The sequence below is a fragment of the Bidens hawaiensis genome, unplaced genomic scaffold (genome assembly GCF_021521415.1).
Source record: "Bidens hawaiensis isolate Kalapana, Puna unplaced genomic scaffold, B.hawaiensis_p1.1 tig00038283_1, whole genome shotgun sequence".
Taxonomy (NCBI): domain Eukaryota; kingdom Viridiplantae; phylum Streptophyta; class Magnoliopsida; order Asterales; family Asteraceae; genus Bidens; species Bidens hawaiensis.
This window is the reverse complement of record NW_027496728.1, coordinates 91,411-163,499: the sequence shown is the minus strand read 5'-3', so window position 1 is coordinate 163,499 and position 72,089 is coordinate 91,411. Positions and strand designations below refer to the sequence as shown.

Genomic DNA, 72,089 nt, shown 5'->3' with positions numbered 1-72,089 from the left:
AATATTTAAAAACAATTCAGAAAAAGGGGCTCGTGAAACTCACCTTAGCACATGCAAGCAGGTAACAACAGTCATTATCAGTTAACACGTCCAATCTGTAATATGATCCCTACGATCGTTACTATACACTCACTATTAACATAACTTTAATCGTGTTAACCGGTACATCTGGGGACACTGTTAACCCAGTACTGTACCCATTCCGGGGGCAATGTTAACCCAGAAACACTTCTCCGGACTCAGATTGTGATATCGTTTAGAGTTCACTAGTCAAAATTACTATAGTCGTTTTTCCCGTTTTGCGTGCCTAGCACGGTTATCCGTTTTTACGTTTCAAAAATGAGTTTGGTCACAAACGACCCGAAAATAGTTGTTGACTGACAATTTAATTAAAGTTGTGAAATTAGAGCTCGATTTAGACGCCCCGTTTGGCCGCGGGACCCGTTTCCGTCTTTAGTGCACCGGAAACTGTTAAATCGGGTAAAATTACTCAAATCATCCGAATTATTTTTGGATGATTCATTTTTACTTGTTTAACTCAATTATATGAAAATAGTTCATTTTTAGGGTTTTTATACACCGGTCAGCTCGTTTAGGCGAACTTTACCGGTTTACGCGTTTTAAGCTTTAAAAGTTTGTTTTTGCACAAATAATTATCCGTTTAATCTCGGATCTTGAAATTTTGCACAAATCACTTTTTGACAGTGGGGAATTTTATAAAAATATTTCCAGAATTAATTTTTATATTTAAAATTTATTTATCTATTTTTAAACACCATTTAAACACTAAATATTTCGTAAATACCAAACGACCTTAGAAAAATCCCAAATTTTTCCTGGATGTCCCCTGCCATCCACATAGTCCCCTGTAATTTTTCCAAAACCAAAATCTCTCTTTACATGCCATTTTCACTTAAACCGAGCTAGAAAGCCCTAGAACTCGTTTAACCGGAAAGCCTACTTAGACTTCTCCAACTGACCTAAAATTTTGTGTGTGACTTTTACATGTTATAAAAAGCTTATCTGCAATTTTCCAGAATTTTCATGATATTTAACTATTTTTCACCATTTTTGGCCAAAACCGAGCATTAAATTCACCAAATATTCATCCTTTGTCCAAAAATTACCAAAATTTCACAGAACTCTTATTTTCATGTATTTAACACGTCTGTAAAATTTCATGACCTAACTCTAAACCGTTCACAATCTGTCCAAAAACTCATAACCGAACATAAACCGAATATACCTTTTGTTTTCCGCCACTACAAGCTACAAACTCGTTTTTCCGCCTTATCTACCACTAAATACAGAACCTACAACCAACATACCACAATACCAAACAAGTTACACTCACGATCAAGCCTCTTACACTATAGTTTCGGTTATTGTTTCAAAACTAAAGTTTAAACCGTAAAAATTCGTTTTTGGTTCGTTTAACTCCTTTCTTGGACCAAGATCCCTTGTATACCCCGTATACATCACTTGATCATGCAAGAATCGGTTTTCATCTTTGAAACCTCATTTTCTTGCAAATAAACTCGAGAAAGGAAGATGAACGCGTAATTAACTCGGTTTTTACATCGGTTTTCTTGCTCCAATTATCGGTTTTGAGTTCATGAAAGTGGAGAGGAGAGTAGGACGTTGAATGTGTGATGAGAAAAAAAAAATAATAAGGGTAAGGGAACCCTCACACTTCCGATCGGATGGGTAAAGGGGGTGGGGTGGGACCCACCTCTCCATTCTTGGCCACTCATTCAGATTTCGTCAATCTGGATAATGTTTTGGATAATCTGGTTCATTTCGTTTTTCGGTTAAATGTTTAATTCGGCTTAAAACGAGGCTAAAACGGTCGTTTTCGGCTTAAAAATGAAATTTATATGAAACCGATTTAAAAACTTTAAAAACTTAAACCATAACATTTATTAACTTAAAACATCATATTATTAATAATTGCGCAATTTTTTCGGCTTGATCGATCGTCTCTTGCTCGGTTTGGTATTGAAGGCTTCGTTTAATGTACCGACGTACCATTAAATCGAAAATTCTTTTTCTGTGCTTTAATTCACTTATCCCGAAGCTTTTATACTTCGTAAACATCACTAAATATTATAGATATCGTCTATAATTGAACCCTCGATTCGTTCGGGTTTCAATAACTATCGATCGATTAATCGCATGTTCAATACGATAAATTATATATTCACGTACAATCAATACAGTGAACCATGTATTCTCGTATAATTACTATGGTAATTCATGTACCCGACATTAAATACAACGTAACTATTGTCTACCGGTTAGGGTATACCTGGTTTAGTCGGAATCGTTACATTCTCCCCCCGTTAAGAAATTTCGTCCTCGAAATTTTACACGCCCACTATCCCCTTCCGAGGGAAAGGTGGGGGTTTTTCCTTCAGAATTCACCTTCGCGTTACCAGGTATAATCTGGTCCTCGCTGTGAATTCCACTTAATCTTAATCAATAAAGCTTGGTATGTCCAAACTGTTTAGTTTTCCCGTCTACTATCTCTACGGAATTATTTATGATATCAAGCATGCCTTCTATGAGTACCTCCATTACTAGTACTTTCGTTGCCTCGTCGCTTAGGTACTTTTCAATCCGTATACATGGCAAAACGTCATGTATAGTACTTCGCCCCTGGAGTACTTTAATCGATAAACTAAATGACCAATCATGGAGATAGTCTCATGAGGTTCAATATATTAAGGAGCTATTTTCGGTTTTGCCAAACCTCATATCACCTCTCTAAGGTGATGCCTTAAAAATGCCTCGTCACCTCTTTCCAGTGACAATGGTTTCCTATGAATGTTGGCATAAATCCTTTGCCAATCTCGCGCTGCTTTCAACTTATCTTAAATATTATAAATCCGGTTGGTTGTTTCTCGAATCAATTCAAATCTTATGGCTTGATTGACGCCCATTTTCAATTTAACAAATTGGTGATAGTTACTTCACCCATAGAAAGCTTCAAGCTCTCGATGCTTCCTTCCCCGCCTTCCAATAATGGAAGTAGGATGACTATTTCAATCTGAGATAATTGAAAATGGTACTCCACGACGAGATACCATTTCATCATCATGAATTTGGGGCGCGAATTCATTGTGGTAATCGTCATGGATTGGGATAAAATGTGAGGATTGGTTAATCGATCCGCGATTACCCAATTTACATCATGCATTTGATATACCTTGGGAATTTGCGTCCCGAAATCCATTGTAATCTATTCCCACTATCATTGGTGAATTTTCTGTCGTTGTGGCGTTCCCTAGGGTTTTCGCTGTGCAGCCTTATCTCTTGCATAACTTAAATATTCACCAACATACGTAACCATATCTTTCTCCAAACTCGGCCATTAATAAAATTCTTTCAGATATTTGTATTATCAATAGTCTATTCCGATCCCGGATGTATGGAATATTTCGATCTATGCGCTTCGTCCATGATTAATTCACGAAGGTCATGGAGGGTCGGGATCCAAATCCGATTTTTGAAATAAGGAATTTCGTCCACGCGCTGTTCGAAATTCTTCTCATTGCCGTAAAGTCCCTCCTTTTCCAATTGTTCCTCTTTCAACGCCTCACGTTGAGCGACTCGAATCAGGTCCGAAAAGTTCGACTGGACTATCATCCCCAGCGCTCGCACTCGCAATGGCTTAACCCGATCTTTCCTACTCAAGGCATCGGCTTCGACGTTAGCCTTGCCGGGGTGATAACGGATGTCACAGTCATAATCGCTTAACAACTCGACCCTTCTTCGTTGAATATGAGACTGCGGTCTCTTATCATCTATAAAATTTGTACATTTGCGTCGTACAAAGGATTATGAGTTGGGTAATGCTAAAAATTCTTCACTAAACCGCTGATAGTCTCCGGCTAGTCCTAAAAATTTGCGCATTTCCTTTGGCGCCTTGGGTGACTGCCAATTTTAATGGTTTCTATCTTATTTGGATCTATGTGAAATCCTTGTTGCTTTACAACATGACCAAGGGATTATGCTTTCTGTATTCAAAATCACCTTTCGAAAACTTCGCGTACAACTCCTCTTGCTTTAACACTTCCATAATTTTCCTTAAACGTCGTTCGTGCTCTTCTTTACGTTGCAAATATATCAAAATATCATCAATGAATGCTATGACAAATTTGTTAAAGTAAAGTTTACAGACTCGGTTCATGAGTTCCATGAACACTGCCGGCGCATTTGTTAGCCTGAAAGGCATAACTAAGAACTCGTAATGGCCGTAGCGAGTCCGAAACGCTGTTGTTGCAACGTCCTCCTCATGGATTTTTCATTTGGTGATAGCTATATCTAAGATCAATTTTCTAAAAATAAATCGCCCCTTGCAGTTGGTTAAACAGATCATTTACTTCGAAGAAGTGAATACCTATTCTTGATCGTCACTTTATTCAATTCTCCCTAATCAATACATATCCTAACACTTCCGTCCTTCATTTCCCAAATAACACTGGTGCACCCCATGGTGACTAACTAGGTCGTATAATTCCTTTATCCAACAATTCTTGCAACTGATTGGATAATTCTTGCATCTCGGACGGTGCAAGTTGGTAGGGTGCTTTAGCAACAGGGCCAGCTTGAGGCATTAAATCGATTCTGAATTCGACCTGTCGGGTTGGCGGTAATCCAGGAAGTTCTTATGGGAAAACTTGTGGAAATTCGCGTACCACCGGGATATCTTCTATATGTTTTCTTTTAAATCTGTGGCAATCACGTTTGTTAAATACACCACGTCTTCTTGACGTAAATATTATACCATCTCAAGATGAGATTAGAGTGGTAACATAATACCGTACACTTTTCTCTGCATCTAATCGCTTCATCGTCCGAAAGAGAGTTTCTAATCATCTTCTTCTCATATTTGATTTCAGCTTCAAGTTGAATTAGCCAATCCATGTTAACTGTTACGTCAAAACTTCTTAACTTTACTGGTCGCAGGTCAATAAGGAAAGGTTAATCGTTCAGAATAATAGGACAATTCCGAACAATTTAGTTAACCATTGGGGGTTTACCGTTAGCGATTCTACAGTATAGGGTTCTATAGTTTCACTAATCGGTATCTTTCCAAATGGTAGGAGGTTAACGGGAACTAACTTCTATCGGCGACCATAAAAATATCACCGAAGCCTATTGATTTAAAACTACAACACACTTAACACCACCTTTGGATCATGACTTGCTTTATTCGAATTGCTCACAAAAGCACGGCTCCTTGCTTGATCAGAGGTTGATGCTTGTCATGAGGTTCGTCTTCCAACGACACCTTGGTTCAACCTTGGGCAATTTCTCTTAAAACGTTCTGTACTGCCACATTCATAGCAAGCACAACTGTTTGGCATAATTTGATTTCTTTGGATGGATTGTTATTGAAGTTGTTGGGTTCGGAATGGTTGTACACGAATGGGTTGGGGTTGTCGGTTCACATGGCTTCAATTGGTTCTACAATTGGGGCATTACGTCCATCTTTACCACACCTGTGGCCTACTATCACTCGACATTCTTCTTCCTGCCGATAACCATATTTTCCACATTTAGGGAAGGACCCTTCATGCGGTTCATGTTTTCACACCAGAACTAGTCTTAGTATAATCTTGGGTTGTAGGACATACCTACTTATTCAAAAGCCTATCTTGCACTATCCCTTTATCATTTATCTTCTTTAACACTCAACGTCTCACCTAACGTCCTTCCATTCCGCTTCCCATAGAGTCAAATATATCAATGCTGGCTTGTGACACAACCCTTCCAAAGGTTGTATATTTTACAGGATTGACTATACTCCTTATCGATGGAGTTAGTCCCCAATATAGCGCTCACTTTGCTTAGTTTCAGGAGTAATTAGCCATGTTACCAGACATGACAATTCTTTTAAACGATTAGTGCGTTCTAAGTGATCAGCACACAACATTTCTATCTTCCATAGCTCAGTTTCCAGTCTCTGAACTTAATTATTCGAATAAAAGTGCTCTAGCACAAGAATTTTAAATTCTGACCATATCATCTGAGTAATAATTTTCTAACTATAATTTTGTACCATCGTGTTCCATCACGATACAACATAATCTACCAACATATCTGTAGCATATTTCACTACACAATGTTCTAGACTCTTACCAATATCCTTAACCATTTCGATCTTTTCTATCCACTCGCTAATCTATTCCTTCCTTTACCATCAGTAAACTATTAATAATTTCCTTAACACAACCAACAAACATAGCCTTCATACCGGATCTAATTCATTACGACTACTATTCACGTTTAGTTTATAACTAATACTTGTAGTCATAATAGTATTCGGTGGGACATTATCACTCTTAGTAATAACACTAAGAATTGAAATATTCATATTCATGTGATTGCTCGATCTATAATTCTGCGATCACATTTGCATCAACACTAGCAGTGATCTGTGATACAACATTCGATATCATCATCTGCTATCTTTGAGCAATCAACTGAATCATATCAATCTCCATCATTGGAGTTACTCTCTTTATGTCATTCTGCCGTACCCATCCCGTACGCAGTAATCAATACTAATCTCACCGTATAACTCGTTACCAGCTCAATCATAACAGCATGTACACATACACACCAAATATTATCATACATATTACACATACCAGTATCTAGTATATATGTCCCACAAATATAATAACATAGGGACTTAACCTGACATCGGTTGACGTTTAAATATGTTTCATAACCCTTGTCACCAACTGACATATAGATCTTTCTCAACAAAGATTAATGTTTAATATACTTGATTTCAATATCCTTCTGCATGTCAGCATAACCGATACATGCTCACCGTGAGAACCAAACGATTACGTACCACGGAGTTATAATATCCGTGTCCATTCGTATATTCGGCATACACGGTATACCACCTACGAACGAACAACCAACTATGCTATAATGATTCCAACACCTCTTTGTGTATGGGTAATCATTCTATTCGAGTATACATGGGTATAGGCATCTAACGGATGTAAGGTTAACATAGGGAGTTGCAAGGTTCAAGGTAATCGCACAACCCATGTTGCCTTCAAATATTATCAATTACTAGTATGGGAAACTCTATCGCTTGTTCAGTCAATGTCCTCAGGCGTTCTAGGTTCGCTAAAATCGGTAATTCTCGATCTGGAGGTGGTGTGTCTCATATGTTTGAGAGTGAGAAATACATATATATATTTCCATATATTATTTTTATCTGCTCATTTATTATCAAATTTATTATTATTATATATATATTTTTTTTATTCTTTTTTATTTTATTTATTTATTTATTTATTTACCTTAATGGAATAAGGATGGGTTCAGGTACAAGTCCATCCGTACGTGAGGGTCGGCGGTTCTGGTGAACATAGGGGGTTATTAGGATATACGGTACCGGTGTTGGTAGGGTAAGGAATTTATCAATTTTGGTTGGGAGTGACGGTTACTAGATATTTCTGGTTAATGTCAAATGGGAGATCTAATTTGGTACTATCATAACTATGGCCCGATAAGTCAGACTTATCATCAACCGATGCTCTAGAAATTTCAGCATCCTTGGTATTTTTATTATTTCATCCCCCGGTTCCTTATCCGGGTCCTATTTCTCAATACATGTACCCACAAGATATGTACATATATATACATATACACATTAGCACGCATAAATAATATTATATACTTTACACATATGTTGCCATTTTTACCTATTAATGTACCCCGCGACTTCCCCTGAATTCCCTCGTGCGGACAAGTCTGTTATTTGTTCCGGACCATAATAACTCACTTGTCCATCCAAGTTCATCCAGATCTCATCACTATAAATTATTAGTTGATATTCAGATCCTATAATACTTGAGCTACTGGTTATATTTTAGGTATCTTTTAAAGACATCCTAAATCTTTATAACCAATGGCTCTGATACCAACTTCTGTAACACCCCGTAACCGCAGCAGAAACGTAAACGGGATGCAACAGACACCTCTGATATCAACCACATTGTTTATAAAGAAAACTGAATACATTAATATACTTCAAATTACATTATCTCGTATTTCATTACCGTCTAGGTGATACACACATCATGCATTACGATACATAATTCTATTTATTATAATGTATCCTAACATCCCACACGCAAATCTTACACACATCAAGCACTTAGCACGTAAGCAATTACTTCATCTTAATTGTACCTGAAAAGCATGTGAGAAAACGGGTCAACTACGAATAGTTGGTGAGTTTCATAATTTGAGTAAACCATGATAAATCCATATCATAAGATAATATTATCGATGTAATTATGCTGAGCCCACAAGTGAAACCTCTGACTATCCACACACAACCCCGTGGCATACTCCGCCCACGGACCTGCCCCAAACCGCTATGCCTAACATTACATAGCAAAATATATAGAACAACAAAATAGACATGTGCAACTAGCTGGGAAACATCAGCAAATCCATGCCGAACCAGTTGGGTTTGTCAGACCAATAGTACTATCCACACTCTACCGGCTTTCAGTTAATCGCCCGTGTTCCGGGGCCTTAGAATGTTAGCAACTCAGACAATTACCATCTTAGTACATTTTCGTACGATTCCCGTACAATAAAATATATATAAATCCACGCAAATCCATGCGTTCGATATGTACTTAAACATTTCAGGAGTAACATGCTTCCGCCCCGGGAAAATATTTAAAAACAATTCAGAAAAAGGGGCTCGTGAAACTCACCTTAGCACATGCAAGCAGGTAACAACAGTCATTATCAGTTAACACGTCCAATCTGTAATATGATCCCTACGATCGTTACTATACACTCACTATTAACATAACTTTAACCGTTTTAACCGGTATACCTGGGACACTGTTAACCCAGTACTGTACCCATTCCGGGGGCAATGTTAACCCAGAAACACTTCTCTGGACTCAGATTGTGATATCGTTTAGAGTTCACTAGTCAAAATTACTATAGTCGTTTTTCCCGTTTTGCGTGCCTAGCACGGTTATCCGTTTTTACGTTTCAAAAATGAGTTTGGTCACAAACGACCCGAAAATAGTTGTTGACTGACAATTTAATTAAAGTTGTGAAATTAGAGCTCGGTTTAGACGCCCCGTGTGGCCGCGGGACCCGTTTCCGTCTTTAGTGCACCGGAAACTGTTAAATCGAGTAAAATTACTCAAATCATCCGAATTATTTTCGGATGATTCATTTTTACTTGTTTAACTATATTATATGAAAATAGTTCATTTTAGGGTTTTTATACACCGGTCAGCTCGTTTAGGCGAACTTTACCGGTTTACGCGTTTTAAGCTTTAAAAGTTTGTTTTTGCACAAATAATTATCCGTTTAATCTCGAATCTTGAAATTTTGTACAAATCAATTTTTGACAGTGGGAAATTTTATAAAAATATTTCCAGAATTAATTTTTATATTTATAATTTATTTATCTATTTTTAAACACCATTTAAACACTAAATATGTCGTAAATACCAAACGACCTTTGAAAAATCCCAAATCTTTCCTGGATGTCCCCTGCAATCCACATAGTCCCCTGTAATTTTTCCAAAACCAAAATCTCTCTTTACATGCCATTTTCACTAAAACCGAGCTAGAAAGCCCTAGAACTCGTTTAACCGGAAAGCCTACTTAGACTTCTCCAACTGACCTAAAATTTTGTGTGTGACTTTTACATGTTATAAAAAGCTAATCTGCAATTTTCCAGAATTTTCATGATATTTAACTATTTGTCACCATTTTTGGCCAAAACCGAGCATTAAATTCACCAAATATTCATCCTTTGTCCAAAAATTACCAAAATTTCACAGAACTCTTATTTTCATGTATTTAACACCTCTGTAAAATTTCATGACCTAACTCTAAACCGTTCACAATCTGTCCAAAAACTCATAACCGAACATAAACCGAATATACCTTTTGTTTTCCGCCACTACAAGCTACAAACTCATTTTTCCGCCTTATCTACCACTAAATACAGAACCTACAACCAACATACCACAATACCAAGCAAATTACACTCACGATCAAGCCTCTTACACTATAGTTTCGGTTATTGTTTCAAAACTAAAGTTTAAACCGTAAAAATTCGTTTTTGGTTCGTTTAACTCCTTTCTTGGACCAAGATCCCTTGTATACCCCGTATACATCACTTGATCATGCAAGAATCGGTTTTCATCTTTGAAACCTCATTTTCTTGCAAATAAACTCGAGAAAGGAAGATGAACACGTAATTAACTCGGTTTTTACCTCGGTTTTCTTGCTCCAATTATCGGTTTTGAGTTCATGAAAGTGGAGAGGAGAGTAGGATGTTGAATGTGTGATGAGAAAAAAAAAATAATAAGGGTAAGGGAACCCTCACACTTCCGATCGGATGGGTAAAGGGGGTGGGGTGGGACCCACCTCTCCATTCTTGGCCACTCATTCATATTTCGGCAATCTGGATAATGTTTTGGATAATTTGGTTTATTTCGTTTTACGGTTAAATGTTTAATTCGGCTTAAAACGAGGCTAAAACGGTCGTTTTCGGCTTAAAAATGAAATTTATATAAAACCGATTTAAAAACTTTAAAAACTTAAACCATGACATTTATTAACTTAAAACATCATATTATTAATAATTGCGCATCTTTTTCGGCTTGATCGATCGTCTCTTGCTCGGTTTGGTATTGAAGGCTTCGTTTAATGTACCGACGTACCATTAAATCGAAAATTCTTTTTATGTGTTTTAATTCACTTATCCCGAAGCTTTAATACTTCGTAAACATCACTAAATATTATAGATATCGTCTATAATTGAACCCTCGATTCGTTCGGGTTTCAATAACTATCGATCGATTAATCGCGTGTTCAATACGATAAATTATATATTCACGTACAATCAATACAGTGAACCATGTATTCTCGTATAATTACTATGGTAATTCATGTACCCGACATTAAATACAACGTAACTATTGTCTACCGGTTAGGGTATACCTGGTTTAGTCGGAATCGTTACACCCGATCATCGATCTGTAGTATGTTTGATCTACGTGACTCCCATCAGGATCAGGTGACAGCAGTGGTCTTTCCGCCATGGGAGTATTGGCACTCTTTGAATCTTGAAACTCGAACTTTATTAGCATATCCTCAACATACTTCCCTTGATGAAGTAAAATCCCTTCTGAACTCTGACGAACCTGTAAACCCAGAAATGTAGTCATCTCACCAAGCGAACTCATCTCAAACCTCTTTTTCATCACCTCTTCAAATTCTGTACACAACTCCATGCTTGTGGATCCAAAAATAATGTCATCAACATAGATTTGGACGAGAATCAAATCCTTTCCAACAGTCTTTCGGAACAAGGTTTGATCGATGGTTCCGCGCTTGTACCCATGATCCAGGAGATGCTTGGTCAGTGTAGCATACCATGCTCGAGGAGCCTGATGTAACCCGTACAAAGCCTTGTCTAGTCTGTAGACGTGATCAGGTTTCTTGAAATTTACAAAACCAGGTGCCTGATCAACATAAATCTCCTCTTTAACTTCTCCATACAGAAATGCAGTCTTCACATCCATCTGATATACAGTGAACCCCATGGCAGAAGCATATGCCAGGAAAATTCTAATAGCTTCAAGTCTAGCTACTGGGGCATAGACTTCAGTGTAATCTAATCCCTCAACCTGGCGAAATCCTCGAACTACCAATCTAGCCTTATTATGTACAATAACCCCTGTGTCATCTTGCTTGTTTCTGAAAACCCATCTAGTGTCAAGAGCTTTCTTTCCTTCTGGCAGTTTAACCAATCTCCATACCTTCAACTTATCAAATTGATTCAACTCTTCATGCATCGCATCAACCCAACTTGGTTCTTGAAGAGCCATTTCTACATTTTTAGGCTCAATTTGAGAGATGAAACACGAGAACAAACAAGTGTTTATGTGTCCGGTTTGGCTTCTGGTGGACACACCCGCATCAACTGGACCTATGACATTTTCAATCGAATGATCTTTCTGAATTCTTGATGGAATTAACTGTTCAGAGACATCACCGGTGTGCTGCAGATTTGACAAGTTCTTGATATCATTGAGAAGAGGGTTTTTCCATCCAGATGTTCCCGTGCTGTGAGAGTACGAAGTGCCGGCAACATATTCATTTGGAATGTCATCGGGAAACAAAGTACTCCCAAAGATCTGACGAATAGTACTCTCCCCCTCAATATATGTTGCTTTTTCACTCGTGTTTGGTTCTGGAGTTTGGTTGGACTGACTTTCAATGGCTGGAGAAGCATCAGTCGATTCTGCAATATCATCATCAATTAGTGGGGAAATATGGGACACAGTTTGTGGAGTTTCCTTTGCAACTTCCACCGAGGAATCACATGGGAGTTCGGAGTTGATGACTGGAAATACATTGAAAGGTTTGAAAAATTCATTGTAATCGAATAACCAATCGGGACCGACACGAGCATCAGTCTCATTTTCTTCTAACCAACGAACCTCATACGACTCTAAGATCTGTTTGGTGGACTTGTTGTAAACCCAGTAGACCGTATTTCCCGCATACCCAACAAAATAACACTCATCGGCTGTAGCCCCAAATTTTGGAGTGGTTTCCAAATTTAGTAGAGTACAGGGACAACCAAACGCTTTGAAATGACCGTAGACAATCTCATAGGGAGTTTTCATCTTCGATTTATTGATTATCACCCGATTCTGAACATAACATGCCATGTTAACAGCCTCTGCCCAAAAGAACAGAGGCAGTTTGGAATCGCACAACATTGTTCTTGCAGCTTCAATAAGGGTTCGGTTTCTTCTTTCGGCCACGCCATTTTGTTGAGGAGTTCGGGGGGCACTGTACTGACGGAGCACCCCCTTTTCTGAGCAGAAATGATTCAAACTTGCATTCTTAAACTCTGTTCCATTGTCACAACGAATTCCCTTGAGCTTCAGATTCAATTGATTCTCCATAAGCACAGTGAATTTCTTGATAAGATATGCAGTTTCACTCTTATTTGACAAGAAAAATACCCATGTAAAGCATGAGTAATCATCAGTAATAACAAGACAATAGGAGCTACGAGACAAACTTAGAACATGAACTGGCCCAAAAAGGTCCATATGAAGTAGTTGGAAAATAGATGAGATGGTGTTAATCAATTTAGGCTTGTGAGATTTACGATGATGTTTGCCCAAAGCACAAGCCACACATTTTTCAACAGTCACAAAATCCTTGATAGGTAAACCACGCACTAAGTTGTTTTTGGCAAGACGATTCAAGTTTTTAGTATTTTCATGACCAAGCCGACGATGCCAAAGCATCGCATTATGTTCTGACACTTTTGAAAACAAGCATGCTATTTCGTCAGGAACATTTTTGTTCATGTCGATCACATAAGCATTATCTTTTCGTTGTGATCGAACAAGAATCCAATCTTCAGGTATGATTATACCAGGTTTCAGAATTAAGCACTCCTTTTTAGTAAAATAAGTAGAAAAATCTTTGTCACAGATTTGTGACACGCTCAAAAGACTATGCTTCAATTCTGGAACAAAATTAACGTTTTCAAACTTTAAAACACCGTTACTTACAGTACCCTTCTGAGTGATCTTCCCTTTTTCACTTCCCGCAAAAGACACGTACCCACCGTTAAAAGTCTGAATGTCGTTTAACTGGGTAATGTCCCCTGTCATGTGCCTGGAATAGCCACTCTCAACATACCAAGGTCTGATGATATTCCTCCATAGTTGTCCCTGCACGAAACGTGGGATTAGTTAGTTTTTGGTACCTAGTCCATACTTACACTGGGTGACCCTGATTCGTCTACAGTTGTCACGGATTGCCATGACATATCCTTTTGATCATCAAAAATAGAATGATTAGACGCTTTCGCCGAAGACTTAGGCAACCATTTATGTCTGGAAGATTTGGAATTATGAGTACGAATGGTTGTCATGATCTCCGGTGCCTTAGACGTAGAATTATTAGATGAAACCGTTTTCTTCTCCTGTTTAGGTCTAGTGTTAGTGTTTATATGTGATTTGAACTTGAAACTCCTTTACTAACCCTTCTTTTGATCATGTTAGGTTTGGTCTGATGAGGACGAAACCTGCCAGATTTGTTTCGATTCCAATCATCGTCAAAGAAACTAGCCGAATAATGTCTAAACCCTTGCCTATATGCATTATGAGGCACATATGGCATATTCCTTTGATAAAATACGTAGTATGGAATGTACGGACGATGTGGACAATTTTTGGTAATATGACCAGGAGTGCCACAGTTAAAACATGTCTGACGTTTTATGAAAAGTTCACTCTGGGCAGCTCCTTGTCTGGACTGGTTGTGTGGACCAGTCTGTTTAAATTTGCGAGAATTCACATTTTGACTTTTGAAATTATCACCTTGTTTGTCATTAGAGCATCCCTCATTGACAAACTTAGGAGCAACATATTTTTCTAATGTTTTTGAATTTTTTGAAATTTTGTTTTTATTAAAAATCACATTATTAGAATTTAAAGTTTCAGCCGAATCAATCACACAAGTGTCCTTGCTCTTTAAAACAGAGCCCACACAAACAGTCGGAATAACAGAATTTAAAACAGGAAGTTCTAAAGAAACATTAGAAATAAAATTATTATCAAAATCAAAACAAGGGTCGTCATCCTCATCAGTCCACTCCTTCACAATTAATTTTTCTACACATGAAGTAGACACGTTAGAATCATTCATACTTGAATTAGATGAACTGGCATTAGTAGAACCAGTCCCCTCACCTTTATCTTGTTTACCGTACTTCAAATCTTTTATCTTTTCTTCCTGTTCTTTGGTAACAGGAGTAGGAACATAGTTGTGGTTGTATTGTGGGGGAATTTGACAGAATCCTATCCCCTCACCTTCATTTTCCTTCCACCACAACTGATTCTCAATCATTGAGTTAACAACTTTACTGGACCTATCAAATTTCTTAAAATTAAGTTCAGCCTTTTCAAACTTGCTAGTCAAATTTAAAATTTCAGATTTGGCGGTTTCCAGTTTAGCAGTCAACTCAGCGATTTCTTGTTTAGCATCAAGATAGTGACAACTTTTAATGCTAAAGTCAGACTTAAGTTTCTTAATGTCTTTGTTGAGGGATTCAATTTTGTCTAAAAACCCTTTTTCATTTTTATTAAGTTTAAAACTTTCTGATTTTATTCTTTCCATATCTCTAATTAGACTGTCATTATGAAGTTGATACATCTCAATTTTCTCACCACAATTCAAAGAACATGGTTGAAAACGTACCTCAGATGAATCCAGAGAAGTGAACGCCATGTATGCAAACTGAAGCTCCTTAACCTTCTCCTCAGCAGTGTTTTCCTCTTCAGATTCCTCAACTGTTGCGAAATTAGCAGTTTGATTTCCAATGTTCAGTGCAGCCATCTGACCTTCCCATGAGAACGTTTGAGCAACCATACCTCTTTCACCATTACCTGAACTACCTCCAGTTTCACCCCGAGTATTCCCAACTGGAACCAAAGCCCTTTCCGTATTCCCGTCCTTAGCTGGATTAGTACATTCACGAGCAAAATGACCCGGCTCATGACAATTGTAGCACCTGAGAGTTTCTTTATTAAAACCCACCTTTTGATTATTTGGCATGTTCCAGTTGTTTCTACCCGTCCTCTTTGTAAACTTCTTTGCACGGAAAACTGCCATTGCAATTTGCCACGAGATGTCCATTTCTTCAACGTCATCGGGATGAATTTGATCTAGTTCAGCAGTAACCACCGGTTGAACCAAGTCTCCGGCCAGAAAAGCGTGGTAGCAATTCATAAAACACCCGCCATTAGAGCAATATTTTCTTAAGTTTCTTTAGGTATAGTAGGAATCTGGCTGGAATTTACACTAGAAGTGGTTTTGCAAGAATCACTGACTGACTGATCAGATTTGGTAAAGAATACTGGAGCTGGATTAGGTGAATTTGATGACGATGATTGACCGAGGGTGGACGAGAACATCTGAAAGTTTCCCGGTGGTGGAGGTTGAGAGGGCTTGAATAGTGAGAAACTTTCTTGAGACATGAGAGCACTGTTAGAAGTAACGTTATATCCAGCAGCGCTATAAGAGCTAGCATGATTTATTGCCCGCTGTTTATCATCCATATCGCAGGCCTTAATAGTTGCAATCATCTCAGTCATGCTCATTCTGTTAAGGTCTTTGGTCTTTTTAATGAATGCAACATGCATGTCCCAATTCTTTGGCAGAGAGTTCACCAACTTGTTGTTAATCTCTGAGGTTTGTAGAAGGATTCCAGCAGTTCTCAGTTCAGTTACAAGGGATATAAACCTTTGAAGCTGAGATTCCAGTGTCTCTCCCAGAACGTGATTAAACATATTAAACTTCTGACGCAACAGATCTTGACAACTTCTTTTCATATCCTCATTTCCCTCATAAACTTCTATCAGCGCGGCCCCACAACTCTTTAGCTGATTGGAGTTCTCTAAACTGAAGCGCAATCTCGGGTGTGAGTGCCATAGTTAGAGTTGAAAGAGCTTTCTCATCTTCTTCAACCTTAGCAAAGTCATCATCATCATATTGAGCAACTGGTTTCACAAGAACCTCATCAGAACCAGCCTTTTGATAAACAATCCTTTGAGGTCCCCATACAATGCTTCTCCAAATTGTCGCATCTTTCATCTTGGCATAGTGTTCAAAACAGAATTTCCATTCATTGAACCCTTCAGGGGATAATAAACGAGGTACACGAGTAGCAGTGCCCATGATTGAGTCAAGTTCCTGGTGAAGTGACGAGTTGGTTGAATTGCTGCCATTAGTTAATTGTGCCATTTCAAATTTGTTACTGATTAAAAATTGTACTTTGGTCCAGTTGAAATTAAGCCCAGTAAAATGATCCAAGTTTAAAAAAAACAGGCCCAAGAAGAAACCAACAGACTGAACAGTTGACCGAGAACACAGTTGGTTGACTAATTCTTTGACCGAGAACCACACAGCTGACCAAATCTTTGACCGAAAACTAATCTTGTTGACCAAACTTTTGACCGAAAACTCCCCTTGTCTGAGAACTCAAGATGTTGACAATCTGTTGACCGAGAACAATCAGTCACCAAAAACGACCAATCACCGAGAACTATAAGTAGCCGAGAACAGATAATAATCCCAGCCGAGAACTACTCTTGGCCGAGAACTACGAGTTGCCGAGAACAGTCTTCAGCCGAGAAATGATTAGTATCAGAAGCTATAGTTGCCGAAAACCAAAATAATCTTCAACAAACTTGTAACAAATTTCCAAAAATATGGGATTCGATCTTAATTTCAAAACAAAGTTAATCTCAGCAAAAATAAACCAGTTTCTTCTCCGATCAGTTTCTCGCTGGAAAAAGTCTTACACCACCAAAAACAATACGATCTTGAATCCGTTGATATCACAATAACGAGCCTGAATTCGTCAAATGCTCTGATACCAATTGTAAGTCCCGAATCTGGATCACTACAATATGATATCAACACAACAAGTATAGGTGCGGAATACCTATACTCGGTGATTCAAGAACTCGAGTAGTAACAAGTAAACTAACACGGAATTGCTTCAAAACACACGTATATATTGAATACGTCGGGTGCTTAAGCACTTACAATACTTGATAATAATGAGAATGAACAACCTTAACCCTATACATCACACCTCTATATATAGGGATAACAACCAAAGGCCGGCCCAAACACAACCAAGCCCACCGAGAACACATAAGTGTTCTCGGTTTACATATGCACCCAAAACCAAGCCCAATAGCTAGAACTAAGTACAAATAAGCTCAAAACACAAAACTAGGCCCAACAATGTATGTGAAGGTAATGTATGTTGCCTGATTAAATATAACTCACTCAGCGTAGCTGACTTTTAGTATGCACGCAGGTAAATATGTTTAATGAGCTAGCACTAGGATGGCACATGACAAGGATTGAACGACTAGCATTTGAAGATGGAAGAAATGATGTTTTAAATATGATGTTTTATGTTATGTTCTAAAGACAAGACTTGAATGTTTTGTTATGATGGGTTGAAGTTTTATATTCCGTGAAAGTTTAATTAACTCTGATTTGTAGAACTGTGTTTATGAGTAAATCCGACATAAATTGTAGGGCACCGGGAACGGGGCCTTACAAGTTGGTATCAAAGCATAAGTTCGAGAGAATTAAGCATCCTACATGCTTAAATTCGGGCAGAGAATTAGACTTAAGTAAGAAAAGAAAGAAGATGTCACTTCAAGAAAGTCATGTGTCGCTCAAGCAAGCTTGGTAACGGTAAGTTGCATGATTAAGTTCATGTAAGGATTTAGAAATATATGTTAAATGAAAGTGGAAGTGTGTATGATGTTAGCCTAATTGCTAAAGAAAGAATGTTTGTATGCTAGCTTAATTTCTAGGGAAAGAATGTGTGTATGCTAGCTTAATTGCTAGGGATAAGAATGCAGGTTATATGTATGCTTACATGATTGTGTGAGATGTAGAAACTAGCACACGTGAAATCATAAAGGGAAGTATGTAGAACCTGAGGAGTAATGTAAAAAAGTTAATTACACTTGGCCACTATCATTAACTACTTACCTTATGAATCATGTGCTAAATAATTCCTAGAGTGATAACGTTTACGTTTACTTAATAAGATAGATGACTGATACAAAGGAGGTCATACTGGATGTTGTGGTAAGACACGTTCCAACCAGACACCCTTTTGAAGAAGGTAACAAAGCGATATACGAAAGAACTAGGACTTCTACTTTAGAAAGTAATGAAGAAGGATCACGCTTGGAGCTTGTAGTAAAATACACGAAGGGAGTTGCTCACTTGTTTCGCACTTCACTGCCAACAATGTTCGCTGAAGCATCAAAGGCAGCCCAAACTGGGAAATCCAAGTGGAAGCAACATGAAGAAAACAGAGATAAGCCAACTAGAATGAGTCAAGACATGTAGTATGCCTGCAATAGTTAACTCCATAAGGGAACTTGCTGGGATTGTGAGTAATAAAGCGAATGATGAGAAAGCAGAGGTGATCGAGGAGGATGAGTGATTGTCAAGGTGTCCTAATTGAAAAGGCATGAAACGATGAGGCTACATAGTGTAGCGAATATGAAGGGAAGACGCTAAAAAGAATGTAGTTGTGTACCTTAGACCTTATAAAGAGACCGAAATAGACCACTAGCGATACTTTTATTAAAGTATGAGAATGATTAAGAATTGTAAGTACTAGAGGGACGTGAGTTCCTTGTTACTCTTATTGTTTGACCTTAAGAGAGTTCGATGACGTTTGGGAATGGATTTGTTGTTTGAGTTTGAGTCTCATATAGCATGTAAGGGTAAGTTGATAAGGTTGAAGTCTTTGGATGGCGGTGTAGTAACGGTTTATGGTATTAAGTCAAGTTAAGGGCTCAACGTCATTTCTACGATAAAAGCCGAAGGTTTGTTAAGGCGAGGGTGTTGTGCCTACCTGGCGTATGTTGTCAAAGCTATGATCAAAACGAAAGAAAGGAAATATGTTCCAGTAATGTGTGACTATCCAGAAGTGTTCCCAGAGGACCTTCTAGGATCATCACTGGAACGAGGAGTAAAATTCGATATAGAAGTAATACCAGGAGCACAACCCGTCGTGAAAGCACATTACCGCCTGGTGCCGTCCAAGATGAAAGAGTTAATGTCCCAACTGCAAGAAACTCCTCGACAAAGGTGTTTTAATGCCAAGTGTTTCCCTGCAAGGTGTACCGATGTGTTCGTGAAGAAGAAAGACGGAAGTATGAGAATATGTATATATTACCGCAAGTTGGTTAAGCTTATGGATAAGAAAATATATCCATTGCCACATATTAACGATTTATTCGATCAAATGCAAGGTGCTAGTTGGTTCTTGTGAATAGACCTCAGAGCAGACTATCATCAGTTGAAAGTGAAGGAGGCAGACATCCCCAAAACAACATTTCAGACGCGAAATGAATACTACAAGTTTCTCGTGATATCGTTTGGATAGACGACTACTCAAGCAGCATTTATGGTTATGATGAATAGGGCATGCCATCCGGTATTAGGACAAATATTTCATTGCCTTTATTGACGATAGTTTTGATTTATTCAAGGGATAAGTCCAACCACGTTGAACACTTGAGAGAAGTATTGGAAACATTGAAGAAAAAGTAACTGTATGACAGGTTTTCAAGGTGTACCATTGATACAGGTCATAAGAGTTTGGATATCTCTTTTAAGCAGAAAGAACGTAATATGAGACAAGAAGATGGTTAAGGATGATAAAGGATTATGATTGTGAAATCAAGTATTATCCTAGTGAGGCTAATGTGGTCGTTGACACACTAGGCCGTAAATGTGAATAAGTTATCTCGACAATTAAGTCGTATTAAGTAAATGGCACTTCGGATTTCTTGAGCGAGATCCGCGAGGCGCGGTAGAAGTTATAAAGGATCATAGCAAGATGAAAAAAGGAATGAATTTTTGGGTTACACCGAGATTTGAAAGAGAATACTTATGATGTAAAAATCATATTTGGTTGCCTGAGGATTTCAGGTCATGGAGATCTTCAAGACCAATTCCTAGATGATGCTCATAAGTCTAGATACTCGGTTTACATCAAGGTTTTGAAAGGGAAGAAGTTGATTATAATGAAGTGTAACACCCCGGCTAAAGCGGAATACGCCCGAGTGTGACGTACAGATTGCCCAAAACACATGTGACACTATTAAGTGACAATATTATCATTAATTAATTTATATATCAAGTACACAAGTTTGTAACAAGAAATACAAGGAAAATACAAGAACAATTAACAACTTGTCCATTTATTAATATAACCTAAGTCCTAGTGTCTTCTCCGTTTCATCCTCTAATAATTGTACATGTAGCATATATATGAAATAAAGTCAACTAAATGAATAGTTGGTGAGTTCACACAAGTTTTGATATACGTACATAAAAATCATACAATTCCATGAACAAGTGTAAATGAGCAAGTAATGTCCTTTCCAACTAGGATTGTGCACCGGCGTACTCAGATAAGCGCAAGTAAGGTCCTTTCCAGTTGGGATTGTGCACCAACGTACTCGGATAATGAGGCCCTTTTCCACTCATAACAACAAATGTATTGAGCGCAAAGGGGAGCGTATGATCATACTGTATTGAAGAAATTGAAGGATTTATTGGGAATCCTACAAGATCCGTTCGTTCTTTTTTCTCTGATAGATGGTCAGAACTTCATCTGGGTTCGAATCCTACTGAGAGGTCCACTAGAGATCAGAAAATGTTGAAGAAACAACAAGATCTTTCTTTTCTCATGAGATCGGAAAATAAAGAAATGGTTAATCTATTCAAGATAATTACGTATTTACAAAATACCGTCTCAATTCATCATAACAAGCGTAAACCGATTTAATAGGGCGAATAAGAATGATGTGCCAATTTACATTTCGTAAAAATACAAGTGAATATGGGCCAAGGATCAATGAACAATGAAATAAACTTCGTAACACTATTCTAAAGGAGTGGATAAAGATCACTTTGGGTAAGTCCAGAAAATACGTGAAGTAGTAGTAGTAGTAGTAGTAGCAGCAGCAGTAGCAGCAGTAGCAGCAGCAGCAGCAGCAGGAGCAGCAGTAGGAGCAGTAGTAGTAACAGCAGGAGTAGCAGTAGCAGGAGCAGTAGTAGGAGGAGCAGTAGTAGGAGGAGCAGTAGTAGTAGTAGGAGGAGCAGTAGGAGTAGCAGCAGCAGCAGCAGCAGTAGCAGCAGCAGCAGTAGTAGTAGCAGCAGCAGTAGCAGTAGTAGTTGCAGCAGTAGTAGTAGTAACAATGGAGATAATAAATTCTTTTAAAATAAAATCCATTTGACTGAAAGTTAAAAATAATTGAGGATTTAGGATTAGGCGCGATGTGTTAGTAAAAGAAATAAAATGTAGGAAAGTATGCAAAAGAAAATATAGACGGGTTTGATGAGTTTTGTACAAAAAGATCATAAATCTAAGTATTAAAACCGCAAAATCGTATAAGGTTGACAAAGGATGCGGGGTTAAGGTATTGCATGGCGGAAACAAGTTAGGCCTTCCAAAGTATGGCGAGTGTGCTAAGGTCACCCTAATGATGGCAGACTTGAAGCAGGTGGTCAAGCATATGATCAGGACAAATGGTTAAGTACATGTCTTGCAGGTGGGTGAGTAGCATTGAGGTTGGGTAGGTTTTAGCAATAAGTGGTAATTGAATCTACCACAGATTTAAGTATATCAACCTTTCAGGGAAGTAAAGTGGTGGGATTTACACATACTGTACATATGGTGTGTTTCATCATGAGGCTTTTCGGTTGGGTTTAGTTTGCGTTTCCAAGAATGGTGCTGGGTTTGAATTTGAATTTACTATAGCAGTGAAGGTGGGTGCGGTTAAACGTGGTGTGATAGGAATCACGGAGGCCAATTTCTTGAGAACTTGGATTTTCATTTGCGGGTTGAGCGCGTCAGCTTGGAAAACGAGAAGGCACGATACGAAATGTGAAGAATTTGCGTGACATGGGGCGTAAGTATGAAAATGACTAAAAGATACATCAATGAAAACAAGTAAAGAAAAGAAATTGCATGAAACAAATTTGAAATCGAAATTGGAATTCCCATGAAACGCCGTGAGTTTTCACCTTTCAATAAACAAAAACCTCATAAATTATTGAATAATCATATGCAAAAAGTATTAAACTTAACAATAAATAGTGAAATCGAATTGAAAATCGAGTGTTCATGAACCACCATGACTTTTTAAATTTTCACTTCTAAAACATAAGGGTAAATGAATATGGAAATAAGGTAATCGAATTGAAATTTGACCATTCATATATCACCATTACCTTTCGAATTTTCAATTCTAAAACGTAGTAGTAAATGAATAAAATAATATAGTAATCAAATCGAAAACGAACAATTTATGTATCACCATAACTTTTTGAATTTTCAATTCTAAAACATAATAGTAAAATAACAAAGGAATCGTTTGAAATTAGGTTATTACTTTGCAAACTTTTAAAAGTTTAAGCCGTAAATGAGCGTATAAATAAAGAAAACGTGTCACAATTTTTTTTTTAAACTTAACTATTCTCGTATAAAAATGCGTAATTAAATCGAACCGAAAGCTGGGTATTCGTGTACAGACTTCCAGTTAAAACACATTGTAAAACATAGAGGAGTGCAACCATATTCTTTTCACAAAGAGAACATGGTCAAGTTTGAAAACTTAAAGTTGTGATTCATATGGCGTTGAAAGTGGTATGCTTTGGCTTAATAGAGTCCATGCTCTTTCCTAACTCTCCAGGTAAGCAATCGGGTCCCGCGTCTGATTGGGATTTATACGCATTGCTTATCCTTAGGTTTCAATAACCTTGGTGTCAAGAGTTTCGAAAAACAGGCACGTCCCCTTACAGTTTACTACATACCCGCCATAACGAACCATCTTTAAGAGGAAGAAATATCAGACAACCAAAAATCGAAAATTTGATTATTGAAATTGAAAATCTTTGCGTTAGGCATAAGCCTTGGACTTGTGTGTGCTTGTGTAATTGAAGTAATTGAATCATCAGTATAATGGAAACAACTAAGTGCTTTGAACAATCACATAAGGCCCATATAATTTCTAATTATGAAACCTAAGCAATTAAGCAAATAAACTATAACTAACTAGAACACTACGTCTAATGTCCTATCTTATAGTCACGGCTCTGATACCAATCTGTAACACCCCGGCTAAAGCTGAATACGCCCGAGTGTGACGTACAGATTGCCCAAAACAAATGTGACACCATTAAGTGACAATATTATCATTAATTAATTTATATATCAAGTACACAAGTTTGTAACAAGAAATACAAGGAAAATACAATAACAAATATAACCTGAGTTCTAGTGTCTTCTCCGTTTCATCCTCTAATAATTGTGCCTGTAGCATATATATAAAATAAAGTCAGCTAAATGAATAGTTGGTGAGTTCACACAAGTTTTGATATACGTACATAAAAATCATACAATTCCATGAACAAGTGTAAATGAGCAAGTAATGTCCTTTCCAAATGGGATTGTGCACCAGCGTACTCAGATAAGCGCAACTGGGATTGTGCACCAACGTACTCTGATAATGAGACCATTTTCCACTCATAACAACAAATGTATTGAGCGCAAAGGGGGGCGTATGATCATACTATATTTAAGTAATCCATGTTCAAGTAATTTTGAGCAAGTAACAAGTAAACACACAAGTCCATGTAGCGAATTGTAGTTTGTAAATAATGAATAAACGAAATTGTAATTTTGATAGGATATATATGCTACCCCCAAAAGTAGTAAAAGAGTAAAAATGGGGTGTGATAAACTCACATTGAAGTTGAAGACAAACTTGCAATAAAACCGAAAGTGCGTAAATGAAACCGAAGCAATTGAACTTCACAAACTAGAATTAAAAGTATAAAATAAAATATTAATTAACTAACAAGTTATAAAGGTAAATAAATCGGGTTGTCGGGAATTGGAAGTGTTTAAATGTATGTTTTATTATCTTATGGAGTTTGATATTATACTTTAACGGAATTTAGCTTTGAAAATAATTATGTTAGCGTGATATACAGTATAACGAAATAATAGTTATTAATATAATATTACTTATGAGATTAATATTGAATTTGAATATAATAATGTTTACGGGACTTTACCGGTATATTTTAATTTAGTATAAATGTAGTCGTTTGGAATTTTATAGAGTTTATGACGAGATTGTATATATATTTATATATTTATTTCACGAATTTTAACAAACGTTTCGGGTTGAGAAAATCTTGGTTTTCGGATGAAAAGGTTACGGAAATAGTGGTTTTAACGAATTATAAAGTTTAACAAACGAAACATAAATTATATAAATTAAATGAGTTTACAACGAATTTGACAAGTTTGAAAGATTGGTTTTATAGGTGAAAGGCTAAAAATAACTAATAACAATTTTTATTTATCTTAAAATAATTTTATTTAATTTATATAACTTTTATAGATTTTATTTGATTTAATATATGTTAGAAAGGTTTTAAAAAGAAAATCAAAAACTGAAAATGGCCTGACCCGGGTTTGAACCCAGGTCCTCGTGTTCACACAAAAGAGACCTATCCAACTGGACTACCTTGATAATTGGTAAATATATGGAAACAATTAATTAAATATTATATATCATTTTCATCATCTTCCTCAACCAAACCCTAGGTTTTAATTCGTTCTTTTGGTTCCATATTTGTTTAATCTTTGTTAGGGGTTTTGTTAATCGGGTTGAAACGAGTCATAACCATATAAAACTTACTTGGATTGGTGCCGTAATGAAGGTGTATGGAGCTTCGCCGGAAAACTGATTTAGATGAACACTTTGATAATGTCAGAGAGGTTGTTTGCGAAATATTATGTTTTCAGTAGGTTTAGATCACGATTAGAGTCATACTCATGTGTTCAACTGAATCGTTTATGTTTTATTCGAGTTATTAAGATTTTTATTATAACCCGATTAGTTTGGGGGTGTTTAATAGGTTGGTAATGATGTAATTAATCGTATATTATTGTTTGTCGTTTGAGGAGAAGTCGTTTGGTATGTTTACTGGATCAAACGAAGTATAAACGAATTGTTTTAAGGCCGCCGGAGCTTCGCTGGAAAAACGACGGATTCCGTCGCCGGAAAAACTTGAGGGAGAAGGGTGGGGCTGGTATTTTATTAATATTATTATATATTTTGAATTATTTACACTTTAACCCCTGATCTTTCAAGTTATATTAAAATAGAAGTTAAAGTATAGTTTACAAAATGAACCTTGGACTTTGGAATGTCATATATACTTAATAAAAGTTATATACCTTGGTTTATTTTCATATTATACTCGTATAGTACGGGACTCGTTTAAGTATGCATGTTTGAACTTGGAATTTCGTTATTGAACAAAAAAAACGAATAGTGACTATAATACGTCGTAAATATTATTAAATAAATAAACGGTAATTATATATAAAATAAACGAATGATATGAATACATCGAAACATAAAAATGAATCGGTTGACGAACATATAAATACATACAACGAAACTTGAATTACCTTTATATTAATACATATAAAAACCGAAAATTTAAAGCGGGTCGGATTTTCGGGTTTGAAAAGTAACGAATGTTACATGAAGGTAGATACTGATGAAAGTGAAACCATTATGTAGAAGTCAAATGAAGATGAGTTCATGGTATGTGATAGCTGTGGAAAGACATTATATTTCGCCTACATGGAAAAGAACAACCGTAAGTGTTACGAAGGTGAAACCGACAGTAACGCAGCAAGAGGATGCAAGAAACCAAGGTCAAAAGCTAGAAAGACATGGAAGGAACGCGTAGAGATGGCTTAGACTTATGTTACTGGAATTAAGTCTTAACACGAATGATTAGTGTGTAAATGATAATCATGTGATCAATGACGGGAAGTCCTCTAGAACGGTAAAGATAGAATGGTATTATAAATGTCCATATGAAGGTCAAGGCATGCCCGGAAAAGAAGTCGGTTAAGATAAATAGTTATGATATATCAGGTAGCCTGATATACAACAACAAACAACAATGGATTCATAGGACAAGGTGAGACTTGATTGGTCAAGAAAAGGAAGATGTATCATCATGGACTTCATGATCAAGCTACCTTAGACAACTATAACTCATGAACCTTATGTGCTGATGCAGAGCTGAGAATGAAAGAAGGTTTAAGTGGTAACTTGGAGTTCTTCGAGAAGTTATGCAATTGATGTGCTCAAGAATTGCAAGAAGTGTTCTAACTTAAGGAGTAGACAAAGGGATTTCAAGAAGTAACCCTTAAGGAGGAACCGGAAAGGTTTCATTTTTGGAATTAATATGTTTTAAAGATATTGCAAATCAGTATAATTGTTGAAAGTTGTAATTAGACAGAAGAGTCATTCAAGGCTTAGTGTGGTGATAGTAAGTGCATTATTTTTGTTTGAAAGACAAAAAGCATGCTTAAGGAAATGATGGGGACTTGCTAAGTCTAGATAAGGAAGCGTAACATCGAGAACTTTATGGACAAGCTACTGTGGATGGCTAAAACAAATTAACATCACTAGATGATTATAAGACAAGGATAAACTGGTAAGCTAGGAAGCTAAATAAAGAAGGTGAATACAGGAAGTATTCATTTTACTAGGACTAAGCAGGTATCGAGGACGAAACCTCTTTTAAGAAGGGTAGACTTGTAACATTCCGAAATTTCTAAAAATGATATTTAATATATCATTTAATTATGATAGAAAAGTTTACTTGAGTTAGTAAATGAAATAATAAAATAATAAAGATGGAAGGTTACGTAGGTTTAAAGATGGAACTAAATATGAACTAAAAAGGAAAGATGGAACTAAGGTCTATGGGCTTAAGGAAGTATAAATACCCCTTAAACCCTAATCCTTTCCATTTCCATCAATCTCTACACCATAGCCTACACCTTCAATAGCACACACTTCTCCAATTCCCGTTTTTGAGAAAATAACCCACAAAGACACAATGATTTTCGGAGATCTAACCGTCGAATTAGTCTCAAACTCTAACTAAGTGTTCATGGCATATAATTGAAGATTCCCACCGATCAGATCTTCGATCAGAGCCCGGTAAGTCCAGTTTTTATCAGAAATGAAGATTTCCGGAGACTGTTCAGCTCTTACGGCCACTATAGCAGCGTTTTCCGGTGACGAAGAGCAGTTGGGTTGGTAGATCGGGGCGAGACGGTTTCGTGGTCGCTTGAATCACTCAATTCCGAGTTCGTTTGATATGGTTTTGGTCTATTAGAATGATTTCAAACATAAACCTCAAAGATACGTTTTTGTTAAAAAGGTTTACTTTTCGTGTACAGATTTGCATGAAAATTGGTAGGATGATAGAACGTGTTACGATTATTGATAAAGTAATGAACTTTCGAGTAAACGGGTTAGTTGGTTCGTTTCGGGTAAAACGAGTAGTGTTCGGTTTATGAAAAGAACGGGTAAACGAAGTCGGTTTTTCATGAAACTTAGTAGGATAGTAAATCAGACCTTATTATGTGAGAAAAATATAAACTTGATGTTAAAAGTGGACTTGATGAACTCGTAAGTATGTACAATTCATATAATAACCCTAGATTTAGCTTAAACAAGTTCTAAATCAATAAAGGTGTAAACTTTATTGATAAGTAAGCTAGATCTTGGTCTAGGATGGAAAGGAAAACGTTTAAGGGGTGATATAACGCTAAAATATGAGAATGGGTGTTAATGCATGAAATGATAATGATAATAAGAGTGTTATTACCTCAACAGTGGGTTTACTCGAATGAGAAACAAGTATTCGAATGGAGAGCATTCAATTAGAAAAGGGAAGAAAAAAGGAAAAGAGGATCCATGCGAATAGAATACCGAAGCAAGCATAGATTGGTTTGAATAACGGGTCGATTCGAATGGAGAACCCATTCAAATAGGGGTTCGATTCAAACGGAGAACCCATTCGAATATGGGTTCGATTCGAATGGAGAACCCATTAGAATAGGGGTTCGATTTGAATGGATAACCCATTCGAATAGAATGTTTAAATTGAACAGAAGGCTCGTTCGAATAAAAGGCTTGATTCGAATGGAGGGCCCATTCGAATCAAAACTGAACCATTCGATTCGATTCAACCTGGTTCAGCCCAGTCTGAACCAGATGACTGTTGGGCCAGACTTCACTAAGCCCACGAGCTTGCTAACTTAAATATAGTTAGCCCACCAGTTTAGACCCGATTAGCAAATAACCATAAATACATTAATTAGCTAAAAGTACCAACTAAATTAGTTACGAGGTTACTTAACAAATATGTATGCTTAACAGTTAGCTGTGCTCAATTAAAGAGGGGGATTACTATTAACTCCGAGCGTAACCGGATTCAGGTGAGTTTCTAGCCCCATTTCTTGTTATGTTTTCGAGGTTGTGTGCATACTCAATGTGATTAGTTAATACACTTACCTTAAGTGGTAAGTGTATGATATGTGTTAGTATGATATATGAAGTATGAATGATGTACGTATGCTAATGCAAAGATTGAAAGTATGTATGAAAGTTATAATTATAAAGATAAAGAAAGGTGAGGTATGGTTGTATGGTAGAAAAGGGAACCGGACCCTAATAATATTCGAGGCAAGTGGGAACTGGACCCTAATAATATTCGAGGCAAGAGGGAACCGGACCCTAATAATACTCGAGGAAGTATGGCGTAATGCTCTTTAAAACGTATAAGTATGTATTTAAAGTAAATAAAATATGAAAGTATGAAAAGTATGAAAGGAAGAAAGTATGAAAGTATAAAGTATGAATGTACGTGTATGTATGTATGAATGAATGAAGCATAAGCAGGTTTAAGAAATTAATATGTGTCTTCGAATATGTATAAGTATGTATGTGAAGAAAATGTATGTTGCCTGATTAAATAAAACTCACTTAGCCTGGCTGACTTTTAGTATGCACGCATGTAAATATGTTTAATGAGCTAGCATGAGGATGTCACATGGCAAGAATTGAACGACTGACATCTGAAGATGGAAGAATTGATGTTTTAAATATGATGTTTTATGTTATGTTCTAAATACCAGATTTGAATGTTTTGTAATGATGGGTTGAAGTTTTATATTCCGCAAAAGTTTTTAATTAACTCTGATTTGTAGAAATGTGTTTATGAGTAAATCCGACATGAAATGTAGAGCACCGGAAACGGGGCCTTACAAAGAATATGGGATTAGAAAGATCTAAAGCAAACCTCATTTTCTTTCATGGTCTTGAAGCATATTACCTCGTATATTTTCTTTAAGATCTCTACTATTTTCACTTGTACATTTAAAGATTGTACTTTAAAAGATCTCCTCATTTTGTTTAAAAGTATCTATATTATCAAACAAACTTTTTGTAAAAGCATAAAGCGAAGGTCATTAAATTTACATCCCCTTTAATAAAATTTAAATAGTTTTCATAAATAAATCACCATCTCCAACAATATAACATGTCATAATTTAGTGATTTAGGATGACTATTGAGATACACTTTCAAGATAGAAAGTTGTAGTCAATAAACATAAATTGCTAGTTGAATCAAAACCTTTGGTTTTTAGTAGAGTTCATGAATCCAACTTAATTTTTATGTCAAATGTGTTTTTGTAAAATGAGTTTGGCAAAGCAACTTGTGATGAAGTGAATTGAAGAACCTAAAGGGTGTATGGGTTATTTTCAAATTTATTATAGAATAACTCTCATTTACTTCGAAAATTATCTGCAAGTATGTATAAATGAGATGAAGATAATAAGAGATGACACTAGACGCATAGTGGTTCTAGCAAATGTCAACAAATTCACTTTATGTTCACAGATCAATCTTTAACCAAGAGTGTGTTTTCACTAAGACATTCTTTTTGAACGATTAGAGATTATCGTTACAACATCTCACTAACTCGGGTAGTAATTACCCTTCATATGTCTTTATCATGGTAGAGAAACTTTCATGTATTCCTTATGTTGACTTGAAATGGATTACCAATACAAAATCTCATTAAACATGGCAGTGATCACCTCTTCAAATGTCTCACTAATTCAGACAGTGATTGCACCTTAGTATCTTGCTAATCGGGTAGTGATCACATCTTCACTGTCTCACCAACCAAGATGGTGATTATCTTTACACTTCTCACTAGTTAGATAGTGATCACCCTACAATTTATACAAATGCTTTCGTTCATTTACTAATTTAGTTGATCTATATCAAATTGTGTGTACTCTTTTTTGACATAATTTCACTTTGAATTGCTTCTCTACTATGTATTTTATTGGAACTTCAAGGAAAAGTATAGTCGCAAGTCACATGTTGACCATGGACACAATGTTTCCTCCAAAATTTTGAGTTACAAATATGGTTGTTTATGAGAATCGCTTAAAATTTTGGGGCTTAGGACGAACATAAAAAAGTACCTCTAAAATCACGCTTTTAATTATGTGATAGATAATTTCATAACTTTAGTAATAACCCAATATGAACCCAAAAAAAATATATAATAACAAAAAGTTACTAAAATAACCGATATAAAAAATTAAAGAAAATTTATTTGTTCTATAAAAGTAAAAATACCATCAATGGGATTTAAACCCCCTTACCTTTGATCTCATGGACTACAATTCCAATCTTTGTACAAAAGAGTCATTTTTTTTATTTATGTTTTAAAACAAAATTATATATATATATATATATATATATATATATATTAACGATTATAGGCCTCTTGAAAGAAATGGCCTGAGTCCGTCGACCTCCTCAACCCCCGCTTTGGGCCGACCCTGGTTATAAATATGAACGGCAATGAGACATGTATTGATAAATCCCAATCCCATACTCGATTATGAAACCACATCCTGTATTAGGCTCAACGCATCTCGCACCCCACATATATCGTGAATACCCATTAATTTATTAAAAACATATGTGTTAAAATTTCCAACTACATTTATTTTTCTTCCGTTTCTATTGTTTAAAAGATAAGTTTTAGCAATTTTTTAATGAAAAATACAAAAGTCTTAGAAAACATCATGTAGACCCCAGGAAGGATATAGCTAAAAGAAACAATGATGAAGTATACATCTAGAATAAACATAACAATATTATATTCAACAAAAAGAAATACTAATAAAATTTATCACAAAGACATATATAAACAGTAACATAACTTGGTGAGTTGGTTGATGAAATAATAATAAATATGTTAATAATAATAATAATAATAATAATAATAATAATAAGAGTCGAGAGCGAGTGAGTCAAACTGAGTATTGTTCACCTCTTTCTTCAAACTCGTTGAATCCACTCCAAGTGCACATTATTAAGTATTAACATACACAACACCTTCAATTTCTCATCAATCAATCAATTTTCTATCTAATTCTAATTCTTTTGTTTATAATCAACAACTTCAACTTCAACTTCAACTTCAACTTCAATTTTGATTCAATTTCAGTAATTGAAGCATAATAAGAAGAATCGAACACGTCTGTTAACATTCCTTCCTTCGGATTATTATTATTATTATTATTGAATGAATGAATCAATAATCATCGGATATTAGACTTTCTTTCTTGCTTAGGGTTTTTTATTTTATTATTATGTCTAATAATAAGTACGGTTAGATGATAGATGTTGTTGAATTCAATTTAGCAGTTGTTAATTGTTTCTCTGTTTTTAAATATATATTATACATATATCTCTTTAACTGGTATTCATGATTACAATCCTCAATATATCAAAACATTAATGAATAGTGTCGAAGCACGAAATGAATCTTACCTGATCCATGACGATGTTTCCACGGATTTTCGAGATGAACGAACCACGTCTTGATCTTCTTCTTCTTCTTCGGCTGCGCCTGCGACCTGCAATGCTGGGCACCTGCAATGGTTTCGGGGGTGTGGAGGCGACTGCTAAGATATCCTGAGGATTTCTTGTTCACAGACACAAAAAGTGGTGGTGGCTCTTATTGAGCATGACCCCATGATAAGGAGGTGGAGACCTCCTTATATAGAGTCTCATGGCCACCATCATGGTACCCTAATGGGCCTAGCCCAGTTAGGGTTACCTCCACAAAACCCCCTCGGCCCAATAACATTGTATTAGTCCATGCGATAAAATAGGCCAAACATAATAGATTTAGGGTCGTAGAACCGGGTTTTAGTACCATACCCCCTACAAATAGCAACACTAATCGCCCAATACTTTGCTAGTCTGTGAGTTACTTGTTAATAGGTGACATTAGTCTAGGGATGAGCTCAGTAACGAAATGCTTGTTTTGCTACCATTTCCTCATCCCTACTTGATTAGTCGGAGAGATTCAATCATAAAGTTGAAGAATCAGACACGTATTTTCATCTATTCGGAGGATTCATATCGGTTGATCTTGTGGTAAGATTCGTTCGGTCTCTGTGATGTTATTCGGTTAGGAATTTGAGTAGAAATGTTGCTTAGGGTTTTTATGTGTAATAACAAGTACAGTTAGATGATATGAGGTTAAAATGATATTGTGTTAATTTTGTTACTTCATCCATGACTTGTTAAATTTAGTGGTCTTGTTCACTGGATTACTTGATTTTGTTGATTGTTTTCTGTTTATGAAAATTTTCAAAGTAATTAGGTTTTCATCATGAAAGATATCTATTTAGGATAATTTTAAGTGGTATTCATGAATAATGATTATAATTATTCCTAGTGCATGAGGCCGTAGAGCTACTTAGTCGTGTCCAACGGGCCATGAATAAATAATGTATGACCCCACGATCTATGAGTTTTATTTTTAAGTGACTTACTCTTGCTATTTAGAAAGGGCTAGCGGCGCAGCTTGTTGCCCGGCTGCCTTCTGAATCGATGTAAACACTACTTTTTAATGAAACTGAGAAAGAAACTATCCCCAATATATGACTTTAAACATCTAGAACATTAATGAACAGGAAGTCTGTATGTGCTATTATTTTAGTTTTAGTTGATTAAATTCAACTGGATGTTTCAATAAGCTAATAAAAATTAAGATAATATTGCTATGATTTTTGTTACCTGAGTAAGTTAATGACAAATGTGAGGTGGCGTATGCTTGTTTTAGTATGATCTTACTTGGCAGCATTAATTTCAAATCAATAATTTACACACTTGAGTACATGACACACCATTCATATACTTTATGTGTGGAGTTTTAAACTTAATACCAAATTGGTTAACACATTTTCTCAATCGTAAATGAACAAAGAAGAGGCGTATTAGCACTTAATACCAAGTTGGTAGACAGTTGCTTGAAGTTATGGATATGGTAGATAGCGTTAAAGAAGTTATATATGTTAACCACTTAAAATTTAAAATAATCAATAAGGTTTATAGCTCAACGCACACTCCATTCTTTTGACTTTAATGGTCTCGCATTTGCTTCTTAATATGATATCCTGAAAAAGATTCTTGACTCTTGAAGTGTTTGAATTTAATAAACATTGCTTTATGTCAACCAATATCAGGAATAAAAAACTGTATATATTACGTTATGTCCCAAAACAATCAAACAGAACACCAAGAAACTGATCATAAAGGTAAAAGAATAGATTGTATTTTGAGATGATTTAAGAATTAAGATTTGGTGCTTATCATGGAAAGCTTCTTTCAATCTGGCTGATGTTCAGATCATTCTTGTGAAATAGCAAGAATTAGTATCATTCTGACATTAATGATGCTTATGTAGTAATACCATTTGTAAGAGAGAATTATTATAACTTGTCATGAAAGTAGGGCTATAGACGAACTGAACCGAACAGAACCGAACCGAACAAGGCCTTGTTCATGGTCGCCTGTTAAGCTTTTATAAGACAAGCGAACCTTTCACAAACACCTAATTGAACGAGATTTTTTGTTCATGTTCATTCATTAAGGAAACAAATTTGTTCACGAACAAAAACGAACGAACATAAATGAACACAAACAATGCTTTATTTGATTTGGCTAACCGAGAATGGCCGGTGTCAAAGATTCAGTCCGGCTACCAACTTTTTGTTGGTATTTATTTAACATTCACACTCATATGTTAATGATTTAATTCGCATATAAATTAATCAAATAATACCGATATATATTTTTGTTTTATATTTAATAACTTTGCTTAATTTTATATTAATAAATTAGAAAAGTCATTAAAAAGTATAAAAAATATTTAATGAACAAACATAAAGGAACAAATATTAATGAACATAAACAAACACCTTTTCGAACGTTCACGAGCACAGTTTAATGAACATGACCTCCGTTTGTGTTCGTGCATGTAGTTACGTTCATTCATTTATTAAACGAACGGACATAAAAGAATTTCCTACCGAATAGTTCACGAACAGTTTGCTGAATGTTTGGTTCATTTACAGCCCTACATGAAAGTATAGTCCGTTGTTTTAAAAGGGACTAATTTCATAATTGTACCTTAAGTTTCTTAAATTTGGTGTAGGGAACTCCGCAATGCACCGTGTGGGTAGTGCAGGCAATACCTCAAATTCAGTCCGCCCTCGTAGGGAGAAAAGACTGACATATGTTTTAAATGATGCTGATGATACAAAGGTTAGAGTTTAATTTGTTTGTACACATTTCCTCTTTATTTGGAATAAAATTGTTACATTCCCATAATATATTTGCATACCCATGTGCCAACATGCTTAAACTTCACTAAAGGTTTCCATATAATTTACAAGGTATGAAGTTAAAATACATTTAAGACGAAAGGGAATGTTTCTAGACTATATATTGGCCGCCTCCTTTTTTTAGTAGTTTACTTGCTTGGTTCTTCTAGTGACTATTGTAATTTGTGACCCTAGATATATTTCTTACTAGAGAACATGTAGATGCATTTATTGTAATGGTTTAAATATAATAATATAATTAATGCATTTATTTTAATGGTTCAAGTATGATAGTATAATTAATATTATTTCAAACCAAAAGTCCAAAACAATAATTGTGATTAGATAGCTCGGTTATCAAATTTTTATGCAAATAAAAGTATATTGGTCCTATTATCAGTACACCACTCCAAAAGTATACACCGGCTTGCCTGTTACATCATACACGCGGTATAACCTTTTTTTCGTGTTGTCATATGGGTCGAATGCCCTTTTTCGTTCTATGTTACGGGCTGTATGATGTCATATAGGTGTATTATAGGGCGGAAAATGTCATACGACCTGTATGGCTTTGTAAGTGGTCACATATGTTATTTTTTGCTAGTTAAAAACATCATACGAGTCGTATGATGCCATATCGGTCATATAATAGGTTGAAAAAGTTCATATAACCCGTATGGGTTTGTCAATGGTCACATAAGCCATTTCTTCATCAGTTGAAAACATCATATAGGCCATATGATAGGGAGAAAAAGGCCATACAACCCGTATGGCTTTGTTAGTGGTTACATAAGTCATTTCTTTGTCACCATAGACATCATACGGGCCGTCTGATTTAGCCCTCATACGACCCATATGACCATTTTTTCACCTGTCATACGGTCAGTGGTGTCTGGATAGTATGTTAGTGGTGTTTGTAACTTTGTATAGCGGAATGTGGATGGAGTGTGGAAGCTTGAAAGAATTGTTTTATATCTGTCTTTACTATTTATCTCAGTTATATATTGGTTTTTCAATCCTGTACATATATCGTGTTTCATGCATCTTTCAATGGAATCTTCCTATTAATGAATAAATCATTAGTGCACATTCCGATCCTCAGTTGTTATAACTTATAACTATATATTTAAAAGAAATTTAGTCAAATGCAATATTGAGCCCCTCGGTTTGCACTTTGCAGCATCGTGCAGGTGTCAACTGTTTATCAGTTCTAAAACCGTCAGAACCAGATAATTGTAGTTATCTCTTCACCGGGAGCCGTGATGGCACGCTAAAAAGATGGGGATTAGGTGATGAGGGTGCCACCTGTTCAACTACTTTCGAGTCTCATGTTGACTGGGTATATTTCTAAACATCACTTGTGTTCAATACTTCAATTAATACTACTTCACTAAAGAACACATTGGGCTGTACAGGTCAATGATGCAGTCATTATTGGAGGGAATACCCTTGTATCCTGCTCCTCAGATACAACTGTCAAGGTTTAATTTATTTATAAAATTATCATTAATGTTCACCTAACTCTCACTAATATTATTCTGGATTATACCAGACATGGGATTGTTTTTCAGAAGGAACTTGCACAAGGACTTTTCGCCAGCACACAGATTATGTTACTTGTCTTGCTGCTGCAGAAAATAATGTAACCTCTGCTTTGAAAATATGCGTTTTGCTTTATTCTAATTAAAAGACACCATATATTTTCAGCTGAAAATTTGAAATTATGAACACAGTTTCCAGTATAGGTGGTAAGTTGGGCGTGACTCGAGTTTGGATAATGGGTTCTGAATATAACGAATGGGTTGGGTTGAGTTGACACGAAGACGCTTTGTCCATTTCTTTTACTTTAAAATAAATACAGTTTGTGTTAATTATGAATCCAATATTGTTACAATAATAACCAATCATTAAAAAAAGCGAGTTTGAAGGTTTAAATTTAGTGGTGCAATCTGTGCTGCTGAACGCTACCGGTTTAATAATCGTGTCAAAACAACTCAACCCTAACAGGGACACGCTTAACCATGTAACTCGGACACGACTCACTAACCTGTTTATCTAAACACTTCAAGTTGGTTGGCAGGTTGACTTGTTTTTTACCTGAATTCCAACCCGAGCACTCCGCTTTCTGTTTCCAAACATGTTATATGGTCAGCCTATATATGACTTGGTTTTAATTTTTAAAAGTGCGTGACAAGATTGAAAATATAAGATACTTAAAACAGAGGCGGTGCTTCTTTCACATGCGGGTCAACATTAGTCAAATTAGTGTTTTGAGGAGGCTGATATGTAAAAACAATCAAAAGAATAAAGATATTATGAATAGTTTACTTCATAAAGAAGGTTGATATGTAAAAGAGATGGAGAGAAGTGCAGCTTTTGAATATACATAAAGCTTATATGGTTGTACATAAGGCCTGTGTACGTAAAGCTCTCACCTCGACTTTCCGGACCAAAACGTCTTGCACTATCTAAAACCAAGAGTCCGACCCAAACCTGTTTAAACACAACCCTAACCCGTGTTGTCTTGCACTTTAACCTGTTCCACTTTTACCCAACTATTTTAATTTAATCTACATATTCCTGATACTAAATTTTTTTGGTATTTTATTCTTTTAGAGCAATATTGTAGCTTCGGGTGGACTTGGTGGTGAAGTATTCATATGGGATCTTGAAGCAGCGGTTGCTCCATTCACAAAGACTAGTGAGGTGGCAGTTGCTGATTCATCAAATGGAATTAATGGCTCAGGACCCGCTACGAGTTTACGAGCAATTAGCTCAAGTAACAGCATTACTACATCACAGACAAATCAACCTCAAGGATATGTTCCAATTTCTGCTAAAGGACACAAAGAGTCTGTTTATGCATTAGCAATGAACGACAGTGGGACCCTTTTGGTGTCTGGTGGAACCGAGAAGGTATATTTTGTAAACTTTGTAGGGATTGATTTTAAGGGTGTAAACGAGCCAGTCTTGAGCTCGTGTAGGATTAATCTCGGCTTGTTTGACTTACAAGAGCTCGAGCTTGAGATCGGCTTGTTTTGAGCTCTGTTTTTAAAGCTTGAGCAGCTGAGCTCTGTTCGTGAGTAGTATTTTATAGGGTGTGTAAAAAACAAAACACCAAAAAAACCCGAAAAGCAAACGGTATTTGTAACCGGAAAAAACCGATCTGAATTGTTTGGTTTTAGGTGTGGTTCTAAACCGTTTCCGAATTGTGAATTTGGTTTTTCGGTTCCACAAATCTTGCTCATTCGGATAACCAAACCAAATTCAATTGAATAAACTGAATAATAACCAGTTGAATACTTGAAATCGGATAAATCTTGCTTATTTGGTTTAATTGGTTGAATGTGAATAAATCTTGCTTAATCGGTTTAATCGGTTAAAATGGGTTTAGTTAGACACATTTCTAATTCGGATTGGTTTGGTTTTCAGTTATGGCCAAAAAGAATTCAAAACCGAATAAACTGATAATAAATCTAAAATGGGGGTAGTTTTATCTTCTCTGGTTGCTGGGAGATTTGGCCTGCTAGAAATGCATCTGTTCATGATTCAGTTGCTATGTCTTCTTCATCTATTATCAATAAAGTCAATGGAACCGATGAACACTCCTAGTTTTTTCAAGCTCAAGCTCGGCTAGTTTATTGTTATTTTTAAATATAAATTTTGCAAATAACATAATTTATATTATTTAGTTAAATACTTAGGTGTATCATAATAATCTGTATAATAATAGTTTATATGAAAATATATGTTTAGCATATTAAATAAACGTTATAGGTTAATAGGCTCGTTTAGGCTTTCGGGCCAGCTTGAGCTTGATAACTTAAGCTCGGGCTCGTTTATTAAACAAGCTTATATTTGGGCTCGAGCTCATGCTCGTGTATTGAACAAGCTTATATCTAGGCTCGAGCTCGGCTTGGGATTGGCTTGTTTATTATTTATGAGTTAAAGTTATTTTTTATGCACTTTTTATTCTAATATATGTATATAACATTATATTTATATTTTATATTTTTTCTTATCATAATTATTTATATAATAATAGTTATTACAATATCGATGAAATAAAAATTATAATATTAAAGCCTCGTTTTGGCGCTTGATCCAGCTCACGCTCAAGCTCAAGCTTGATAAGTCAAACACGGCCTCGTATATTAAACCAGTTTATATTTAGGTGCAAGCTTGGGCTCGTTACTTAACAAGCTTATATTTAGGTTCAAGCTCGGGTTTGTTTATTAAGCTAAGCAAGCTTATAATTAGGCTCGAGCTCAAGTACATTTAATAAACAAGCTTATAGTTATATTTAGGCTCTAGCTCGGGCTCAAGTTCATTTAAGTTTGGCTCAATTCGAGCTTTTAGTGAGCTGACCTCAAGTAGCTCATGAGTGGCTTGGTTCGTTTACACCCCTAGTTGCTTTTTATTATTATTTTTTTCGTTTTCACACATGTTCTGCCATGTAACTTCACATATTGTTACATGCATGTATGTGAATTTTTTTTTCGTGCAGGCTGTACGTGTCTGGGACTCAAGAACTGGTTCAAAGATAATGAAGCTTCGAGGGCATACAGATAATATTAGGGCTCTTCTTCTCGACTCTACTAGGAGGTTTGTTTTCTTGTTTATATTATTTGTTTACATTGAAAACCTGAAATGAATATATATATATATAGTTCTTAAATGATACCAACCCTATATATATATATATATATGCTCTAATTATTGGGTTTTAGCTCAAATTGTAATTTGACTAGATAGTTGGGAATGTATAGCATCTAGGGAGTAAATGCAACACCATTATCTAATCTGGTTAAAGCGCTTTCGTGCCCCCCAGACCTTAGTTTGCATTATGTTTTTTCGTTGTTTTTATTCAAAGCTTACTCAGACAAGCTTTATTTATTTATTTATTTATTTTGGATTATTAAGCTATTTGGTTAATGATGCAACATTATCATGATTTCAGGTTCTGCCTCTCAGGATCCTCCGATTCTATGATCAGGTAGGCATCTTTACTGCTAATTATGGCTGTTCAAAAAGCTCGACCGAACTGAGCTGGCTTGGTTTGTAAGCGAGCTGAGCCAAAGCCATGGTAAGCGCGCCTTATTGGCTCGCTCGTAGGCTCGTTTAGCTGGCTTGTTAGCTAAATTTTAATATATTAGTTATAACCAAAAAGTATAACCCAAATTATAATATATATGAATCATAAGTCTTGTAGTATATTCGTTGTGAATAATGTGTATGTTAAGATTATTTTTTTTCTTTTATATATATCAATGTGTATAAATATAAAATTATATTTACTTTTAAATAAACAAGTTGGTTCGATGAGGTACAAGCTGGCTCGACCATTTTTACGAGCCGAGCCCAAGCCCAACCTGGCTTGGCCTGTCTTGGTTCATATACAGCTCTACTGGTAATATGTGTTGCTGTTATGATTGTGGCACCATATTATCAACATAAAGTTTTCATGCTGAACAGAAGACTACAATTCAACTTAAGAAAAGCTGTTTGATGCCTTCTTTTTTTTTTATTCTTTTTATAACGAATATGATGTTTTCATATGATAGATATTTGTGATAGATTGTGGGATCTAGGGCAGCAGCGGTGCATACACTCTTATGCTGTTCATACTGATTCTGTGTGGGCACTCGCAAGCACTCCAACATTTACTCATGTGTATAGTGGTGGACGAGATCTTTCTGTGAGTTCACATCTATATCTCTAAATAAGGGGGCGTTTGGATGCACGTTTAGAAACTGATTATGATCATTTATCTGTTTCTACTTGCAGTTGTACTTGACAGATCTTTCAACAAGAGAGAGTGTGTTGCTTTGCAATGAGGACCATCCTATTCAGCAGTTAGCATTACATGATGATGGTATATGGGTTGCAACAACAGATTCTTCTGTGAACTGGTGGCATTCTGAAAGTTTAACTCCTGAGAAAGTGTTTCAACGAGGCGGTTCGTTTCTTGCTGGAAATTTGTCCTTTTCAAGGGCTAGAGCTTCTTTAGAAGGGTCTACCCCTGTGAGTCATCTTTTCTATCATTAATTTAATTATGATTATACTTATTATTATTAGGGTTTGTTAGTTTATGGCCTGTAGGCCCAAGTTAGGTAAGGTTTCTCTATGATTTAGGGGTGTGCACGGTCGGTTTTGGCCCAAGATCATAACTATAACTTAACTTTCGGTTAACCAGAGAACCATAACTGATTGGTCATGGTTAAGTCGGTTATGGTTAATCGTTTTAGATTCTGATTCGGTTTGGTTATGGGTTAGTTTACCGCATAGTCACAGGGTACGTAGAATCACCCGCGATCTTCGTTCCGGATCGCACGTACCGGAAACGGGTACAAATTGTACCGATTGCTGATGGTGCGCGATCCGGATCGGTGAAATTGAAAGTTCCCAATTGTTGCACGAATTGTTCTACTTTAACCCGATTCGCGTTCCCGGTTATTAGACACTTAAATATATGTATTATATTAGAGGGATTAATGTGTAACTTTGTATTCTATTTATAGTCCATGTATTATTCTATTATACAATATAATACGCAATAAGTTACCAAAGATTGTTTTGGTATCACAGCCGATCCCAACAACCCTAATTCTGCCGCCACCCTTCTACTAATCCCTGTCAGATTCTGTTCTTCTCCAACTGGTCAACAATGGCCATCGTTTCTTTCACTAGAGAAGATAAAACCAGCCACAACTCTCACAAATTTGGATTTACTCTAAGTCCTACCAATTATGGATATTGGAAAACAATGATCCAACCTTTTCTTCTCACTAATGGACTCTTTCCCTACATCGATGGATCCATTGTTTGTCCATCGAAAACTGTCACAGTTTCATCTTCATCCTCTGACAAAGAACCTGCGTTGCTGACCCAGCAACCGAATCCTGAGTATTTAGCATGGATCTCCAATGATGCTCATGTTCGCATGCTGCTCCTCTCAACGATTTCTGAAGCTTCTTTCAAACATGTTCAGTTCCTTGGAGCGTGCCTATGCACTACATACATCTTCACGGGATTACACCCTCAAAACCCAACTGCTAAAGATTCAGATGAAATCAGAAGAAACATCTACCGCCTATCTTACACGAGCACAAGAGTACGCAGATGCCTTAGCAAACATTGGTGAGCCTATGAAAGAAAAAAGATATTGTTATGCTGGTTATTTCAGGTCTTAGAGAAGAATATAATTACCTGTAACCCACCTTAATTACAAGACACCCTCCTGTTGTTTTTTTGGAACTTCATGGATTGCTTGCGGACCATGAATACATGACCAAGAAAACTGATCCAGAACCCACTGTTCCAGCTGTCCAAGCCTTTACGGCTACTAGCAGTCGTGGCTCTTCCACTGTTTCACTTCCATCTGAAACAGTCCAGTCCCTTCAACAGCTGATGACACAGTTAGGGCTCACGGTAGAACCTGCACAGCAGCAACATCAGGCCTTTAATAATACCCGTGGACCGTCCAACCGTAACCGTGGGTACTCAAATCGTCGCAGTCGTGGCAACTACAACAACCAATCTTACAACAACAATCAAAACAACAGAAACACGGGACCTACTACGGGTTATAATCAAAGATTTGGTTGGGCATCTAGTCAGAATACAATCTATGGTTCTTGCAACTGGTGTGGAATTGATCATATTCCATCATTGTGCCCCACTCGTGATCCAGCACAATTCGTCCACAACGACAACCTTCACAAGCAAACGTTGCTGATCATCGCTCACAAGCGTCTTCATGGCTGCCCGACACTGGTGCTAACAGTCACGTGGCACCAAATCTCAGTGGTTTTGACAACTCTGAACCGTATTATGGTAAGGACACACTTCTTGTTGGTAATGGCAATGGTTTACCTATTCTTCATATTGCTTCCGCTACATTTAATTCACCAGCCAAAACCTTTTCTATTAACAACATTCTTCATGTCCCACAAATAAAACGAAATCTTCTCTCCGTACAACGTTTTTGTCAAGACAATAATGTATTCTTTGAATTTCACTCCTAACTTTTTTTGTGTGAAGGATACGGTTACCCGCACTATCCTCCTCATGGGTCCCTGTAAAGATGGGCTCTACTCCTTCAGCCTACCTAAGATTCGTCATGTCTCCAACATTGCTTTTTCCACTGTTCGCGCTTCTCCCACAACTTGGCATCAAAGACTTGGGCATCCTCATCCGCAACTCTTACAGTCTATGATTTCTAAAAATTGTCTTCCTGTTACGAATAGTTCTGGTTTTTCTTTTTGTAATGCTTGCCCTATGGGAAAATCTTCAAAAATGCACTTGTCATCTTCGAGTTATAAAAGTGAACATGTATTGGATTTGGTTTTTTGTGATGTTTGGTGCCAGCTCCTGTTGCTTCTTTTTATGGTCATCGTTACTTTTTACTTTGTGTTGATCATTATACTAGATACATGTGGATTTTTCCCCTTAAACATAAATCTGATGTGTTTAGCACTTTCAAACAATTTCATACAATGGCTGAAAGACAATTTAAAACACAACTTAAAACAGTTCAATCAGATTGGGGCGGAGAATTCCGAAACTTGTCCTTTTTCACAACACTTGGAATCATACATCGTCTCTCTTGCCCTCATACAAGCGAACAAAATGGCTTTGTTGAGAGTCGACACCGCCATGTGGTGGAAACTGGTCTCACCCTTTTGGCGAATTCTGGTGTTCCAAAGCGTTTTTGGAACTTTGCCTTTGAAACTGCTACATACCTTATAAACCGGATGCCTTCTCGTGCTTCATCAAATATCTCTCCCTTTGAGCATCTTCTTAACCGTAAACCGAATATGTCCTTCTTACGTGTCTTTGGATGCCAATGTTTTCCTCACCTCCGTCCTTATAATCCACACAAAATGGATTTTCATTCGCTGCAGTGCATCTTTTTAGGGTACAGCCCGTCTCATCACGGGTATCTATGCCTTGACCCTACTACTGATCGTATTTACACTGCCCGACATGTCCGGTTCAATGAGGCACATTTTCCTCTTCTACAACCATCCTCCCCTACAAACTCTACACCTGCCCCTGATCCTTATTTCTCATCATATCCCTCTCCTATTCCAAATTCCCAACCATCCAGCCCACAAAATCTTAATACACCTGAAACAACCACCCTGGATACCACTACCTCAAACCAATCTGTTTCCACACCTTCTACTACTACAACTCCCTCATCACCATCAACCACCTTTGGACCAGCCCCACCCGTCTTATCAGCCCTTGAGACTACCAGTCCCACCCAAACCGAATTCCAACCTGCCCAACCATATCCCGATACACCCCCAACCACCACAATCCCCAACTACTCAGCTTCTTCCAACACTAATCCACCTTTGCTTTTTTACTTATAACAGGCGTCAAACCACCCAATCAGCTGCTAACAATCAGCCACCTACCTCTTCATCCGAAACCGAAAGTCAACCGCGTACTCGACCTTCAAACCTTAGACAAAATCCTAAGAAAAACGTTAAATACAATGCTTCCGCCTTCCACACCTCTATCGACTATTCCTCAACTGAACCTTCTACCTTTGCCATTGCTAACAAAAGTCCTCCATGACACGTTGCCATGGTAGAGGAATTCAAAGCCTTAATGCGAAATGGTACGTGGACTTTAGTACCACCCATTCCTAATGTTAATGTTATTGATTGTAAGTGGGTGTACAGGTTGAAACGAGATGAAAACGGAAATATTAAACGATACAAAGCTCGTTTGGTGGCCAAAGGTTTCCATTAACAACCGGGGATTGATTACCATGAGACCTTCAGTCCGGTGGTAAAATCCACAACTGTCCATGTCATTCTCTCACTCGCTGTTACACGACAATGGCCACTTCGTCAACTGGATGTTTAAAATGCCTTTTTGCATGGTGATCTTCAGGAAACTGTGTATTTACGACAACCACCAGGTTTCATTGATCCCCAAAAGCCGAATCATCTTTGTTTGCTTCACAAGTCCTTATATGGACTCAAGCAAGCTCCACGGGCCTGGTTTCATCGTCTTTCGGGAGCCTTATTACAGCTTGGGTTCCAAGGATCTAAAACAGATCCATCATTGTTTATTTACTCTCACAATGGTATCTTAACTGGCAACAATCCGCGGCTCATTGATCACATAATTCAGCGTTTAAGCACTACATTTGCGATTCAAGACATGGGCCGCCTTTCTTTTTTTTTGGGTATCGAGGTGGTTTCTCGAGGTATTGATTTGATTCTCTCTCAAAGGAAATACATCTCTGAAATTATTCATAAAGCAGGTCTATCTCAATCTAAACCGGTCGACTCTTCTATGGCCACCGACTCCAGTTTGGCACTTGGTGATAGTCCTTTGCTTGATAATCAGTTAAATTTAGACAAACCGTTGGAGCACTACAGTACCTAACCCTTTCCAGACCAGACATTACCTTTGCGGTTAACAAAGTTTGTCAATTTATGCACTCCCCCACTATTAATCATTGGTCTGCGGTCAAACGGATCCTTCGGTATCTTCAGGGCACTTCTCAACTTGGCTTGCTAATTCAACAACGATCAGCCCCTGTTATTCATGCATACATTGATGCATGCAATCATTCTCTCACTGCCTTCTCTGATGCAGATTGGGCTGGCTCTTTCGATGACCATCGATCCACAGGGGGATTTGCCATCTACCTTGGATCTAATCTTATCTCATGGTGTGCTCGTAAACAACGTACCGTCTCTCGGCCATCTACAGAGTCTGAGTATAAAGCTTTAGCTGACACGGTCACGGAGCTAACATGGCTTGAGGCGCTTCTAAAGGAACTTCATGTTCCAGTGACATTTGCTCCTATTTTGTGGTGTGATATTCTTGGTGCCACGTATCTTTTTGCCAATCCAGTGTTTCATGCTCGCACAAAACATGTGGAGATTGACTACCATTTTGTTAGGGAAAGAGTCGCCCAGAGAAAGCTCTCAGTTCGGTTTATTAAGACAAAACGATCAAATTGCGGACGTGTTCACCAAGCCTCTATCATCGCAACGGTTCCGACTTCTTAGATCCAAGCTAAAGGTCGCTCCCCGGCCTTAGCTTGAGGGGGAATATTAGACACTTAAATATATGTACTATATTAGAGGGATTAATGTGTAACTTTGTATTCTATTTATAGTCCATGTATTTCTCTATTATACAATATAATACGTAATACAGTTACCAAAGATTGTTTCCGGTGAATGATATCGACGTTTGGGATCGTTAAAAATTGCGTTCCGGTACAGTTCCGGAGGCGGCTTCGATTTTTCCGACGGTGTTTTCAATTTTTCCGGTGGTGGTTTTGATATTTTACGATGGGTTGCTTTAATATGCATCGGTTAAATAAATAGTATTAATATACATCGTAATTGGTGAAGGAAACGTATATCGGAAGCCAAATAGATTGAAAACTAATATTTTAAAGCATACTCATACTTATTATTTTGTCTTTTATCATGTTGTCTATTTAAATTTAAACTAATTAAACTGATTGTTAAGTGTTATTCAATATAATATTAATTATTTATTTAATATATACATGCATATTATATATCTACTAATTTCATCTTCTGACCAAATAATATCATCGTCGTCGTACTGCTACCCACTTCCAACGATCCTTCACTCCTTTCTTCCAACGATCCTCTACTAATTTCATCTTTTCTTTTCCCCTAAAATTATTATATCTACTAATTTCATCTTCTGACCAAATAATATCAACCCTCCAGAATCAACAAACTCAGATTCATCTTTATCAATTTCATCATTTACGCTTGAGTTTTTATTCAAATTCAAAAAAAAAAAAAAAAAAAAACCAATTCGCAATTTGGGGTTTCTTGAAGTTGAATTTTGTTGTTCGTTGGAGGAATCTTCAATTTGAGGGTTATTGATTCTTGTTCTAGAAGCACAAACAGAATCCGATCTTCTGCAACTGTTCAACAACTGTTTGATCTGAAGAGTGTTGGCTCTGATCCGTCGCTCTTCGCATTTAATCTCCGATCCGTGGTGCTAGGGTTTTTTGTGATCTGAAACCCTAACTGTGGATAATTGGTGTGACGGCTTCTTGGTATAACGGCGGTTCAAGACCCGGTTTGGATCTGCAAAGTCTTGGAATTCAAGGGTAATTCTGCAACTTTAAGTGAAAGTTGCAAGTCATTGTTTCTTTTGTTACTTTTCAAGAGTGACTTCGTTAGGAGTCATCAGTGGAGATTTCCCTCTGTGAGATCGTTCTTACTCTTTTACTTTACTTGTCTTTTATCATATTATTTGCATATATTTAGCTGGTTCTTTGCTGGGTTTTCAGAAAACTTGGATTTAAAAAATACTATTACTATATTTGGATTAAAAAAACCGGTTTATTTTCTGAACGACATCACTTTATACAAAATACTTGGATTAACAAATAGCATATATTTAATAAGGATATTATTATTAGAAGTATTATTATTGTTACTATTATTATTATTATTATTATTATTATTGATTTGGTGTTCTATTGCTTGTGTTTGTGTGATTAGTTGCAACCATAGAGCGTACGAACCATGACTATTACTTGAGACCATGTCCTGAAACGAGGGGTGTAGGAAAGAGTAAAGATAGGGAGCGTATATTGCGTTTGGCTTCTTGGAATGTAGGAACATTAAATGGTAAGTTGCTAGAATTGGTAGATGTGCTTAAAAGACATAGGGTTCAGATAGCATGCCTCCAGGAGACTAAGTGGAAAGGACATAGAGGGGCTGAGTGTAATGGGTATAAGTTGTGGTACTCGGGGTCTGATGGAGCTAGGAATGGAGTGGGGTTTCTAGTGGCTAAGGAAATACACACTAGTGTGGTGGAGGTGATAAGACATAATGACAGGATTATGGTGTTGAAATTAGTACTAGGAGAGGAAGTAGTGGCAGTAGTCTCCGCCTACGCGCCTCATGTAGGCCTAGGAGATCAGGAAAAGAGAGAATTTTGGGATTGCCTAGACGCAGTGGTAGGGGGCATACCTAGGGGGGAGAGGATTTGCATAGGAGGTGATTTTAATGGACACATTGGTAAGGCTAATGATGGTTTTCAAGCCGTACATGGGGGTTTCGGTTTTGGTGATAGGAATGAGACCGGAACAGATCTTCTAGAGTTTGCGGTGGCACATGACCTAGGTATTATAAATTCTTATTTTAGGAAACAAGATTCTCATTTAATCACTTTTAGCAGTGGCGGACGCGACACGCAAATTGACTACCTTTTGTTGAGGCAAGGAGACCGACGTTGGTGGAAGGACTGCAAAGTCATACCTGGGGAGGCAGTTGTGACTCAACATCGACTACTAGTGACAGATATAGCCTTCAGAAATAAGCTGACTGTTCGAGAGAAGAAAGGTACATCGAGAATTCGATGGGGAAATTTGAAGAACGAAAATCTCCTACTGTTTAAGGATAAACTCATACCGCATACGCGGGCTCGACTAAATGGGGACTCAACTCAGATATGGGAAGCTATGGAGACAAAGATCATCCAAGTAGCAAAGGAGACTCTCGGGGTCACAACAGGAAAGACAAGTGAGCATAAGGAGTCTTGGTGGTGGAATGACGCAGTGCAAGACAAGATAAGGGACAAACAAGGATGTTTTAGGGAGCTAATGAGGTGCACGAATGAGGAGCGAGTGGAATTGAGGGACAACTACAAAACGGCCAAGATAGAGGCGAAGAAGGCAGTGGCGGAAGCAAAGAAGGCGGCCTTTAAACGGATGTATGAAACTCTAGAAACAAAAGAGGGGGAACATGCTATGTTTAAGATTGCCAAAGCCAGGGAGCGTAGAAGGCAAGATCTAGGACCGGTGAAGTTCATAAAGGATACAGATGGGCATGTACTGGTCAAGGAGCAGGACATCAAGCTAAGATGGCAAACCTACTTCCACAATCTTTTTAACAATGGGAGAGCTTACCAAGAAGAACATGACAACACAAACTTTCAACGACAACAATCGAATAACTGCTACTGCCGACGGATCACACGAGAAGAGGTGAAGGATGCACTTAGGAGGATGGGAAGGTATAAGGCGGTTGGCCCAGACAACATACCCATCGAGGTGTGGAAGTGTCTGGGGGAGGAAGGAGTCATGTGGTTAACTTCTCTTTTCAATAGTATTCTCAAATCAGGTAAGATGCCAGACCAGTGGAGGAGCAGCGTTGTAGTTCCTATCTATAAGAACAAAGGAGACGCCCAATGTTGTGGTAACTACCGAGGAATCAAACTACTAAGTCATACTATGAAGCTTTGGGAAAGAGTGATTGAGGTTAGACTTAGACTAGAAACTCAGGTTACGGTCAACCAATTTGGCTTCATGCCGGGGCGTTCCACCACAGAGGCAATACACCTTATAAGAAGATTAATGGAAAAGTATAGGGAGAAGAAGCGTGATCTACATATGGTGTTTATTGACCTAGAAAAGGCCTACGACAGTGTGCCACGACAGGTGCTCTGGGAGTGCTTGGAGGGTAGAAGAGTGCCCAGGAAATACATAGAGATAATTATGGATATGTATACCAGGAGTGAAACAAGTGTCCGTGCGCCAGTGGGGGATACTGATTTCTTTCCTGTAGAGGTAGGTCTTCACCAGGGGTCAGCGTTGAGCCTGTTTCTTTTTGCAGTAGTCTTGGATGAGTTGTCAAAGTCGATTCAGGGGACTCTCCCGTGGTGCATGATGTTCGCAGACGATATTGTGTTACTTGCTGAGAAAAAACAAGATCTAAACATGAGGCTTGAGGAGTGGCGAACAACCTTAGAGACAAAAGGTTTAAAGATTAGCCGATCTAAGACGGAGTACCTCCACTGTGATTTTGGTGGGATAAACGACAATGAAGACGCACAGATCACAATTGAAGGGCAGGTGGTCCCGCAGGTAACGAAGTTCAAGTATTTAGGATCATTTGTACAGAGCGATGGGGAATTAGACAGTGATGTGACCCACCGAGTTCAGGTAGGATGGTGTAGATGGAAAGCAGCCACAGGTATATTGTGCGACAAGAGTTTCCCGACTAAACTAAAGGGAAAATTCTATAGGGTGGCAGTTAGACCTGCAATGCTATATGGAACAGATTGTTGGGCCATCAAGAAGGCACAAGTGCGGAAGATGGAGGTAGCAGAAATGAGAATGCTACGTTGGATGTGTGGGCACACAAGACTAGACCGAATAAGAAACGTTGTGTTTCGCGAGAGATTAGGGGTGGCGAACATAGCAGACAAGATAAGAGAGTGGAGATTGAGATGGTTTGGACATGTAAAGAGAAGACAGACGACGAATCCTGTTAGATCCGTAGAAAATCATTACTATAGAGGGGAGGAGGGGTAGAGGACGACCGAAATTGACTTGGGATGAGAGGATTAGGCATGATTTGATAGACCTAAACCTCTCCGAGGACATGGTTGAGGATAGGAATTCGTGGAGAAGTAGAATTAAAGTTAAGGATTTTTAGAGAGAATTGAATACCTTAGGGCTTAGACTTAACTTATTTAGGTCACATACCATAATGGTATTTCCCTTACATATATTATTATTATTATAATTATTATTAGCTTTTATATAGCTGTTAAACTGTGATCTTATTATTAATATTATTATAATTAGTAGTAGTTTTTATATAACTGTTAAACTTTGATTTCCTTTATTTTGCTTCATACACATGTTCTTAGAGCCGAGGGTCTCTCTGGAAGCCACCTCTTTATTCCTTTGGATAGAGGTACGGTGTGCCTACATCCCACCCTCCCCAGACCCTACTTATAGCTTTGCTGTCGGTGGGATTTTACTGGGCATGATTGATTGATTGATTGATATGCATATTATATATATATATATATATATATATATATTATGTATTTTATTATAATTTAATTATATATGTAGTGTTATTCAGATACGATGTACCAGATTATATGGTACACCGTACCGCGTAACGAATTGGCGTTCCGAATGAACCTACCCTCCCTCGTACCGAATTTTAGAAATGCACGAACCGCGTACCAGTTCCCGTACCACGTACCGGAACGTACCGCGATCCATGTGACTATGGTTTACCGTGAACTAGAATTGGTCATGAAATGTTTGGGCCTAACAAAAAGAGCTCAACACAATGTAATTTGGTCTAAAATGTTTGGGCTTGAAAATTTTTAGCCACTTAATAAATTGTTATTAGACATTCGGGCTTGAATAGTTTATTAATTTGAGCTTTAATTTTAGACCTTTGTACACATACGACAATACTACAATACTACCTAGCCGTGGGTCGGGTTGGTTAACCGTGTTTTCACTACGTCATGTGTCCATTCGGTTATGAAAATTTAAATAACCAGAATTGATCCATTGGTTGGTTAGGTTCAGTTATGAGTCGGCTAATTTGTTTTATGCACACCCGTGTATACTATTCCAGTCTCTTTTATAGTTAAAAACTTATCATTTGTAAAAGAATGTTACAAAAATAATGATGAAATTGATTTATAGGTTCCTGTGTATCAAAAAGCCACCTTTAGTATTGATGGGATTCCAGGGATAGTGCAACATGAAATATTAAACAATAAAAGGCATGTCCTGACCAAGGTAATATTATTTTTGACTTTTTTTTTCTATTTTTTATTTTTCAGTTTTTGATATTGTATAACCATTTTAAAAGCGTGTTTTGTTTCTTGTTTTGTTTTTAACAATATGGTTGTTTGTTTAATAGGATAATGCTGGTTCTGTGAAGCTTTGGGAGATCACTAGAGGTGTTGTGATTGAGGATTATGGACAGGTTACTCCTATGAACAAAAACACTAATGATTTGACCCCTACATTATTACACTATTACATTTTGGCCCTTTTTTTATCTGTACTGTAGCAGCGCATATGCTATTTTGGATCAACTTATATTGCCATCTAGATTAATAGATAGCTGATGTAGCAATTTTGACCTGTTTACCTCATAATGGGTTGATTTGGGTATATTTGACCAGTAACGGGTCAAATTTTGGGTCAAATGTTGGCCTGTAAATGAACCAGAGGTTTAGTGAGACGTTCGATGGGAAGTCCGTGTATCTTTGTTTATTTAAAAAACGAACGAGCACGAACAACATTTTTTGTTCATTTAGTTAAACGAACGTTCATGAACAAATGTCTTGTTCATTCATTTATGTTCGGGAATGTTCGATTACATCATTTAGTTGCGTTGTGTATTCGTTTGTTTACGTTTGTTCATTCGTTCTTACATTCATTTAAATTTTTATGGGCAATAGATTGATGCTCACATTTACTTGTGTTCGTTTCTTTTTGTTCATGTATATTCAGTTATGTTCATTTATATTGTTGGCGAACGAATATAAATGAACACGAACACATAATTTTTATAACGGACAAACACGAATAAAAAAAGACCCATTTGTTTAGCTGTTTCTGTTTGATCGTTTGTTCTGTTAAAGTTAAACGAATGAACATGAACATGCCTTGTTCGTGTTCTTTCTGTTCATTAAACTGTGATGCTCATGTTTTGAATTTCTATGTTGCAGATTTCATTTGAATAGAAGAAAGAAGAACTGTTTGAAATGGTAACTAATATCTCAGTATCATTATGGGAATTACGTGTACGGATATATTCAATATCTTTTAACCATATCTTTGTTTGCCAGGTCAGCATTCCTACATGGTTCACTGCTGATACGAGGCTCGGGAGCTTGTCTATTCATTTAGATACCCCTCAATGCTTTTCTGCAGAAATGTATTCTGCTGACCTCCACATAATCGAGAAAGCTGAAGATGACAAGGTGCACATACTTTAATAATATTTTGAAACTAAATTAAATGTAATTAACTTAATGCTGTAAGGGTGTGCATGGTCAGTTTAGGTTGGTTTTGGGCTCAAACCGAAGTCAAACCAAAAATTCGATATTTTAGATTTTGAAAACCGTTCGGTTGAGCCTAATTATTTTTGTTAATTAAGATTAGTTGTTTATTACACATTTGGATCTAATATATTTGGGATACACAGTTCCAATGGATTCGGTTTGTATTTTGGTAAAAAATATCGAAACCAAAATCAAACCAAAAATCGAAAATTCAAAACCGTTTGGTTTCGGTTTTCAAAAGGGTTTGATGTTATTTTTTCGGTTTTTTCATCTGGGCTTGAAAATTTTGGCGGAAAAAAATGGCCCGAAATAATAACTTTGAGCCTAAATTTATTTGTTAAGATTACTTGATTATTACACATTTGGATCCAGTATTTTTGGGCTACACTATTTATTAATTTCTTATCAATTACTATATTCTGTTTTTTTTTGGTTCGGTTTTTGGTTAATAGCAAAACCGAAACCCACCCAAAAAGTTGTATATTTAAGTAAAATGAAACCAAACTGTTGATATTTTATGGGTTCAGTTATTTTGGTTTGGTTACGTAAGTCATTCCAGTTACGTCCTTTTCATTTTTTCGGTTGACAACAAAACCGAAAGCGAACTGAAAAATTGTTTAATACAAAAACCATAAAACCAAACCTTTGAATTTTGATTGGATTTGGTTATTTCAGTTTGGTTACTTCAGTTATTCCGGTTACAATTCGGTACTTTGGTTATTTCAGATTCATGCACAACCCTGTTTAATAACCGAACAATTTCTTTGTTCTTTGCAGATAAATCTGGCTCGAGAAACCCTAAAAGGACTATTGGTTCATTGGTTGTCCAAGAAGAAATATAAACCTGGGTCTCAACCTTCAGGCAATGGGGAAGCAACATCTGGCAGGAGTAATAAGGCTTCAAAAACTGAGATAGATGGTAACAGTGAAAATGATACTGTGGTGTATCCACCATTTTCATTTTCAACTGTTTCACCCCCTTCAATTATTACTGAGGGATCACAAGGTGGGCCGTGGAGGAAGAAAATTACTGACCTTGATGGAACCAAGGATGAAAAAGAGTTCCCGTGGTGGGTTTTGGATTGTGTTTTGCATAATCGGTTACCCCCGAGGGAACATACCAAGTAAGTTTTTTTATTCTTATAACTGTTTATTTGTCAACAGGTTAATTCAGGTTGTATGTTATTGGTAACGAGTTAGATGGGTATAAATTTAGGTTGGTAAATGAAGCGAACGGACACGAATGGAGCGTTTGGTTGCTTAACTTTAACCAAACAAATGGTTGAATAGAAACATTTAAATGAACGGGATTTTCTTGTTTACTAAGAAAATTAACAGATTCGTGTTCATGTTTGTTTCTTAACAGTATAAACAGACGGTTCACAAATGGAGCATGTTCATGTTCGTTTGTTGAGAAAATGAATGTGTTTGTTCTTGTTTGTTAACGGTCTAAACTGACGGGTTCACAAACGTTTACGGACGCAGCATGTTCATGTTCGTTTGTTAAATTTTAACTGAACAAACGATCGAACACAAACGGTTAAACGAATGAGGTTGTCAACACTATAAACGAACGGTTCACGCACAGAGCATGTTCATGTTAGTTCGGTTCACTTTAACCAAACAAACGATCGGACAGAAACAGTAAAATGAATGTGGTGTTCTTGTTCATGTTCGTTTTAATAAATTGAACGTGTCCGTGTTCGTTAGTTAACAGTACAAACTAATGGTTGATGAACGTTAACAAACGAACATAACAGAGCTAAAACCAGTTAAAAAGTAAATTTGAACAACAATGTGTTTAAACTTAAAAGGTTATTAAAACTAGACCAATTTACATGAATATATTAACGAACGAACTTAAACAAACGTAACTAACGAACATAAATGAACATAAAGGAATGAACATAGACAAATTTAAATGAATGAATGTAAGCGAACACAAATGAATGAATGCGACATGTGTTGACGTTCGTTCATTTAACTATATGAACAATTTTTTTGTTCATGTTCATTCGTTTATTAAATAAACGTGCATTATCTAACCTCCCGCTGAACAGTTCACTGAACATTCCGTCCGTTTACAGGCCTATGTACAATATGCAATATTGAAAGAGTAGTTATCAGGAAATGAGCTCAAATGGGTCAAAAGTTGTTTAAAGTTCATTCAAATGCGTAATACCTCTTAAATCATTTTATTTTAAAAAAGTTATTATCTTAAGGGCTAATTGCATAAATAAATAACCAATCCAATTTCTATTTTGGATTTTTAGGTAACAATCTTTTATCCAGAAAAAGTTACTAACTTTAAAACATATCAATTAAAACTGTCAGTGATAAAAATTGTCTAACATTCAGAAACCCGACGGTTATTTTATGTGCACTAAAAGTAAATGCCACTTTCCTTAATAATAAAATAACTGTAATTATATTTCAGGTGCAGCTTCTATTTACATCCATGTGAAGGGTCAGCTGCCCAGATTTTGACACAAGGGAAGCTGAGTGCGCCTCGTATTTTAAGAATACACAAGGTATTACTATATTATAAAATGGCATCAGCTTGTGTCGTTATATTTATGTATAATTACTGTAATTCCCCTTGAAGCCCGCCAAACATGTTTATTTTAAGGAATATTTACCTAGGTTTTAATAATTTTATGTACAGGTTGTTAACTATGTAGTGGAGAAGATGGTTCTAGACAAGCCGTTAGATAGCTTGAGTGGTGATGCAACTTTTGGTCCCGGGACCGTTGATGGAACTTTTCGATCCGGGTTTAAGCCTTGGAAGCTTAAGCCTAATATAGAGATCTTGTGCAATAATCAGGCAATTTGACTTTATTTACTTTCATGTTCTTTTTTACCGTTAATGTTTCACTTAAAAGTCTCATAATCTTGGAATTTTATATTTTAAAACATCGGAAATCCAAGATTGAATTTAGCTAGGCTTGTAAACGAACTGAATGAACATGAACATGACATTGTCATGTTTGCTCATCTAACTTTAACCGAGCAAACGATCGAACACGAACAATTAAACGAACAAGGTTTTTCTTGTTCGTGTTTGTTTGCTAAGAAATTAGTGTGTTTGTTTATGTTCGTTTGTTAACAGTTGAACGAATGAACATGAACAAATTTAAATGAATGAACAAGACATGTGTACATGTTTGTTAGTTTAACTAAATGAACAAAACTGTTCTTTGTTGATTTACTAAATACCGAACATCTTGTCAAACGGTTCATGAACAGTTCACCGGACGTTCGGTTTGTTTGCAGGGATAGATTTAGCTTTGAGTATTAGGGTGAGCGAACCATCCAATGGTTTGGTTCAAGGTTTGGAACATGTGCAAGCCAAAGTGGCCGTCTATCTTTGTTATTTAGTTTTCCTTTTTATCTTTGGAATATGCATGAGATTATCATTTTTATAAGTTATAACTTTGATGCAAACTAATGATTTTCAATTATTTTAAAGTTTTTTACCAACTCTTGACAACAGACCATCAACATTTCTAGCGAGTAGAGGTTTCAAAATGAACGGTTTGGGTGGGTCAGTAACATATCAAATGAATAATTTTTTTGGCACGAATCAGGTTTACCAAAAACTTTTTGTTCAAAATTTAAATTGTTTATAGATATTTATTGTAATTATATTATTATTATTATTATTATTATAATTATTATAATGATGCTGTAAATTTTTAAATAAAATGTTTTCAGAGGTATTATTTTACTGAAAATACACTTTGGCGAACTGTGACCCATTTAACACAACCTGATCTCGTTGGTTAGATAACGGGCCCCATGAGTTTATCATAGGAAACTTGATCAAACGCTTTATGTTAATATTTTAATTTAACTTGTGTCATGTTATACAGGTCTTAACATCTGACATGAGCTTAGCAACGGTCCGAACTTATATTTGGAAGAAACCAGAGGACCTTGTTCTCAATTACAGGGTTGTGTCATCAAGATGAATTTTGTCTACTCGTGAATGCAAATACTCCGGCTTGGTTCGCAAAATTTTATAAAACTATCCTCTTACTAAATCCGGGTAAAATGAAAATGCTAGTTCATGAATGCAAATTATATTGAACTAGTAGGATTCCCGCACACGTTGTGGTAGGAATTTTCTGTGCGGGAAATTCGTTACATGCATAAAACATAAAATAATGTTTACTATACTGATGTTTGGTCGGTATCGTTGCGGTTTAGTTTACGATACTAAAAAAAAGTATATTTAATACAACTGTCTTATTATATCGGAATGTTGAGAAAAAAATTAGTCACAACAAGGTATTTAGTTTTCCTTTTTGAAAAGTTAACCGATCACGTTATTAGAAAAAGAAAACAAAAATTAATAAAAATTAAATGGGTTAAAGTGTATATTATTTATAGTATATTGGGTCAAGTGAAACTTATTTAAAAAAAATAAAAAAATCCTGAAATGTCACGGCATAATCTAAGTGGTATGAACACTATTCATAGTTTGTGTTTTGCATGTATATATAAATATGATCATATCACAATAATTAAAATAAAAATTTTATTTTACGAGCAATGATCAACTTTATAAACATATGTTCATCTTGTTTGTTTTGCAGGACCGGTAAGCAACCACGAGTGACTTTTCAGCTTCCAAAATGTTTGTGAGTCGTATATTTGAACACACGCGGTAGTCGAATTGTATCGCGCCCATGTAAATGTATAATCGGTATGAAGTATTGGTATTTTGACTATTTGACCAGAGATGTTGACTTCACGGAAAGTCAAAATAGAAGTAAATCATAAATCTCTTGTAGGAATATACTTTTCTGGTTGATTCATGAGAAACAATAAGTTTTAGTATGACAAGGCGATCATTTGCTTGAAAATATATACAATTGTCATGTATTGAACCTATCATGTTTGTGTTTTTTGTTTTGTTTTAATTATTATTTATTTCAGAGAGTGGAGACCGAATAAGAAACGTTGGATGTGTGGGCACACAAGGCTAGACCGAATAAGAAACGTTGAGTTTCGCGAGAGATTAGGGGTGGCGAACATAGCAGACAAGATAAGAGAGTGGAGATTGAGATGGTTTGGACATGTAATGAGAAGACAGACGACGAATCCTGTTAGATCCGTAGAAAACATTACTATAGAGGGGAGGAGGGGTAGAGGACGACCGAAATTGACTTGGGATGAGAGGATTAGGCATGATTTGATAGACCTAAACCTCTCCGAGGACATGGTTGAGGATAGGAATTCGTGGAGAAGTAGAATTAAAGTTAAGGATTTTTAGAGAGAATTGAATACCTTAGGGCTTAGACTTAACTTATTTAGGTCACATACCATAATGGTATTTCCCTTACATATATTATTATTATTATAATTATTATTAGCTTTTATATAGCTGTTAAACTGTGATCTTATTATTAATATTATTATAATTAGTAGTAGTTTTTATATAACTGTTAAACTTTGATTTCCTTTATTTTGCTTCATACACATGTACTTAGAGCCGAGGGTCTCTCTGGAAGCCACCTCTTTATTCCTTTGGATAGAGGTACGGTGTGCCTACATCCCACCCTCCCCAGACCCTACTTATAGCTTTGCCGTCGGTGGGATTTTACTGGGTATGATTGATTGATTGATTGATTATTTATTTCAGAAGCAAGTATGTAATATAAATAATTTTGCATAAACCATAGATTATTTTTCCTATCATTCTGATTATGGTTTAATTTTAAAAAAATAAATAACTAGTTGTCTTATTTATATGTAGTTTTGGGTGAAAGACATTGACGAATTGTTTTATCATTCATGGCTGTTTCTTTTGAGTTAAATATAGAATAACTACTTTTTTTTTCTTATTTAATAACCAATATGGTAATATAGTCCACCGCGTCAGCGATCACAAAAAAACACTGGTGATTGTGATTCGACATGTGAAGAGGTAGGTCCCAGCAGAGACCAGTTGGTCCCGCAAGACTCACATTGAACAGGGACGTCTGCGCAAAGGCCATCTGCTCCCGCAGGACCCACCATGCTCATAGAATCTTACGCGCAGTACGCAAGCTGTACACGCAGGGAAAGCCTCCCAATGGTGAAGTACCCCGCCTGTTCCCGCAGTTGCGGATACAAGCCATCAGGGAAGGCTACCCGCAGACAGCAGGGCTACACGCACAAGACACTAGCTACTTCAGTAGTCACATGAAGGAATGAGCAAGGCGGGAACAATCCCGCCTAAATGAGCCAGTCTGGTTCTGAAAGATCTTTTGTACTATACCTACCAAGGTATGGATAGGACAGACGATCTGACCAGAACAGCCCATGAGCCAATCACAGGGTGACAGCTCACCGACAACAGTGCGAGGAGGAGCACCCTCTAGTACTGTTTGTCACTATTAGCCGCTGCCTACTCACCAACCCTTACTGTGGGGCATGCGCAGCCTACAGTTGGTGGAATAGTGTTACTGTTGGCAGTAACCTATTCACCAACCAGCATGGCCTGCGTACAATCCACAGTAGGTGGGACGTGCATAATCTACAGTTGGTGGAATAGTGCAGCCGACTTTGTTACTGTTGGCCGTAACCTACCCACCAACCAGTATGGCCTGTGCATAGTCCACTGTTGGTTGAACAGGAATACTATTCAGCCGGCTGTACCTTCTGGGAAACCTACCTTCGGCTATAAATACTTCAACATCTTGGAATGGTAAGATCATCTGCTATCCAGTTATCTAGCAATCTCTTAATATACACTTATATTCAGAGCAACCTAGTCTGATTCTCACGCCGGAGGGTGGTCACAAGGAGGAACCCCCCCCCCCCTTCTCAGTGACGAGCTTACGGTGTTTGTTTTGCAGGTCTCCTGAAGAACAGCCTTCTCAGCTAGACCTCATCCGTGGGAAACATTACTTAACCCCCAGATTATCTATAATCTGTACCGGGTCACTTAGTGTTTCTTCATTGGCGCCATCCGTGCATAAAAGCTAGAACTATTTTAGTTTTTTCACAATTTCTGAAGAAATGGTTAACGTTACTCCGGTTCAAAGGCCAATAACCGACCAAGAAACCCCGGTAACAACCCCAGCAACTGGGGGGGACACCGGCGGTTATACAATCCTTACGAACACTACCCCGACTACCCAAGCCGGGGCAAGTGGAGTAAATATTCCATTGGGGTTCTCCGATACCCAACTGGAAAAACGAACGAAGGTCCCTCGCCAAACACTAGATCAAGTGAAGGCGTGGGCCGAAGCACGGCAAAGAGAATTCCAAGCCGAATTGGACGAACGCTTGCGTTCAGTTCAACAGGCTGACGAATTCGCCAGTACTCGCCAACACCTCAATATGAGCAGTGACTGCGAGTACTCAGACGACGAGTTGGAGTCCGACACCGACGCGAACCCTCGCCATAAGGCGAAAGGGAAGCGTAAGGAAATGGACGTCCAACCAAAAAGGAATTTTGGGGAAGCCTTTAAACCAATCGCGGAGAGAAACCCGCGTGACTTTTCCAAAACCTTTAGACCAACTGCTACAAATGCAGGAAAGTCAAAGTTCGCAAGGGACATTGCGGAAGCAATCGCCCCGAGAAGTGCCAAACAAATGTCCAACATTGGCACTTATGATGGTCTATCCGACCCAGACGACCATTTGAACAGGTTCATTGCGGGGGCTACCGTCAGCAACTGGACGGAACCCACGTGGTGCTACATGTTCCAGATGACTCTGGTCGGAGCGGCCAGGGCATGGTTCGATCGTTTACCGATCCACCACATATATGACTGGGCGGACTTTCAGAACAAGTTCAGCCAGCATTTCAGCCAACAGAGGAAGTACACTGAAGAGCAGTGGACGATCCTCAACTGCGTGAGAGAGGAGGATGAATCTTTACTAGACTTCATCACTCGCTTCAACTCCAAAAAGCTTAGTCTCGGCAACATAAGTGAGGATCTGGTTCGCGCCGCCTTCATCCAAGGCGCCGAATACCCAGAACTTATCCGCACATTGACGGGTAAGGATGGCATGCCATCAACTTGGGATGCCATCATGACGGCGGCAAAGCGCTTTGCCGAGACGGAAAAGCAACTGGGAAGGGATCTTCCCCAGAGTACACACCTCTACACGCAGAGGACCAGAGAGAACAATGTCCGGATCGCCCGGCAGAACAAAAAGAGGAGGCTAGGTATTTGGCAGTCAAGGGTAAACTTTGACACCTCATCCAGCTCTCGCACTCTTGTTGGCGGAAGGGACAACACACACCCTTCAAACCGAAAACACCGGTGGACGCCACTCACGAATAGCGTCACGGAGATATTTGCCACGGAAAAATTGCCATGGCCTAAAGCCCCATTGATCCGGCAGAAACCTAATGCGGATCAAAGCAAATCCTGTGATTTCCACGGGACAAAGGGTCATGGTACTGAAGAGTGCACATCCTTGAAGGATATTATTGAGACATTTGTCAAGGATGGAAGACTTGCACATCTTGTGGCATCGATCAGGAAGGGAGGAAGGAATGACAACCGGTACAGAGGTAACGGACGAAAGCCCGTCGATATCAGCATCAACATGGTTCATGGCAAGGTCAGAGGAAGAAAAAGACGGGTGGCAGAACCATGCGCGTGGAAGGAAGCTGAGGTGCGCTTCCCGCGAGTGCCAGGAGGCCCCAGCAAAGAAGGCCCCATCGTCATCAGAAGCCAGCTGGGGCACTACATCACTTCACGCACTCTTGCTGACAACGGCGCTTCGTCGACAGTGATGTACAGGCAGTTCTTTGATAAGCTGGATGATGAAGACAAAGAACGCTTGGAAACGGTCTACGCTTCAATGGAAGGGTTTGACGGAAGTACAGAAACACCCCTGGGTATCCTATCTTTCCCCGTTACTCTTACTGATGGGAATCATTCACGCACAGAAGACGTGGATTTTGTCGTGATGAAAAAGCCACATCACACGTACGACATCCTATTCGGAAGAGACGGGATGGCAAGATTCAACGCCGTGGTATCTTCAGTCCACGGCATGATGGGATGGCCAACAGCTGAGGGTGTAGCGATGATCTCTGGCATTCCCCAGGTATGCATTGCATCTGTTTCATCTAAACCCAAACCGAAAAAGGCTAAACCAACCATCACTGAACCAGAAAAATGGGCCTTCAATGGCAAATACCCCGACCAGGCCGTTACCATTGGACCAACAATCGTTGATCCCACCCGCACCTTACTCAAACGCTTACTGCAGAAAAACGCTGACATCTTTGCGTGGGCACCAGCTGACATGACTGGTGTACCCCGAAGTAAGGCGGAGCATAAGCTCAAGTGCGATCCGGCTGTTACGCCAGTCGTACAAAAGCGCAGAGTAATGGGGCCTGAACAAACTAACGCGTGTAGAACCCAAGTCAAGGAACTCCTTGACGCAGGCATCGTACGCGTTAGTAGATATCAAACATGGGTTGCAAATCCCGTAATGGTACCGAAGAATGACAAACAATGGCGCATGTGCACAGATTTCAAAGATTTGAACAAAGCATGCCCCAAAGATTGTTATCCGTTACCAGAAATTGATCTCAAAGTGGATTCGTTGGCACCATTTCGCCTTAAATGCTTCTTGGATGCGTATAAGGGGTACCACCAAATCCACATGGCCATTGATGACCAGGACAAAACCGCATTTCGGACGCCCGATGGTACATTTTGTTATAAAATGATGCCATTCGGACTTAAGAATGCAGGGTCCACGTACCAACGACTAATGGACAAAGAGTTTCATGCCCAAATCGGGAGAAACTTGGAAGTCTATATGGATGATTTGGTCATCAAAAGCCTCGAGCCAGAGGCGATGTTGAAAGACGTTGAAGAAACTTTCAACACGCTCCGAAAGATAAACATGAAGCTCAACCCGAGCAAGTGTTCATTTGGGATGGAAGAAGGGAAGTTCTTGGGAGTCATTGTTACTAAAGATGGCTTTAGAGCGAACCCTGAAAAGGTCGAAGCCATTGTTAAAATGGAATCACCTACCACCATCAAACAGGCTCAGACACTGAATGGACGACTAGTCGCACTTAATCGCTTCTTGGCAAACCATGCGGATAAGTCGTTTCCTTTCGTGTCAACATTGAGAAACTGCTTGAAGAAAACGCACTTCCGCTGGACACCAGAAGCGGAAGCAGCTTTTCAGGAGATTCGGTCACGCCTGATCGAACTCCCAACACTTACAGCACCACAAGCGGGAGAGGAGTTAATCCTATACCTTTCCGCAACAGATAGAGCAACCGGGGCAGTCCTGCTAGTAGAACGAAAGGGCATCCAGATGCCAATCTATTATGTTAGCCGTGTACTAACAGACGTAGAAACCCGGTACTCTACCCTTGAAAAATTAGTCTTAGCACTTATACACGCTTCACGCAGGTTAAGACGATATTTCCAGGGCCACCCAATCACCATTCTCACCAACTTCAAACTCTCAAACGTTCTAGGCAAACCCGAATTATCGGGACGTCTAGCCAAATGGGCAATTGAATTGGGAGAATATGCAATTAAGTACAAGCCAAGACCAGCCATAAAAGGCCAGGTCCTGGCCGATTTTATTGCAGAAGTCCCCGCTTCGCGGGAGAAAGAGTGCCAGGAGGAGGCTCAACCCTCCCCAGCACAGGACGTCAATGATGTCTGGCGACTCTACACTGATGGAGCAGCCAGTAACGAGGGTTCAGGCGCAGGGTTAAAATTAACCAACCCAGCAGGCCAAGAATATACTTACGCTATTCGGTTGGATTTTCCAAGTACGAATAATGAAGCCGAATATGAAGCATTCTTGGCCGGTTTGAGAATTGCGCGTAAGATGGGAGTGAAAAACTTGGAAGCCCACGTGGATTCCATGCTGGTGGCCAACCAAATAAATGGGACGTACACGGCTGTGAACGACACCATGGCCCTGTACCTCGCCCAGGCAAAAACCCTTATGCGTGATTTTAGTGATTGTAAAGTCATACACGTCAAGCGCAGCGAAAACAAATCTGCGGATGCGTTAAGCAAGCTTGCATCACTAGCCTTCACCCACTTGGGAAAGGACATCCGCATTGAACTCCTCGAAGCACCATCAGTCCCGCACAAGGAAATTTGTGTCATCCAAACCAGTACAGAAACGTGGATGACACCAATAATAAATTACCTTGCAGCAGGAATACTACCAGAGTCAAAAACACAGGCAAGAAAACTACGCTGTAAAGCACTGAATTATCAACTCGTCAATGACATCCTTTACAGACGTAACTTTCTTGGCCCACTCTTGAGATGCGTGGACAACCAAGATGCCGACTACCTCCTAAGGGAAGTACACGAAGGCATCTGTGGGGTACACGCAGGTCCCCGCGCTGTTGTAGCCAAGCTAAACAACGCGGGATACTTTTGGCCGGGGATGCATACGGATGCACTGGCATACATCAGAAAATGCAGGTCTTGCCAGCTTTACGCACCTAACACGCATCGCCCGAAAAACGAACTGGTTCCAGTCACTTCTTCGTGGCCATTTCAGAAGTGGGCCATCGATGTGACAGGCCCATTTCCTACAGCAGCAGGAAATGTTCAGTTCCTAGTGGTAGCCATCGACTACTTCACCAAGTGGATAGAAGCAAAACCTTTAGCCCAAACAACCGCAAAGCATATCAAAAAATTTATTTGGGAATTTATAATTTGTCGTTTTGGACTTCCACAGAATTTGGTGAGCGATAACGGCACCAACTTTGCTGACAAGAAGCTACAACAGTGGCTAAAAGAACTTCAAATCACCCACACCTTTACCTCAGTAGCACACCCGCAAGGTAATGGTGAGGTGGAAAGAGCAAACAAAAGCATCGTTGATGGCATAAAGAAAAGACTCTCGGAACACAGATCCGGCTGGGTGGACGAGCTTCCGCACGTCCTTTGGGCAAACAGAACGCTGAAGAAGGCCAGTACGGGAGAAACCCCGTTCAGCCTCACTTATGGCACTGAAGCCATGGTCCCGGTCGAAATTGGTCTACCCTCACCAAGGGTCTTGAGTCAGCCAGAAGACAATGATGCGGAAAGACGGTTGGATCTTATGCTAACCGAGGAACGCAGAGACTTAGCCGCAGTGCGTGAAGAGAACTACAAACGACAAATGCAAAAGTACTACAACACGCGGGTAAAACTCTGCAACTTCAAGGAAGGAGACTACATACTGCGTAACAACGAGGCTTCAAACCAACAACGCCCAGGAAAGTTGGCCCCGGTCTGGGAAGGGCCATACGTTATCAAACAAGTTCTGGGAAAGGGCGCATACCGGCTCGAAAGGCTCGATGGCACTCCCATCCCAAGAACATGGAATGGAGCTCAATTACGCAAATGTTATATGTAGATCAATTCCAAAACTTGTAAAGAAAAGGCCTAGAGCCACTTCTAATGGAAATGATTCTCCTTTCATAATGTGTTTACCTTTATCCTTATGAACTTCCCACTGTTGCCGGTATTTACCGCATAAACGGGGAGAAGTAAGTCGTTACGTGTGGAAGGCGGCAAAACCCGCATAAACACAACGTTAAAAATAAGGGAAACCTACACGCAGGTATGATATAAGTAAAGTTTAGCCATCCTGGTAAGTGCAAGTGACGGTCTTATCCGCACAATCACAAACAAGGAAGCAAAACTTCAAACTATCATCTACCACGTTCAAAGGTTATCCTAAAAAAAAAAAAAAAAAAAAAAAAAAAAAAGGAAAACCTACACGCAGGTCAGGTAAGGTTAAAGTTTAGCCATCCTACCAAGTGCAAGTGACGGTTCTACCCGCACAATCACGAAAGAGGAAGCGAAACTTTAACCCACTATCAACCACGTTCAAAGGTTAACTTATCCTAAATACTTAGAAATTTCGAGGAAAAATGAGGAAAACCTACACGCAGGTCAGGTGAAGGTTAAAGTTTAGCCATCCTACCAAGTGCAAGTGACGGTTCTACCCGCACAATCACGAAAGAGGAAGCGAAACTTTAACCCATCATCAACCACGTTCAACAGGTTAACTTATTCTAAAACACTTGGAAAATTGCTAACTTAAACTAAGTATGCAAGTCATATGAGTTTATAAAGCAAGGAACCCAAAGAAGGAAATGACAATCTTATCCGCAAAAAGATTTATATTTCAATAATATATTACAAGAATGGCCGGGTTACTACCCGCCTAAAAGAGTAAATCTATACAAGTCTATCTTAGCAATGGGAAGGGATCTTCAGGATCAAGCTTCAGGGCCGCTTCTGTTGGGTTTCTATGGATATTTTAAACTTAGTTAACCATTTAACTAGTCACAATTAAGGCGGAAGCGTGATATTTACAAACTAAACATATCTATCCATATGTATATATATGTATATATTACAAGTTAATAGGAAATGTGTACATGAACAACCTAATTTATTCATGTTATAAGATTACCAATAATCTATTTATTAGAAACCCGAAGCAAGGATCAAATGATACGGAAAAGCTAAACTATCAAAGCTATAAACACTTACATTCTTAACCTTTTAAGAGTGTAGTTGATGTTGAAGAAGATGATGATGTTGATGCTAGACTTTCAAAGGAAAATCCTCAAACGGATTGTACCCCGAGCCTCCAACACACACCGAGCTATGTTAGGAAGCTTGAACACGAAAAACCGAGACCCGAGCCTTCCTTTTTCCTTTGGCCGTGAGTAGTAAAACAAGAAGGAAAGAAAGACTTGTTCAATTTTTGTTACTTGAAAGTTTTATAAATAATGATCAAATCCCTTTTTAAAACCATCATATCTTTGTGTTAGGTTTTAGTCAAGTAGAATACACTCAACATCCACCAAATCCTTGACAAAAATTTGACCATAACTTTGGGGTGTGGGGCCCACCCAAAACCGGCCCCAAATAAATTTATTTATTTTTTTTTTTTTATTTTTTTTTTATTTTATTTATTTTATAAAGTATAAAATAAATATATAAACACCCCATCTTTTATAAACCATTTTACAAAAGAACATATAGTTAAATAATCATTCCAATAATTGATTATTTGAATAAATAAATTAACCAATTAATTTATTTAACACTTTCAAGTAAGTATTCAGAAACCCGATTTTCTGAATGTATCGTGTTCTGTATTTGTCTCATAGATCTTACCTTAACAAATACATAATTGGTGTGTGTCTAACTCGTTATTGGGTATGACCCGACTTGGATCAAACACGACTAGTCACATTAACCTAATTATGTGTCTCGGGCATACGATATTCCAACAATCTCCCACTTGCACGAGATTCATAGGAAGTTAATGCTAATGGTGAATACCGCCTAACAACAGGTCACCACCCCTAGTGTGTTTGACTAAGTGCCATTCAATAACATCATCCCCTTCAAGTCCATACTTGATATGATATAGGTAAGTCTTATCATTACATCCCTTTGTTACTAGATGTCCTGTTAAATCGAAGAGACACAGAGTGATCATTCTCTCAATGATTTAACTTAACAGGCCTTAGACATCTACACTCTCAACACATAAGAGGAACAAATTCCATCTTGACCGCATACATCCTCGTTGACATCTCATATGATATCTGAGCTCTTTCTTACACGTCATCGTGTTACTGAAATAACAAAGAAGAGAGTCAAGATATCAGACTTGATGAAAAACCAGATCCGATATGCATCTCAGGTCAAAGGACACAATGATACTCGCCTTTACTCAAGGATTACTTATGATCAGTTGCACTAACTCCATGCAGTGATCCTTGAGAGCGGATCATGTCCAATATTTGTATCCCACAAATATCTATGAACCTTGGTGGCAAACCTATGCCCTATATTCATCACATGAATATCAACCAATCCGGGTTCATAATAGTCTTACCTTCATACTTGTTCCCACAAGTATGATCGACTACGGACGTTTAGAACAACATAAGTCATTCATGGATTAAACATGCAAATATAGAACATAACTCATTGAATAATTAAAACATAATTAATTTTCATGAGATACCCATTACATTCGTTCTTATACAAACACTAAATACAGATTAAATCCACTCACTAGAATACCGAAGTCCTAATGCACAAACATGACCCTCATGCTTTGGCCTATCGAGGAGCTTCGTGAGTGGGTCCGCAATATTTTGATCGGTATGAACTTTATGAATACATATCTTTCTCTTTTCAACTTCATCCCTTATGTAGTTGAATCTGCGCTCAATGTGCCTCGTTTTCTGATGAGCACGAGGCTCCTTGATCTGTGCAATAGCACCTTCATTGTCACAGAATATTTCTAGGGGCTCCTGAATGGTAGAGATAATCCCTAGATCCATGATGAACTTTTTCATCCATGCAGCCTCTTGGGCTGCCATTGAAGCGGCGATGTACTCAGATTCTGTAGTGGATAACGCGACAACATCCTGCTTCGAACTCTTCCAAGAGACAGCGCCTCCATTCAAAATGAAGACATATCCCGACTGTGACCGAGAATCATCTCGGTCAGTTTGGAAACTCGCATCCACGTAACCCTTTACGACGAGTTCTTCCTCACCAGACCCATATATTAAAAACATATCCTTAGTCCTTCTAAGGTATTTTAATATATTCTTGACAGCCATCCAATGACTGTCACCTGGGTTGTGCTGGTATCTACTCGTTATGCTTAAAGCATTCGAGACGTCCGGTCTAGTGCACATCATTGCATACATAATAGATCCTATTGCCGAAGCATAAGGAACATGCTTCATCCTATCCTGCTCTTCCTTAGAGCTAGGACTTTGGGATGAGCTTAACACGGTTCCTCTAGGAATAGGTACCAAACCTTTCTTAGAGTTTTCCATCCTGAACCTTTTCAGGATTTTATCAATGTATGCACTTTGATTGAGTCCGATCAATTTCCTTTGTCTATCCCTATAGACCTTTATTCCCAAGATATATGTCGCTTCTCCAAGATCCTTAATTGAGAAACGACTACTTAACCACGCTTTAACGTTTTCCATACTTGGTATATCATTTCCAAATAAAAGTATATCATCGACATACAAAATAAGGAACATGACTATACTCCCACTAGCCCATTTATACACACACGCCTCATCACCGTTTTGGACGAAACCAAACGCTTTGATTTCTTCATTAAAACGATGATTCCACATCCGTGATGCTTGTTTCAACCCGTAGATTGATTTCCTTAACTTACATACTTTGTCAGGATTAGATGGATCGACAAAACCTTCAGGCTGAACCATATGGACATCTTCCTCAAGATATCCATTAAGAAAAGCGGTCTTGACATCCATCTGCCATATCTCATAATCAAAATGAGCTGCAATGGCAAATAATATCCTGATCGACTTAAGCATCGCGACCGGCGAGAAGGTTTCATCATAATCAATCCCTTGAGTTTGTGTGAAACCTTTTGCTACAAGTCGTGCTTTGTAAGTATCTAGATTTCCATGCATATCGGTCTTCTTCTTGAAGACCCACTTACATCCAACCAGTTTGGAGTTAAGTGGACGATCAACCAATTCCCAAACTTGGTTATCGTGCATGGATTGCATCTCGGCGCTCATGGCTTCAAGCCACTTGTCACAATCAGGTTGTGACATAGCATCTTTGTAGGAGATCGGTTCATCCGAATCGACCAAGTAGCAATCATCCACGAGAAATCCATATTTCTTGGGAGGTCGACTAATCCTACTAGATCTGCGAGCAACGTGTGTATGATCAACCATTTGATCACCTTCAACATCCTCGTGTTGAAAACTAGTATCGACCAACTGTGTATCATCCAGTGATTCTTGAACCTCTTCAAGTTCCACTCTCTTTTCACTAGGTCCTTCCATAAGGAACTTAGTTTCTAAGAAGTATCCTTTGCGTGAAACAAACACCTTTTGTTCACTAGGATCATAGAATATATATCCTATATTATCCTTTGGGTATCCTATGAAGATACACCTGATGGATCGAGCCTCAAGCTTATTTGGGGTGTCACGTTTAACATAAACTATGCATCCCCATACCCTTAAATATGAAAAGGATGGAACCTTTCCATGCCACACTTCATAGGGTATTCGATCCACCTTTTTGGTCGGGGCCATATTCAAAATACGAGCCGCTGTAAGTAGCGCATATCCCCAAAATGACGGTGGTAGTGAGCTTCGTGCCATCATTGATCGAACCATGTCCAACAGTGTTCGATTCCTCCTCTCGGATACTCCGTTATGCTGAGGAGTACCAGGAGGAGTGAGCTGTGAAATAATTCCACAATCTCTAAGATGACTTTGAAAAGCATCACTTAGGTATTCGCCTCCTCTATCGGAGCGGAGTACCTTGATTGTTCGGTCGAGCTGATTTTGTACTTCATTTTGAAATTCCTTGAACATTTCAAAGGCTTCATGTTTGTGTTTCATTAGATACACATACCCATATCGACTAAAATCGTCGGTAAAGGTAATGAAGTACCTTTCACTATTCCTACTAGTGGGCTTGAGAGGTCCGCATACATCCGTATGTATGATACCTAACAAGTCCTTAGCCCTTTCATTTGTACCTTTAAAAGGTTCTTTGGTCATCTTGCCTTGAATACAAGATTCACACTCATCAAACGAACCTAACTCATTTGTTTTCAAAAGACCATTCTTTTGGAGAGTATTTACACGATTCTTGTTTATGTGTCCAAGACGACAATGCCAAATGTAGGAATCACTCAAATCCTTTTTGAGTCTTTTAGTGGAAGTTTGATATAATGAGCTATTTAAGGTATTGTCATGAACCAATTCATAAATACCGTTGTTTGGTACAGCTTTAAAATAAAAGATACCATTAGATGATACATGCATTTCTGATTTTACAAATTTAAAGTCAAAGTTACATTGTTTAAGAAGGTGCACAGAAATAATGTTCCTAGTCAAACTAGGAGCATACAAAACATTTCTCAAAACAACTTCCAAACCACTTGGAAGCGATAAAGTGAAGTCTCCTCTAGCGACCACGTGCACCCTTGCACCGTTGCCCATGAAAAGACTCACTTCGCCCTTCTTTAAGTCTTCATTCCTTTTGAACCCCTGCAACCAATTGCAAATATGAGTTCCACATCCGGTATCCAATACCCATGTGTTAGAAGAAATAAGATTTAGCTCAATATTAATCATAAAGACATTACCCGAGGTATGCCCCGCATTCCTCTTGTCTCTTAGCTCCTTTAGGTAGACCGGGCAATTGCGTTTCCAATGTCCGGTCTCACCACAACCAAAACAAGGATCATCCTTATGACCCCTCGGTTCCACAACCTTTTGTTTCTTTGCCATAACCGGTGATTTGCCCTTACCTTTAAGATGCATAGGAGGACCCTTTCTTTTTGCTACCTTAGCCTTAGGATTGGGTTGAGATCGATTCTTGGATCTACCTTCATTGATCGCAAACACGGGTAAAACCCTTTTACCCATGCTCGCCTCGGCTGTTTTAAGCATTGAGTGAAGTTCTCCAATGTTTTTGTCCCACCCGTTCATGTTATAATTTAACACGAAAGTGTCGAACCTTTTCGACAAAGAGTTAAGGATCAAATCCGTTGCTAACTCTTTTGAGATGGGACAATTGAGCTTGGCGAGGCGATCAATGTAACTTTTCATCTTAAGTACATAAGTTGAAACTGGTTGATTATCATCCATTCTACATGCATGCAAGGCTCGAACCGTTTCGAACCTTTCAACCCTCGATTGCTTAAGGAACATTTCCTTAAGTTGAGTAATCATGTCGTACGCATTATGGTTTTCGAAATCCTTTTGGATTTCGGGAACCATAGTCGCCAACATGAGGCATGACACTTGAATGGAATCTTCCGTGTGTTGGACCCAATTCATATATTCGACCTCACTTCCCTCTTCCGGTTCATTGGGGATAGGTGTTTCCAAAACATGATATAATTTTTCTTG

At 37.9% G+C, this 72,089-nt stretch overlaps 1 long non-coding RNA gene and 1 pseudogene across 2 annotated transcripts; both read left to right on the top strand.

Annotated features, from left to right (window-relative positions):
- The first annotated feature begins 35,100 nt into the window (after positions 1-35,100).
- LOC143590261 (uncharacterized) lies at positions 35,101-57,978 on the top strand (annotated as a pseudogene). Its single transcript, XR_013145445.1, has 18 exons — positions 35,101-35,234; positions 36,474-36,632; positions 36,709-36,774; positions 36,846-36,935; positions 37,910-38,209; positions 39,801-39,898; positions 40,254-40,289; positions 40,871-40,991; positions 41,081-41,317; positions 51,795-51,890; positions 52,015-52,080; positions 52,832-52,870; positions 52,952-53,086; positions 53,945-54,291; positions 55,605-55,698; positions 55,833-55,991; positions 57,040-57,174; positions 57,766-57,978. The product of XR_013145445.1 is annotated as an uncharacterized LOC143590261 (transcript).
- LOC143590263 (uncharacterized) lies at positions 43,006-43,650 on the top strand. Its single transcript, XR_013145446.1, has 2 exons — positions 43,006-43,129; positions 43,337-43,650. It is a non-coding gene; the product is annotated as an uncharacterized LOC143590263 (long non-coding RNA).
- Positions 57,979-72,089: the final 14,111 nt, after the last annotated feature.